Source organism: Bicyclus anynana, chromosome 26, assembly GCF_947172395.1.
Source record: "Bicyclus anynana chromosome 26, ilBicAnyn1.1, whole genome shotgun sequence".
NCBI classification, from domain to species: domain Eukaryota; kingdom Metazoa; phylum Arthropoda; class Insecta; order Lepidoptera; family Nymphalidae; genus Bicyclus; species Bicyclus anynana.
The window spans coordinates 8909171-8981259 of NC_069108.1; the positions used below are offsets into that span (position 1 = coordinate 8909171).

General features: G+C 36.6%; 4 protein-coding genes and 1 long non-coding RNA gene across 9 annotated transcripts in view; 1 reads left to right on the plus strand and 4 right to left on the minus strand.

Annotated features, from left to right (window-relative positions):
• Window positions 1-247: 247 nt before the first annotated feature.
• Window positions 248-27012, minus strand: LOC112054426 (uncharacterized). Of its 2 annotated transcripts, none has more exons than XM_024094211.2 (3): window positions 26471-27012; window positions 2435-2523; window positions 248-1357 (listed from the first exon to the last, which is right to left on the minus strand). In XM_024094211.2, the coding sequence occupies exons 1-3, from the start codon at window positions 26901-26903 to the stop codon at window positions 803-805; spliced, it is 1077 nt and encodes a 358-aa protein (XP_023949979.2). In that variant the 5' UTR covers window positions 26904-27012; the 3' UTR covers window positions 248-802. The 2 variants fall into 2 exon arrangements, with proteins under 2 accessions (XP_023949979.2, XP_023949980.2); XM_024094212.2 differs by lacking the exon at window positions 26471-27012 and adding an exon at window positions 4475-5854.
• A 474-nt stretch (window positions 27013-27486) lies between these two features.
• LOC112054433 (uncharacterized) lies at window positions 27487-31600 on the plus strand. Its single transcript, XR_008252196.1, has 5 exons — window positions 27487-27942; window positions 28676-28786; window positions 28979-29071; window positions 29551-29624; window positions 29827-31600. It is a non-coding gene; the product is annotated as an uncharacterized LOC112054433 (long non-coding RNA).
• Window positions 31601-33195: 1595 nt separating this feature from the next.
• Window positions 33196-38276, minus strand: LOC112054431 (oocyte zinc finger protein XlCOF6-like). Of its 4 annotated transcripts, none has more exons than XM_052889981.1 (8): window positions 37902-38270; window positions 36693-36867; window positions 36485-36577; window positions 36237-36371; window positions 35691-36152; window positions 35394-35584; window positions 34955-35016; window positions 33196-34458 (listed from the first exon to the last, which is right to left on the minus strand). In XM_052889981.1, the coding sequence occupies exons 1-8, from the start codon at window positions 37979-37981 to the stop codon at window positions 33662-33664; spliced, it is 1995 nt and encodes a 664-aa protein (XP_052745941.1). In that variant the 5' UTR covers window positions 37982-38270; the 3' UTR covers window positions 33196-33661. The 4 variants fall into 4 exon arrangements, with proteins under 4 accessions (XP_052745941.1, XP_052745940.1, XP_052745942.1 ...); XM_052889980.1 differs by having other exon boundaries at window positions 36237-36380; XM_052889982.1 differs by having other exon boundaries at window positions 35490-35584; window positions 36237-36380; window positions 37902-38269.
• A 365-nt stretch (window positions 38277-38641) lies between these two features.
• Window positions 38642-47033, minus strand: LOC112054421 (cytoplasmic dynein 2 intermediate chain 2-like). Its single transcript, XM_052889984.1, has 9 exons — window positions 46674-47033; window positions 45656-45783; window positions 44702-44862; window positions 44224-44309; window positions 42775-42950; window positions 41931-42106; window positions 40560-40758; window positions 40031-40206; window positions 38642-39122 (listed from the first exon to the last, which is right to left on the minus strand). The coding sequence occupies exons 1-9, from the start codon at window positions 46882-46884 to the stop codon at window positions 39020-39022; spliced, it is 1416 nt and encodes a 471-aa protein (XP_052745944.1). The 5' UTR covers window positions 46885-47033; the 3' UTR covers window positions 38642-39019.
• Window positions 47034-49311: 2278 nt separating this feature from the next.
• Window positions 49312-72089, minus strand: part of LOC112054429 (galectin-5) — a 29504-nt gene continuing 6726 nt past the window's right edge. The window contains exons 4-8 of the mRNA XM_052889987.1: window positions 71318-71461; window positions 70272-70344; window positions 54745-54758; window positions 53115-53267; window positions 49312-52197 (exon numbers count right to left, since the gene is read on the minus strand). Of these exons, the coding sequence (XP_052745947.1) occupies window positions 52147-52197; window positions 53115-53267; window positions 54745-54758; window positions 70272-70344; window positions 71318-71461 (435 nt within the window). The 3' untranslated portion in view covers window positions 49312-52146. The remainder of the gene's footprint in view (window positions 52198-53114; window positions 53268-54744; window positions 54759-70271; window positions 70345-71317; window positions 71462-72089) is intronic.

The window sequence follows — 72089 nt, forward strand, 5'->3', positions numbered from 1 at the left end:
TCCGAACTAGGCCTAATAGATCGTACCTATTTGTATTTTGGCCTATTGTAATAGTAGGCACAATTACATGAGTATGAATAGAAGCTATTTTTAATATATGATATGTTAAGTCATTGTGCAGCAAAAAATGCAGTGTTGTATTGCAAAAAAAATAGTTTCATTAGTTTCGAAGCCTATTCATTACATACAAACACATAATCAAATCTTTCCTCTTTATGATATTAGTATAGATAAAAATAAACACACATTCACATTTATGTACATTTTTTATTACTTATAAAATAAACAAACACATACAATTATGTTTTTCTTAAGTAGGTATATACATATTTTCAAAGAATCACCAATGTCTCCAATTTACAAATCATTTTACAGATGTAAACAATTTAACTGGAATCTACGGAAGAAGCAAAGAATGGACATCATTACTCCTAATTAGTAATTTTATGTATATTTTTTTCAATTTCTATTACTTGATTAATCATCAATCTAACTAAAAATTGTACTTTTGAATTACGTTCCCTAGAAGCCAATGACTATAAGTAAAAGAATTTTCAAAATCGGCTCAGTAGATTCAGAGACCTCCTACAAACTAACTTAGCCTATTTATAATACATATTTATATAGTATTGATAGAGGCAAATATTCAGTCTAAATAACTTGTTTTATCAACTCCAATCACTATTTAGTGATGGGAGGGTTTCCTTGTTTTGATTGGTATATTTTTTTTTATCTAGGGAAACGCAAAGATCGGTGACCATTCAGCTTTATTAATTTTGTTTTTTTTTAATAACTCCAATGACTATTGTAGTGATGATAGGCTTTCATTATTATGATTTTTGGTATTATTAACTTCAATCACTAGTGATGGTACGCTTTCGTTATTATGATTGGTATGTACCACGTTACTAGGAGTCGTTACTATAACGGCTCTGGATGTTTCGGTATCGTTGCTATAACTGACATTCATAGTGTCTGGGACGACGGGCGTCGATATTTTCAACTTGGCAGTCATAATCATATTTATTATATCCATTTGTAGCTGCGTGCAGACATCTTTCGGTATTTTTTTTAAAAGACCTATGACGTAGCGTCCAAAGTTTTCAATGTCTTCGTCTGTATCATCTTTTTTCGGTTCGCCCTCTTTATTTTTTTTTATGTAAACATTTTCGTATCTCGTAATTGGTGTACGCTTAATCGGTATGGGTGTGGGATTTTCCTTCTTAACTCTGAGTTCCGGTTTCCGTTTCAGCGGTTTTATTATTTTGGCATTGGATACGCCGCCTCCCGGTTGATCGTCTTCTAGGTACACTACTTCTGTGTAATAGTTTTCGTTGTCCGAATCGCTGGATGCGTTCTAAAAAAATAAAAATTACTTTAATAAAGTGATATACATATAGGCGGTTCTACAAGAATTGGATAACTTGCTGTCACCAGTGAATAGATATAATCATCGTCATCATCATTATCAGCCAATGGACGTCCACTACTGGACATAGGCCTTTTGCATGGACTTCCAAACAACACGGCCTCGAGCCGCCAGCATCCAACGGCTCCCTGCAACCCGCTTGATGTCCTCAGTCCACCTAGTGGGGAGTCGACCAACATTGCGCTTTCCGGTGCGGGGTCGCCATTCCAGCACTTCCAAAAGTGCTGGAATGCCCAACGTCCATCGGCTCTACGAACTATTTAATTTAATTTAATTTAGAAACAATTCAAAGTGTATTATTTGGACACCCAATTTCAGCCATTTATTTTAAAACAAAATAAAGAAGAAAGAAAAAACGTTTATTTTAAAATTGTGCCACACACCACAATGCCGAAGCACCATTGCAGCGTCCTATGCCTCAACTACCCAAGTAGTAAAAGCATCAAATATTTTAAATGTATTTATGTAAAAATAGGCAACATAACCTCAAAACGTCAGTCTTTGGATAATCACAAGCCCAAAAACACTATGCGATCTCAGTCAGTCTAAAGTCTCATCAGTCTCATCAGTCTAAGATGGAAACAGTTTAAATTGGGAGAGAACATTGGGCACAGTTTTTTCTACCCGTATTCTGAGGGTTTCTACGCATCATACCAGAATTCTGAATCGCATTGCGGTACATCTTTGCCGGTAGGGTGGTAACTCCGCGTCACGAATGAAGTCCCGCTGCTAAAACCTGAGCTAAAATTGACAGCGCCTTACACAAATGACAGTAAGAACGCCATTACCAAATGACAATGAACGCCATTAAGACATTCGCGCCGCGTCTACGAGACTTGTTTCGTGGCAGCTGATGCCTACCAGAACACACTTGAGCTAAGTTAGAAAATATAAAATTCTGAATTGACCCGAGCTAGGAGTCAAACCCAGGACATCTCTGTTGAAAAGTCGAAAACCACAGCATTGGCAAATGCATCATGAGAGAGGCGAGAGCGTTAGGGGTACCTGCGCTGATCGGTTTGTGGTTATCTTCTCGAATAACTTCCACGCATCGGATGACTCGCTCTGTTGTGGCTGTTCCGCCGTATCGTCATCTGAAACAAAACATGGTATTTAAACGATATATCAATAGAGAGGCGACCCCAGACTAATTACTTATAGCACCCAAATTTACGAGCAAAATTTTATTAGAATTTGAACTTCATTTCTATGTAAGAAAGAAAAATTTACACATCTACATTATGCCATACATCACAATTATTTAAGAATAATATATAGCCCTCGTGATAGCCCAGTGGATATGACCTCTGCCTCCGATTCCGGAGGGCGTAGGTTCGAATCCGGTCCGGGGCTTGCTCCTCCAACTTATCAGTTGTGTGCATTTTAAGAAATTAAAATATCACGTATCTCAAACGGTGACGGAAAACATCGTGAGGAAACCTGCACACCAGAGAGTTTCTTAATTTTCTGCGTGTGTGAAGTCTGCCAATCCACATTGGGCCAGCGTGGTGGACTATTGGCCTAACCCCTCTCATTCTGATACGTACGCACTCCTAACACATTCTTGCAACTAATTGGAGGGGAACGGGAATTTTGGTTTCCATAGTGTGTTATTAAATCCCGCGGGAATTATGGATTTTTTCGGTATAAAAAGTAGTCTATATAACGCTCAATATTCAATAAAAGTCCCATTAAAATCTCATCAGTTATTCGAGAGATAAGCTCAGACAAAAAATATATTTTAAAACTTATTTTGAAACAGACAGATATCTACTTCAATCTTATTGATATGTAATCATTATCAACCTATATTCCGCTCAATGCTGAGCTCGAGTCTCCTCTCAAAATGAGGGGGGTTAGGCCAATAGTCCACCACGCTGGCCCGCACATGCAGAGAATTAAGAAAATTCTCAGGTATGCAGGTTTCCTTCACAATTTGAGACACGTGACATTCAATTTCTTAAAATGCACACAACTGAATAGTTGGAGGTGCATGCCTGGGCCGGATTCAAACTTACACCCTCCGGAATCGGAGGCAGAGGTCATATCCACTGGGCTACCATGGTGTTATATTATTTATACGTATTGATTTGTAATGAATATATGTAATTTTCAAATTAAAAAAATATGTATTGTAATTTTTATTTGTATTGACTAGATCATAATAATTATAGTGCCCGCCACGAGATATTATGTTTGTGAAGTTAGCAACAAATGACTCTGCAATGACATCAACAACGGTACAAACGGCGCGTGCGGGGAGTGTTCGCGTCTGTACGAATGCGCATACTCACACTGCTATGTTTTGTACGTGACATAAGACTGTTACATTTAAGCAGGGAAGAGCACAGTAGCTCAATTGCGAAATTTTGACATGCGATATTCCATACATATTGTTCAAATGGATCGTGAAATTTGTCATTGATATTTTTCGTTTCGCGAAAACCAGTCGCAATGGACGTTAAATATATTATTATTTATTTTCGAGTAATTTGCTATAAATATTGATATTTTAGATGAATATTCTTCAAAATTAACATTTTTCACCCTATTATTTAATAGGATGACTACGTTTTGTAGCTTAATTTCATTGTTGTTAAATAGCTTAATTATCGATGGAGACGGCACTACACTATCGATAAATATTGAAGTATGATTGATACTAAAAATTGGTTTCGCGAAAGCATTTTGTAACTATGGGCCGCAACAAAATAAACTTCAAACTGACGTATAATTGTTACAACTAGAAAGGTGTTCTTTACGGTGACATTTCTTAGTTTAGATACCTGTTACTCATCCATTAATTATAGTGTTAAGCTATTTTTGCCTATTATGTTACGGTTTTATAGAGACTAAACGATTATTATTATATGTCATCATTATCAACCCATATTCGGCTCAATGCTGAGCTCCAGTCTCCTCTCAAAATGAGGGGGGTTAGGCCCCCCTCATATATATATTATATACTCATTCCGCAGCTAACTTCACGAACATAGAGATCCGTGGCGAGCACTGTATGCATCTATTCATTAGAACATGGCTCACTCTCCAAATCCTTCAAAACATCACCAGCAATCACTTCATAATAACTACTCGTGTCTTCGTCATTAGACTGGATTCTTTCAGGTGGTATCTTCTTCATAGCCAGGTTTTTCCTCTCTGGGTTGATCGCCAGGCTTCGGAGCAAGACAGGCTGAGCTTCAGTGGGCTTCGTCAGTTCTTTGTATTCTTCTTTATGGTTGCGTTTTATATGTTTCCACATGCAGGTGGTGGTTCTGCACGTTCGTGGCACTATCCTTCTACATACGCGGCACTTTGCCATCCCGTTGGCTACTAGTTTGAAGTATTTCCATATGGCGCTGAATTTCTTTCCCATTTTCTATACTAGACGCCGGCGAAATCGACCACTCTTACACCTCCTTAAACCTCCCTGTCGTAAAATCCGAAAATAGCTAACGTCTACCACAGTAAACTACCTCCCTGCCAAATTTTATCTTTGTACCTCTGCCGTACCTCAACCGTACTCCTACCCTAGTCATACCCTGCATTTACCCTACCCCTAGGATTTAGGGGTTTGAAAAATAGATGTTGGCCTATTCTCATAGATATCGGATTAGCACAAAAAATTCATCAAAATCGGTCAAGCCGTTTCGGAGGATAATGCCAAAGAAAACTGTGACACGAGAATTTTATATATTAGATATAGTTTGTGCAGGAGTTTTTGGGCAAATTTGATAAAAAACACTTTTCATATAATAAAAAGATGGATGAAGGTCGTTATTAATTCGGGTTTCTACTATTAGGGTAATTTCTAATGTTCGACTCGATGATTATTAAAAAATGTTAATGACAATGACTGACCGACAACATAACGTGCTCTCCGAAGTAAGGGGTTAACAGCATCATCAATTTTCTATCCCCTGACTATTACTGAGAATTTGTCATAAAATAGATTCTAACAATATTTGACAGTCCAACCCATTTGGCAATTTAAAGTCGCATAATCAAACCATTGAAGGAACGAGGCAGTTAACTTTATCCAAAAGATAAAATACCGATACAAATCCAATTTACAAACCGGTATCACGGATTACAATAGTACCTACAAGTAACCGTTATCTAAGAAATTCGACAGTTGTCAGTTCCTGTAACATAACCACATTGTAAGTATCACTACTTAATGACTTTACACCGGTTTACAACCTGCGTTTTCACTATCAAACACTTTGAAATTAGATATGACACCAGAACATTGTGTAATTCAAATTAAATAAGTACTCCTTATAACATTTTTTGCCGTAATAATACAAATAATAACATATATTCACTTCGATGATAAGCGAAACATCGAAACGGAACGGAGAAATCCGGTAAGCAAAGAACGTAAACACAAAACTGTCCGACCGAACCGATTCGTTCTTTCGTCATTGCTCAGACATGGGTGTCGTCCATCTCTCTCTAACATGTAGGTTTGTCTCGGTCTGTTACGTAGCATTCGTTTGGCTGCAAATACATACTTAATAGTAGAAGAGGAGGTGCTATTATTTTCCATACGCTTAGTCACAGAAATATTTACATGAAATTAAATGATAGGTAGTTCATTCATTACAACATAGTGTTTTGTATGTTTAACTAGCTGACACCGCGCGGTTTCGACCGCGTGGTTCCCGTTCCCGTAGGAATACGGGGATAATATATAGCCTGTAGCCTTCCTCGATAAATGCGCTATCTAACACTGAAAGATTATTTTAAATCGAACCAGTAGTTGCTGAGATTAGCGCGATCAACAAACAAACAAACAAACTCTTCAGCTTAATAATAGTAGTACAGATTGAAATTTGTGTACCTAAGATATGTTTAATTTTTTATTTTAGCAAAAAAGTAAAAAAAATAAAAATTAAATTTTAGATTGAGTTCTCTGTTCAGTCTCTAAAGTAGAATATGTATGTGAAAAAGATAAAAATACCTAAATATTTTGGAATCCATAAATCTTTCTTATTTACCTAGTACCTAACTTTGAAAAAATATCATCATTCATCATCATAATCATATCATCCGATGGACGTCCCCTGCAGGACATAAGCCTTTTATAGGGACTTCCAAACATCACGATACTGAGCCGCCTGCATCCAGCGGATTCCTCGCTTGATGTCGTCAGTCCACCTGGCGGGGGGTCGACCAACAGTGTGTGTTCTAGTGCGGGGCCATTCCAGCACCTTGGGACCCCAACGTCCATCGGCTCTTTGAACTGTGTGCACCGCCCATTGCCACTTCAAAAATATAGTTTTTAATATTGCATGCTGAGTTTAGCATACTTTAAATTTAACCAAACAATTCAATACATATTTCGCGTACTGTAACCCATATCGCAATAAAAAATTCTTTCACCTCCTCTATGTATTCATTAGTCACCGGCTCTTGGCCTGCAATTAAATTATCGGTCAGCCGAAAATTCCCGACTCTCGAAAGGGATAGAGTTACACGCATAGCTGAGCATTAACTCGTTAATCCGTTAATCGTTAATTAACGAAGTTAACATTTTGATTAACGGATTAACTTTTAAGTTAACTTTTTAAAATGTTAACGGACACGTTAACTTCCGTTAATATGCAGAAGTTCGTTAATCGTTAATCCAATGCCTACTATTTACCGCGCAACGCGAAATGCAGGTTCAGACAAGTAAGAAATGATGACTGTTTTTTTTTCACAGAAATCAACAAATTACTATATTTATGTTAAATATAGATAAAATCAACTAAAAACAAATTATGGCACTTTTCCCCAGTGCTCATCCTTATTTTTTCAATGGTGATCTCGCACATTGATTAAGCATACGGCAATCAAAGACACTGGTCATTTTTAAAAATGCCGTAAAGACTCATTATCTGGTGCAGTAAAGACGATCTGTATATATTATTTCTTTTCAATATAAGGTATTTATTAGTATATTTTGATATGTATTTTATTCATTATTGTAGGTATTTGTGTAATATTGTTTATGTATTAGGATGTAAATTATTTGTATGTATGTGTATTACTAATACTATGGTTATTTTTGTTTTACGCCACCTGCTGATGTCCTTAAGTTTTCCTAAACCGAAGGTTGCCTGGAAGAAATCGCTACTTAGCGATAAGGCCGCCTTTTGTATGCTGATCTCTTCTTAATTTGTTTTTTATTTCACTTGTTTTTGTCTTTGTGGTGTGCAAATAAAGTATATTTATCTTATTTTATCTTATTGATATAAAAATGTAATATTACAGTCATATTAACGGATTAACGATTAACGTTAACTTTCGTTAATTCTTCCGGAATGTAACGCTTTAACGTTTAACGAAGCTAACTTTTTTGTAGCGGATTATCGATTAACGAAGTTAACTATTGGATTAACGGTGCCCAGCTATGGTTACACGTAAGAGCAGTCTCGATAACGGCTATCTCTGTTCAATACGAGTAGCGTCGTCTCTATCTAGCATAGCGGCCATTTTGGATCGTAATTCGTAATATTTAGTACCGATATCGTGGAGAAGGATGGTTATATGACCGATATGGTACCGCAAGAGCCGCAACCGATAACAGAAAAGTTGAAAATTATCGATATTGATCGTTACTTAATAGGTACCTACATATTATAATGAAGTGAAAAGATAAGATTTTTTGTTTGTTATGTACAACCACAGATGCAATGTCCAGAATGAGTCTTTGATCTGTGTGTACCAATGATATTTTATACTAGAGATGGCGCCCTAGCGCATCAAAACTGAGGCGGATAAATGTGGAAAATTTACTTAATTTCATCGAGACGCTTATTACAACGCAACAACGAACTTTATTTAAACAAATATTACTTATTAACTTTAAAATGATTTTTAAAATTGATAAGTAATATTAGTTAATAGTATAGGAGGATACCCGAAGTAAATTTTAAAATGGAGCGAGATCCAATTATAGCGCCTCTCCTGTTTGCTGCTAATAATATGCAGATATCTATACCAAATTATGAGTATAAAGTAGGAATCAGGCGAATCCGTCTACGGTTGCCTAGGATTATCATTTAGGTGCTGTGTAAGATTTGGCGCCTGGAGCGTCTGCTTCGTTCACCGTATGGACGGGCCAGCCCAGCATGTGTGCGCTCAGTGTTGTAGCCTATTATTCGGATCACTTTTTGCGGTGATTTTGTAGGGACGTAACGGATCTATAGTATAAAATTATCATTACGAATTACTCATAAAAGTCAAATACCCAAAAATTGCCTGGCTCAGAGAGATCGACTTGTTAACAGTTGGTCGTGGTGACGTCACAACACGTCACACTACGTAAGCGTGACGCATTCTACCGCTACGTGTGATGCGCGTCAAGCATTAGGTTTTTTATAGAAAAAAAACAGTGCCGTAATCCGGAATTCCCGTATAATTAATGTAAAATACGTATAATACAATATTATGCAATGGGAAAATGCTTTATAATACTTTTCTAGAACATTAATAGGCCGTACAGACTTTAGTAATATACCTAATCGAATACCTACGAACAATTTTTGGATTTACCGCCCAAAAATTGTTCGTACTCGACTAAAATACTAAAGTAGTCCGAACTAGGCAAAATCAAAATCAAAAATCATTTATTTCAAGTAGGCTCAGTTTACAAGCAATTTTGACACGTCAGTTGACTATTTGTAAAGATTCTACCACCGGTTCGGAAGGCAGGTTCTGCTGAGAAGATACCGGCAAGAAACTCAACAGTTGTTTTTTTTTAAAAATCATACAATATTATAATTTACAATTTATGATAACATTACAATTTCTTGTAGTTTTACTTTTTGTGTGAAGGTGGAAGCTGATCCAATGGCCTCCAAGCGCTTTTATCTTTTTTTAGGCATAGGTACCTACCATTTTTTTAACAGTATAGTGGGGGTTAAGGAGTATATTATATTGAATCATCACTTACCATCAAGTGAGATGTCAAGAGCTAAATAGTAGGTACATAGTAAAAAAGGTGTTTGCGAGTGTGTGATTTTACTGAAAATACTTCAAAAATCGTCGATTAACAAATCAAAATATAACGCCACCGTGGCGCAGTGGTATAGCTGGTGGGAGGCTTCGGCTGTGGCTAGTTACCACCCTACCAGCAAAGACCTACCGCCAAGTTATTAAGCGTTCCGGTACTATATCGTGTAGACACCGAAAGGTTTGTGGAATTTCATCCTCCTCCTAACAAGTTAGCCCGCTTCCGTCTTATAATGCATCATCACTTACCATCAGGTGAGATGTCAAGGGCTAACTAGTACAGAAATAAAAAATCGTTTATGCGTGTGTGTGATTTTACTGAAAATACTCCAAAAATCGTCGATAAACAAATTAAAATACAACGCTCTACAGTTGCCAAAAGCTATTTTGGTGATATGACTTGTCCCTAACGCCACCATGTGTTTGTGCTTAATAAAGAAATGCTTGTGTAAATTATAATTATCCGCTGATTCATATGTTGGTATTTATGGCATGGTGGGCGCGTCTAGTGTAGTCTAGTATGTTCTAAATGACGAATTTCATTCTACACACTTTGAAAAGGAGATAGTCCATTTCATTTTCTTGTACCCCGTATCATTAAAATTTAAAAAGTACAAGGATTTTATTAAAATCTAAATAAGTGAATAAATCTAACTAAATAAAAAGAAATAAATAAAATTAAAACCCAAGCTTTTGAGTTGTATCAAGATGGCGCCCTTAAAGCGACTATGACATGACAATTGACAGCAAACGTCAAATCGACTACTGCATTGAAAACGTCATCAATCCGCCATTATTACCCGTATTAGTGTTGCATTTCTTGGGAGAGAAAGAATATTATTTCGAAAGAATTAAAGTAAATTCGTAGATTTGTTCTATCTATCTATAAAAATAATTAAAAATAATATCTTTTTTTATTTTCTTAACATTATTTTATTTAGACGGGGCAGAGGTTTAGCGTCCCTTGGAGATGGTAGGGTTGCCACCATTTCTTATTTTATGAAATGTACAGTATAGTACGTATTTTATGGAATAAGCAAAAAAAAAACATTAATTATTATTACATATATGTATATTTAAAAACTATATTTAATAGCATTTTTTCTATACTAATATTATAAAGAGGAAAACTTTGTTTGTTTGTTTGTTTGATTGTAATGAATAGGCTCAAAAACTAATGGACCGATTTTAAAAATTCTTTCACCATTCGAAAGCTACATTATCCACAAGTAACATGACTAAATTTTATTTTGGAAATAAATAGGGTTCCGTAAGATATTTGGGTTTTTCGGACACAAGGTGTAAAAAATCAACCAGAAAAGTATGGTAGGGGTAAGTAGGAGTAGGGTAGGGGTAGGGGTAGGCTAGGGGTAGGGTAGAGGTAGGATAGGGGTAGTTGAAAGTTAACATCGAGTTTCACGCGGACGAAGTCGCGGGCGTCGGCTAGTATTGTATAAAACAAGTGTCTAATGAAAACCAAAAGCTAACTTTTTTGTAATTTCTTTGTTTAAAGTTAAAGAATTCGATACGATAGACAAGTTTGAATACGCTAGACGCTATTCATCTTTCGAAAAGTTCATTCATAATGTTTTAAAATAAAACATTTGTTGGTAAGATTTCATTGATGAAAATATAGTATTATTGCGTACTATATATTTCTTCTTTTCTTTTTCTTTGAAGCCGTGATAGCCCAGTGGATATGACCTCTGCCTCCGATTCCGGAGGGTGTGGGTTCTAATCCGGACCGGGGCATGCACCTTCAACTTTTCAGTTGTGGGCATTTTAAGAAATTAAAAACCACGTGTCTCAAACGGTGAAGGAAAACATCGTGAGAATTTCTTAATTCTCTGCGAGTGTGAAGTCTGCCATTTCGCATTGGGCCAGCGTGGTGGACTATTGGCCTAACCCTCTCATTCTGAGAGGAGTATCGAGCTCAGCAGTGAGCCGTATATGGGTTGATAACGACGATATATTTCTTCAACAGTATAAAGAACAAGCCGTGACAGCCCAGTGAATATCCACTAGAAAGCCACGTTACTTGAGTTTCATAGACTATATTTTATTCCCATATTATCACGGGAACGGGAACTATGCGAGTGAAGCCGCGTTGCGTCGGCTACTTCTAAAGTAAGATATCAACAGCGCATCGTTCGCAACGATGACAAGCAAACGTGACAGGGACAATGTTTTCCTCGTAACGTACGAGTATGTTTAACCTCGAAGTTCCAGTCACGTTTTCAGAGTGACTTACAAAATTACTTAAGGCGGATATACATTTGTCTGTCGTGTCGTGTCGTGACGCATCAGAACAGAATCGGTATCATACATGACGGCCTCCGTGGCGCAGTGGTATAATAATAATAATAATGTTGGATCAAGAGTCGGATACAGAAGGCAGTGATTCTTGAGACGGCGCGTATTGTGAGGAGGTTCCTCACTCTGGAGCCCTGACCACCGGTTGCTTGAGCACTCAAATGTCCCGCAGCGGGAAGGTGAATTTTTTTTTTATAAATTTTTAATAATGTTTTATATTTTATAATTATATTGTTAAAAATTAAAAAATAAAAGAAGTAATAAATAAATGAGAGAGAAAAATAAAAAATAATAATAATAAATCTTTATTCATCAAAAACTTCATATCACAAAATTAAGTTGAAGCTTCTTCCTGTACTAGTTATTACTGTGTTACAGTACAGGTATGCGTGGTACAAGACGGAGGTCCTAGGTTCGATCCCCGGCTGCGCCGATTGAGGTTTCTTAATTGGTCTAGGTCTGGCTGGTGGGAGACTTCGGCCGTGGCTAGTTATCACCCTATCGGCAAAGACGTACTGCCAAGCGATTTAGCGTCCAGTACGATGCCGTGTAGAAACCGAAAGGGGTGTGGATTATCTTCCTACTCCTAACAAGTTAGCCCGCTTCCATCTTAGACTGCAACATCATTTACCATCAGGTAAGATTGTAGTCAAGGGCTAACTAAAAACAAAATGAAATTAATTTTATTTTGATTTTGGCTTCGGATCTCGAAGTTCTGTGTTTTCTTTGTCTAAGATTTTTTTCTCGGCAGCTCACAAGTACCTACGTACTTTACAATTTCCTCGTGTTAAAGTTTTCAATGTCTACGCGCGTCAACAAAATGTGGGTACTCAATAATATTTGCATTGATATCGATTAAAAACATTTGCACAGCTGTTCATATGTTATCCAAAAAAAAAATATTATCCATACTAATATTATAAATGAAAAAGTATGATTGTCTGTTTTTCCCAGCTGCACTTCTGAACCGATTTGTATTTTGATTATGAACCGATTTGAAAGTCCGCTTTTTTTTATTCTTTACAAATTAGCCCTTGACTACAATCTCACCTGATGGTAAGTGATGATGCACTCTAAGATGAAAGCGGGCTAACTTGTTAGGAGGAGTAAGGAAATCCACACCCCTTTTCGGTTTCTACACGACATCGTACCGGAACGCTAAATCGCTTGGCGGTACGTCTTTGTCGGTAGGGTGGTAACTAGCCACGGCCGAAGCCTCCCACCAGCCAAAAACCACCGCTAATACTGTTCAGGCTGACTGTTTTGATTATTTTGATGAGAAGTATATAAAGGACCTTGGAGAAGAACATTGACAATTTTTTTTTCCCTGAAAAAACCATGGTCCTCGCCGTATTTGTAACTATATTTTATTCCCGTATTCTCATGAGAACGGGAACTACCTATATTTATGAAAAATGGTCCATAAGTAATGAGTTAAATAAAGAAAACATTATGATTCAAGAATATTTTAACAGGGAGGTGGGTCTAATATGTCTTCTTCTTTATGATGAAAGTGATAGTTCAGGATATGACTTCTGCCTCCGATTCCGGAGGGCGTAGGTTCGAATACTGTTCGGAGCATGCACTTCCAACTTTGTAATTATGTGCATTATTGTGAAGTCTGCCAATCCAGACTTCACACACGTTTAGGCCAGCATGGTGGACAACCTAACCCCTTTCATTCTGAGAGGAGACTCGTGCTCAGCAGTGAGCCTAATAATGATGATAGGATGAAAGGCCTGACCCTGTAGGTGTAGGTTGTTAAAATCAGCTGATAAAAACAGACAAAGCCGCGGCTGGACACTAGCATATACCTGTTATCAGCAAGGCAGTATGAAGTAGGTATAATATGTGTTGATTCAACAGTTCTCGTATCTAAGTTCGTGTGACGCATATTTGTACATTTTGTTATGTTTCAATATTAATACAACTAAACAGGGTTGCTACAATAGGGGAGGGGGGGTTTGAAAAATAGGAGGAGCTTCTCAATTCGAGTCTATGTTTTAATGTTTTTTTTTGTATGTATGCTACTCGATTATTCGAAGATCAACTACCCTATTTTTAACCTCTCACCCCCTTCTTATTACATTCTAATTTCTAATGGTGAATGAATTTTTACAAAGTCAACTTTATCTCTTTCGTCATTATCAACCCATATACGGCTCACTGCTGAGCTCGAGTCTCCTCTCAGAATAAGAGCGGTTAGGCCAATAGTTCACCACGCTGGCCCAATGCGGATTGGCAGACTTCACACACGCAGAGAATTAAGAAATTCTCTGGTATGCAGGTTTCCTCACGATGTTTTCCTTCACCGTTTGAGACACGTGCTGTTTAATTTGTTAAAATGCACACAACTGAAAAGTTGGAGGTGAATGCCCTGGTCTGGATTCGAACCTACACCCTCCGAAATCGGAGGCAGAGGTCATATCCACTGGGCTATCACGGTTTATTATGTAAGTATATTTTATCTTTTTATGTAAGTATATTTCTGGCCGACTTCCAAAAAGGAGGAGGTTTTATGTTCGGCTGTATGTATGACTTTTCATGTATGTCTATTGTCCAGCGATAATTTCGTCATTTGTAGGCCAATTTTGAAAATTCTTTTCTTCTTTGGGGATAGGGGAAAGGGAGCTTGTCTCGCGCGGGACACTTAATTTTGATTTGATTTAAAGATAGGGACAGATCGTCAAAATCAGGATATCTGGCAACGCTGTGTGCACGTGAGATTGTAGACAAAAAAAAATACATTTTTCTTGCCTAGAGGTCTTTCATAGTTTGCGAACATACTTTGTAGACCCCCTAATACCCGCGGTGCCCCCTACAGTCAATACATAATTTTAGTACAGAAGTGCCAACCCTAGATCTTGTTTTGGTCGTATACGACGCAGCGATTAACTTTTATTTCGATAGTAATTCATATCCTGTTTTTTTCATCTTTGTTATTTATTAATGCGTCTAATTTTTTAAACCGCCTAAAAAAAGGAGGAGGTTTTCGACGCGTATGTTTTTTTTTGTTTTTTTTTTTACCGAAAAACTTCGTAATTTCTTTACCAATTTAAAAAAATCTTTTTTTATTCCATTTAATTTTCATGAAAATCATTTCGGTTCAGTAGTTATATGTTAAAATGAAAATAACGAAATTTCCCGTACGGGCAGTACAGTAAGGGCCAATTCGACTACAAAATCACAAAAATAAACTAAAAAGCGAAAAATAACAACGTATGTGCTACCTTCTGATCACTTTGAAGGCGGTGCCAACACAGTGATGTATTAACTAAAGCCGATTAAATCATTATCTTTTAGGATTCAAAGACAGTTCTATACCATGGTTGTTTCAAAAACAGCTAAAAATAATACGTCACTAGCTTTGCACCGCCTAACAAAGTTTCCTTAGTTAGTAACTAAATAGGTAAGTAAGTAGGTATATTTTCAAAAAAGTGAATACATAAAAAAATAATTTTTAAATATTTTATTGACAAACTGACGGCTATGACGGCTAGTACGTTTATTAGTTTTTTCATTACCTATGTATTCTTGATAATGAGTAATTAAGTATTAAAAATAGTAGGTAGAATTATTTTAGTTAGTAGAATAACAGCAGTTGATGTGTTTACGAAATCTGTAAATCAATTGAGTTGAGTTACAAGTCGCGAGGCACAAGCAAAGCTCGTCCGAGAGAAAGGCGACGTTGCCGCTCCGCGCGACGCTCCTACAGCTAGGGTTGCCACGTTTACTGGAACCGACTTTAGTGAAGTAGGCTATCAATTTTCTTCTTATGTATTGTAATATTTTCCGAATTGGATACTTAGTTAGTCTATACCGGCTTATATGCGAGCCAAATTTCAACTTTGTTTTTTTTTTATTATTTTTTATTATTTTAGACAAACGTTTGCGACAGCTCTACTGCTACACCTGTCGCCTTAACGTCACTTTCGCGACTTTCGACAACTATATTATTATTATTATTATTTTGATTCTTTTCAAGTTAGCCCTTGACTACAATCTCACCTGATGGTAAGTGATGATGCAGCCTAGGATGGAAGCGGGCTAACTTGTTAGAATGAGAATGAAAATCCACACTCCTTTCAGTTTCTACACGACATCGTACCGGAATGCTAAATCGCTTGGCGGTACGTCTTTACCGGTAGAGTGGTAACTAGCCACGACTGAAGCCTCCCACCAGCCAGACCTGGACCAATTAAGAAAATCTCAATCTGCCCAGCTGGGCCTCAAACCCAGGAACACCGTTTTGTAAATCCACCGCGCATACCATTGCGCCAAGGAGGTTCAATTAATTTTTTTAAATTATGTAGCTTCCTGTATAAAAGCAAAAGATCACTATCACGTACTAGTAATATCCAAAACAGCTTGACGTAGAAAGAAAGATTAAATTTGCTAGAGAGGTAGATTTTAGTTATTATACAGGTACGTCCGCCAAGGACAGATTTTGCGACAGCGCCGGAATAAGGAGGTCTAAACGCGGACCTACTACATACTTACTAGCGTCCACGTCTCCTTCCTCTGTTATATCTCATTAGATTACCTGATAATATAGTCTAACATAAGGAACATTGCCAGTTTTATCTATATTATTGCATTAATTTATAGAAAAAAAAAGAGATATGGAATTAATTTTACAGAATTAAACATTTGAATTACGTATAAAGACGTTATTCAATCTTATAAGAGAAATTCGTTTGGATTTTAGTGAAGTGACAAGATGTCTGACCACGCGCGCTTGTATATTTAAAAAAAATTCTGCCGATGCATGAGAGAAAGGGAAATCAGACAGAGTGGGGCCGTTACGCGTTACGTTACGATGAAGTTATTACTTCAATTAGTTCAGGTTCGCTTCGTAAAAAAGTGTTCCTTTAATTTTACTCACCAACGCGTTGCCTACGTACGCCGGTAGTTAAAGGGTAGAATTGATAACCTATTTTTTTCTTTATACCAAAAGGGTAAGGGTGGCAACCCTAGCTACTACTGTGTTATGGTGTTTTGCTCGTTTTTTTTACTGGCCGTTTTCGATAACCTATCTGTGAACTGTAGATTGGTTGCTTAGCAACGATTTATTCATCATTTAAAGACGACATAGGGTAGTACTAGTGACTACTGCCTTACGTGTAGTGGTCACTGTATAACACAAATGTAGGTACCTATATTGTCTTTCTTGATGAGTACTGTTTACCAACACACAAATTAAAAATGAGGGTCAAAATCAAATCAACTTCTTAAATTAATGAAAATAAATTTGATGAGTAAGCTTAGAACAATTAGATATGGTTAATATATTTTATATAACATTCTATAATAGGTAAGTTATGAATTGACATGTGTTTTTTACCTTCATTTCTAATTTCTTTGTCGGTAAACAGTACTCAAGAAAGGCTTTAGTATAAGTATTAGGTGTAATCCTACCTACTGGAGATGTCTCGTCTGCAGAATTATGTTATTATCTTAGGTTAGGTTAGTAGATTATTATATTTATACGGACCTACTTATCTACTTTTGAGGCCTTTATTGATAATCTCCTAAATTGGGGCTATAGAAACGTTCGCCCTTTGGTAAGGGTCACATATCCGCATCATAAGTATCAGTGAGATAGTACTTACTTATAAAATCTTTGATTCTTAAGTCGCGTACTTTAATATAAAGTAACAGAAGTGCATTTACTGATTCGCATTGTACAAATCTATCGTATAATGAAAAATTCGTTTAATGCGATACGTCCGATACTTATGGTGCTGATATACCAACGATATTTTATAATACATCGTTGCCTCCAACGACATTTTACTAGACTAGAGATTGTCCACTAGCGCATCAAAACTGAGGCGGACAATTACATGTGCATAATTGTCTTAATTCCATTTAGTCGCTTTTTAAACAACGAAGTTATTTAGACAAATAATACCTAACTATTGTCTACAATGTCAAGCTGTGTGTTCGGGATGTAAAAACTATATAAATATACTTATAGTGTAAGTAAACACAAGATTGTGCATCTATGCGCTCAGTAACTAAATTGGGATCAATTTTTGTGGTGATTTTGTAGGCACGTAACATATCAATAGTATAAAATATTGTTGGTTGCCTCCCTTCTATGAATTCAAACATTTGTTGAAAAAAAAAAGTCAAATAAGTACTCATTTTAACAGGTGACAATCCAACATAATTTAATATTCAGAGAATCCCAGACAAACATAAAAGAGGCCATATTGAAAAGGATCTACCCGATCCAGGTAAACCTGTATCCATTTATAGAATTGATCAATATTGGACGCACTCCGCTGGCGTGCGACGTTGCCGCTCCGTCGACACAAACATGGCGTGGGGTAGGTTGTTGAGTTGTTGCATAGAGGAGTTAATTTACAGAGCGCTGGACAAAATCACAATAACGCCGTTTTGAAGTAAAACTTCTGTATGCACGTTACGAGAAGAAGAGTTAGAATAAGAGAAGTAATAAGCTACGAAACTACTGCACCGATTTTAACTTTACTTCTACCACTAGAAAGCTAGATCATCAGCGATTAATTAAGGCCTCAGAACAATTATAGAAGGACCTGTATCGCACTCATAGTCACGAACAAAATTGTCTGTCATTTTCTGAAGAAAACGAGCTTAGATTTATATCTTCTACTAAACTAGTAGTTTCTGCCCGATTTTTACACAATTCAATTACACAAAAAGGTATTTTTACGGAGCTCTTTAACCGACGAACACGATTACAACTATTTAACATCGATTCTATAGAGACAGTTTTTATAATTAGATCGTTGATCACATACTTTGATAGAAAAGTAACGTTTAGCGAGGCAGGTCCTATACAATAATTTGTCTGAGTAAGGCTATATTTTATCCCTGTACTCCCATGAGAAGAATTATTATTATTAGGTTAAATTAAGTAAATTTAATATTTTTTTTAGGTACCTAGATTTTAAAAGTTAATTAGGTTCAATTAAGTTCTTAGTAAAACTATGAAGTACTTACAAAGTACCCTAGAAATCTACTTGCGAGTATGTTATGGCTAAGAATCATTCAATTTTAATTAATCTTTATTATTACACTAAAATTAATAATAGCAATATTCTATTTATTCGTATAAATTAATTGATTTAGATCATCGTAATCTGTATTCTGTATAAAGATTAAAACTGTTTTAATCCGATTGGAATTTGTAGCAATATAGCAGACGTATGCATATTTCTATTATTCTTATATTTTATTACCGAATAGAATTGATGTGAATTAAATTAAATTTAGTTCTTGAATTTTACGGTACAAGTTATACCGGTGTACCAACCACACTATTACAGCTCCCCTTTTTTAACAATAAGAGTCATGCTTTTGTTAACATAACAAATAATAATGAAGGGGACGTTTTATAAGTAGGTTCAATTTTTAGTCCCCCTAAAATGAAATTGGATGTAATGTAAAGTTCACTCCATTTACGACTTATTGTAACTTATATTTAAAGCGGTTTGGCTTCATTTAGTTCAAAGAAGCCGACTAACAGTTTTTGAAAATTCATTTTTTTCTAATTCGAATAAGGTCGCGTAAAATTCTGTATTTTCTCAGATCTAATATTTATGACAATAGTAGTTATTTAGCAGTCTTTACATAATTTGCTTGTGAAAGGGGTATCATAATCCATAAAGTAATTGATAGTCCCGAAGATTGTCAGAAAAGCAGCGAACGGATTGACAGATTTCAAGCTACTGCTCTTTCATCAACCCAATTAAATTTTTGGTGATTTTATTCAAAGTACAGACAATCGATTATACTGTACTTTAATCAATTACTTTTTCTATACATTATTACTAGCAGACGCCACCCGGTTTTACCAGCGAGGTTCCCGTTCCCGTAGGAATATGGGGATAAAGTATAGCACTAGGGGGTAGTGTAGCTTCCCAACAGTGTAAGAATTGCAAATTGGTTCTGTTTTGTTAATTATATTTTAAAGGAAGGACCACAAACTATGAAAACGTCATAAGTATGTCTCCAAATATTTTTTTTATAGATTCATCCCTATAATGTAGGTATATATTACTAAATATATATCTTGGAAATAGAACCTATATCATTAACATTAAGGCTTACATTTGCAAAAATCCTTACTTACAATTTCTACATCACAAACGGAATTCGTATGCAATTTGTAAATTATGCTGGTAGTTTTAATTGTAAGTTTATATCAGTCAGTGAGTTTAGTGTTTTTTTATTAAACATATTTTTGTCCACGTTTTCTGTACCTTTGCACAGCAGTGCGACGGCCCTGTTGTTTACGAAAGTGTTACCTTTCAAGCTGAAATCAACCTTATTGCTTTGCAACAATGTACAAATTCAAATAACCGTCCTTCCACTAAAAACCTTTAGTATGCAATAGGAACGTAAACAATGGCTAAATGCATGCGATTTTAGTTCTTATTTCATACACATACAGGTAAAAGTCGTTTGCACTTCGTTTATGACGTAGTTGGTTATGGCGTGATGTTCCTGAATAGTCACGTATGAACAGTATAACCCTGATAAAATGTGTTGACGAATGTATGTTCTAGAAACAATGTGTTTTGTGGTTGCTCTCGGATTTGTTAGTGTAATAATCTTGAAATAAACAATACATTTAATAGGTCATCCATTTTTCTTTTGTTTTTGTTATTTTATCACTAAAAATGTGTTTACATACAGAAAGATTATGAAAAGAATGTACTTATGCTTGCTTTAGGTATGTAGACGTAATAATAATAAAAACAAGGTTAAACAGATCGATCCTAAAAGGATAACCTTGGAGAACCTTAACCTTAAACTTAGTAGGTATATTCCCAGGCCCATATTCAGCTCGCTGCTGAGCTCGAGTCTCCTCTCAGAATGAGAGGGGTTAGACCAAAAGTCCACCACGCTGGCCCGATGCGGATTAGCAGACTTCACACTCGTAGAGAATTAAGAAAATTCTCTGGTATGCAGGTTTCCTCACGATGTTTTTCCTTCACCGTTTCCAGACATGTGATTTTCAATTTCTTAAAATGCACACAACTGAAAAGTTGGAGGTGCATGCCCCGGTCCGGATTCGAACTCAAACCCTACGGAATCGGAGGCAGAGGTCATATCCACTGGGCTATCACGGCTCTTTTAAAAAAAAGTCTTCGCGGCTCTTTTTAAAACTACTCGACCAAATTAAAAAATAGAAAGCTACATTATTACCGAGTAACATAAATATTTTTCCCGATATTCCCACGGGAACGGGAACTTAGTATGTGGATGAAATCGCGGAGCGTCTGCTAGTAATCTAACCTAATATACAAAGAGGAAAGATTTTTTGTTTGTCTGCATTGAATAAGCTCTGAAAATACTGAATCGATTTGAAAAATTCTATACATATTTTATCCCCGCATTCCTACGGGAACAGGAACTACGCGGGTGAAGCCGCGTGGCGTGTGGCTATAACATTACAAACAAGAAACATTTGATTAGTTGTTTGCGTGTTTTGCGTGGCTCTAAACAAACACACAAACAGGCAGATTTAAAAAATTCTTTCACCATGAGTATTCTACATTAATCCTGATGATTCAAAGTAGTTCAAATACAGCACAACCCCAATGATGTTAAACACTGTTAGATGTGTTACTAGGTTATGAAAAATGAGGCGCTCAAAAGAGGAAAGGAGGTCCAAAATTGTATGGAGCCCAGGATCAGTCATTGTACCCTGGCGGAAATAAAAGAAAATATTTTTTTTTATACAAATCTACAAATTTACTTTAATTCTATCGAAACAATATTCATTCTCTCCCAAGAAATGCAACACTATTAATGGCGGATTGATGACGTTTTCAATGCAGTAGTCGATTTGACGTTTGCTGTCAATAGGGATGATGACAGTTTTTTAAATTGTATATTAATTAAGAGTATTGCTATTAGTAAAGCAACTTTGTAAAACGAACAGGGTATTTGCGATCATTACTTTCGGAGCTACAGGGATTTGAAGGGTCAGATTTGCGGCACTGCCGCGGATCCCTGAAAAACGCCCCATACAAAATGGCACGAACTAATGACGTCGTAGGCAATGTAGTGATCGTTAGATTTGTATGTGCGTTCAAACAAAATTACTAATATCTCTGTCATCATCCCCATTGTCATGTCATAGTTGCTTTAAGGGCGCCATCTTGATTTATCTCAAAAACTTTGGTTTTAATTTTATTTATTTCTGTATAAGTAATTAGATTTATTCACTTATTTAGATTTTAATAAAATCCTTGTATTTTTTAAATTTTAATGATACAAAAGTGGACCTGAAGTGGAGCATCTCATCTCAATGTTAGTTGTGGTCAATAAATATTGTCTACAATGTCGAGTTGTGTGTTCAGGGTGTTAAAAAACTATAAATAAATAATGGCTCAGTTATGTAGCCTTATCATTCGGATCACTTCTTGCGGTGATTTTGTAGGGACGTAACCGATCTATTGTATAAAATTATCACTGCCCAACCCAGTAGATATATTATAGCCTGCCTATTCAGGATTATGCAGTGTGGGATGTACCTACATACTTGTAATTAAAATACGTGTAATAAGTCATACTAAATGTGCACTCTATACCAACAAATTAAATAAGCGCGTGTCGGGCCACGCGCAGTGTAGGGTTCCGTAGATTAAGTTAGCACTTTAATCCGTAATGTAATACACAAAGATACCGATAACTACCGATAACCACACCGCGGGATAGACGATGAAAAATTTATCCTCACATTGCATGTGTAATGAAATTTTTTGGAACCTCAATTTTTTTTTTTAATTATCTTTTAAATACTATATAGACGTAATTAATATGCATATCAAAAATTTTAGCTTTCTATTTTTAACAAACTCTGAGTTATCTTACTGACAACTTTATCTTTTTAATTAACAATGGAATTAGTAGGTATGCAATTTCCAATTACGTTATTTAAGTTGGTCGACTATAATTCTTTATTATAGCAATTGCTACTTAGCTGTTATAGTTTTCCTTGTAATAGGGATGATGACAGATTTTTAAATTGTATATAAATTAAGAGTACGCTAATAGTAAAGCAATTTTGTAAAAGCATTACTTTCGGAGCTACAGGGATTTAAAGGGTCAGATTTGCGGCGCTGCCGCGGGTCCCTGAAAAACGCCCCATACAAAATGGTACGAACTTATGACGTCGTAGGCAATTAATGATCGTTAAATTTGTATGGGCGTTTAAACAAAATTACTAATATCTTTGTTATTTCTGCGTCTATATTTATAGTTCATTTATTAAAAAATGTCACATTTAATGTAAGGAAGCTAAGACTGCATGAATTTTCATCTAATTACGATAAAATATTTTTAGTAGATTTTGAAATTTTATAATCTTGTTTATTTTGCAAATATCCAGTCAGTCTTTGCTTTTTTTGTATAAATTAGTTAACATTGACCTTATTTACCCGAATGTATCATACAAATCAATATATTCAAACCTAGTCATCATCCCCATTTTATATATCCTACTCTTGAGAATTTTTTCTCGTATACATAAACAGATGTTTATGTGCCGATAGAGAGACACTTGACTCGTAAGTCGTAACATTAATTAGCTCTTATAAGCTTTATCTATCTATATCTATACCTATAATAAAACTGGTCGAATTCTATACATTTATTCGCAATTTGAGATTTTACTTATACCATTTGTAACAACATACCTTGCCTTCCTTTATGCCACGCTAGAGGCATAAAGGAAGCCAGCGCCATCTAGAATTATACTTAAGCTAATAATAATAAACTTTTTTTGTCTGTCTGTTTTCGTGTTTTGTTTTGTTATTCGGGCATCACGCTGAAAGTACTGAATGAATTCAAATGAAACTTGGCACGGTTTAAGACCTTAATACGGAGAAGGTTGATAATTTCTATTGCGAAAATAAAATGAGAAGGGGGTGAAATAGGGGTTGAAAGTTTGTATGGAAAGTCCTTCATTTTTAGAGTTAGAGTAAAAAAAATACGAAATATAGTGTAATTTTTAAAAAAATATAAAAATTTATTAAATTCAACCCATAAAGTGGTGAAATAGGGCTTGAAAGTTTACATTGATTTCCACGCGGACGAAGTCGCGAGCGTCCGCTAGTATTTTATAAAGGGATCCCTAAATCAAAAAATATAGATAGAAAACTAAATTTACTTTTAAGAAAATTTTTAGCTTGTATTTGTTAGATTGCCAAAAAGCAGACTGTGGCAATTATTAATTATTAATTAATAATAAACAATTAATTCTATATATTTTTTTTTTCCTTTTTTAAACTTTTCTTTTCTTTTGTGTTTGCTAGCTTTTAAGATTAAATTTTTTGTTCTTCTGAGATTACACTACTGTATTTTTAAACTGTATTTTGTTTTATTTTATTAGTTATATAATTATTTTATGTGTTCTGTTCTTCCTTCCTCAGGGTCTGACAGAATACCAGCGTTGTGGGTACTGATGTACTCACAACAAATTTTAGCTGAGTCAGGTCCATTTTTTTGGCACAACATATTTTCTATTAGTTTTAAGTTATTATTACGATGTAAATGTATTAGTTTTAAGCAGGGTTCCCAACTTAGGGGTTTTCCCCCCAGATTTTGGGGGTAAATAAGTAAGATGGGATTTTTATAAGGGATGGGGACAGAAATTTTTAGGGGTATTTTCAGGGATTTTTTGTCTCTTTAATATTTTTAAATTGATGATAATTTTAATATTTCTTTAAAATAGCGACTTACCGACCTAGCGACCTAGAGACTTATAACGACAAATAATACATTATTCTACAACCACTAAGGCAACTAGCGGCAATTTTCATCCAATAAAAAAATTGTTAAATTTATTCAATGTCAACATGTATGATTTCAAAACATCTAAATCTTCAGATCAATATTGTCTGTATTAAATATAGACTTTTGAAACATATTGCAGCATATTATTTCTAAATTATTATGAATTTATATTTTTTAGGGGGACAACTCAATAATTAAGGCGATTTTAGGGGTTTTTGACAAAAACTTTAGGGATAAATATTTTCAAGAGTTGGTAACACTGGTTTTAAGTTATTATGTAGTTATGTGTTGTGTTAACAAATAAATGTTTTTTTCTATTCTTTTTTAAAACCCCTCATAATTTCAAAAACCTATCCAACGACATCCAATATGAAACGAGTAAAAAAAGTTCAACACCACTTTACACGTAAACCTAACCGAAAAAATAATTTTCTACATTTTATTTGGCGATTTTTTTTACTTTTTTCATGTACATACGTCTGCTACTTTACAGCTTTCTAGAAAATAAGCTTTAATAAACGTCACTTTTTACTTGAGAGGTTGTAAATGTTATTTAAACGGGTACATACCACGATAAAACGACGAGATTTTTATTGTCGATATTTCGACCCAGTTGCATGGATCGTGGTCACGACGGGACTGAAGTTGCGAGATGAGAAGTGAAGTCAGCTGTTAGGGGCAAAATCGATCTACCCTCTTTCTTGTTCTTTTTCTTTTTTCAACGACCTCGCGTTTTTGGCTGTTTAGGCAAACCACACTCACGACATCGCTTTTGTTATTATGCGTGTCGCGGCGCCCTCTTGGTTTGCACAATTCTACCACCGGGTTCCACTCGCTGGCTAGTTTGAAACCATCTTCCCGATTGAAATTTTTGTATTTTCGAATTTCAATGGCTTCTCGAACTACTCGGGGTATATAGTGGCGGTCCGTGGAAATAATGTGTGGATTATGGATCTCAATCCAATGTTTAGTTCCCGGTTGTAGAATGTGATCAGCTATCGCAGACCCGTTTAAATAACATTCATAATGAACAACCACGAAATAAGTTTAAAATCATGAGAGGTTGTACTTTTAAAAATAAGTGATTAACGTGTTATGTGTATGGCAGGATGTTTGCCGGGTCAACTAGGTAGTTTTTTTTTTATGTATTTATACATTTACTAGCGGACGCGAGCGACTTCGTCCACGTGAAACTCGATGTAAACTTTCAACTACCTCTACCCTACCCCTACAAAAAAAAAGTATCGTATGTCCTTCTCCTGGCTCTAAACTACCTCCCTGCCAATTTTCAGCTTAATCGGTTCAGCCGTTCTTGAGTTATAAGTGGAGTAACTAACACGACTTTCTTTTATATAGGTATATAGTGACTATAAATTGAGATGTAAGCTATCCTATCTTTCAAGTTGGATTAAAATGCACACGAAATGCAAATCAAATTTAAAATCGGTTTAGTAGTTGGGAGTCCATCGCGGACAAACACGTGACACGAAATTTTTATATATATATAAAGATATAAAAATGAATTGCTGTTCGTTAGTCTCGCTAAAACTCGAGAACGGCTGAACGGATTTATCTCATCTTGGTCTTGAAATGTTCGTGGAGGTATAGGGAAGGTTTAAAAGGTGAGAAAAATTAGAACAATAGCTGGGAAAACCATAAAATCAACCCTTTTTTATTTCCTATACAAACGTTTAAGAGTCAAGCGGTAGGGGTAGGGTAGGGGTAGGGGTAGGGGTATGGGGTAGGGTAGGGGTAGGTTAGGGGTAGGGTAGGGATAGAGAATAAGTGCACTTATGTCAAAACGAAGCTTGACCGGGTCCGCTAGTATATATATAAAGATGATCGTGTATTAATATATATTCATGTTTATATTACGATAACTGTCAGAAAGTAAAACAAATATAAATAACAGGTAATTTAACTTACCTTTAACGTTATTTTCGTCTTCAGTTCCGGTATCATCCGAATCGCCTTCGTTTTTTACCGCGCTTTTATTTGTAGTATTCGTAACCAGCTGAGAGAACAAGGGATGTGCTCTATCCAAGTGTCTCTTCAAATTGGTAGTCGTGGATTTGTAAGAAAACATGCGTTTGCAATAATTGCATTCGGCCAAATAATCACAGCCCGTGTCATAGAAGTGGTTCCACATAACCGATTTATTTACTCTGTTTCGACGTTCCCCAGTTTTATTTGAAGTATCTCTCAAACATTCCGGATGGTGTTTCACCAAATGTACTTTCAAGTCAGCATTGGTTTCGAAATCTACCTTTTCATCGCATATCAGGCATTGCACTCTTCTACCGTTTGTGGTCAATTCGATTGAGTCTCTCTTATACCAATCCCATACAGCACTCGACATTATTGTATGAAAGTATAAATAACTGTTCTGTATTAGTATTAATAACGCGAGGTTACTATACCTGCTCTGAGTGTCACACCGCACAACGCAACACAATATGGCGGTCAGCCATAGACAAACATAGAGGTAATTATTCTTTTATCTCGTGCGGTGGCCGCGATGGGTTCTAATTTATTAGAGTCCAAAAAAAAATATTTTGAAAGTTGTACCAAAAAGTTTAATTGAAAATTAAATTAAATTCCTCACCATATTCCTGAAAAAGTTAAGCTTAAATAGTTTTCTTGCGTATGCATAGATGGCAAAAAGTACTTGTGGTGTACCTAAAATCCAGGAAAAAAGTATTAATTTCTGTGACAGTAGCTAGAACTCAAGGGCATAGAGAGCGGTGGTAATTCAATCTCAGACTAATTATAGAAGGACCTGTTGTGCACTCATAGTCATAGTCACTAACCAAATTGTCTGTCATTTTCTGAGGAAAACGAGCTTAGATTTGGTATATATCTTATACTAAACTTGAAGTTTTTGCTCGTTTTTACATAATTCAATTACACAAAAAAATAATAATAATAAATAAATATACTTAAACAATACACATCACTATCTAGCCCCAAAGTAAGCATACAGAGAAGCTTGTGTAATGGGTACCAAGACAGTTGATATTATAATATTCATATAATATAATTACACAAAAAGGTATTTTTACGGAGCTCTTTAACCGACGAACACGATTACAACTATTTAACATCGATTCTATAGAGACAGTTTTTATAATCGCATTAGATCGTTGATCATATACTTTGACAGAAAAGTAACGTCTAGCGAGGCAGGTCCTATAGAATAATTGGTCTGAGTAATTCAATGTACTCTATGGGTAGATTCTGTAAAAAAAAAAATATGAGCACTTGATCAATATTTTGACGTTTGTTTGGTTGTGTGCATGTGGTCTGTGACAAAAGCAGTAAATATAATATGTTCCTTGGACAAAAGTCAAATGAAGATCAACGGGAACCACGCGGCATCAGCTATTAACTCGTATTTGGTAAGATTTATTGCGGTGTTTTTTTTGCTATAATCATGTGTAAAAAGATATAGTTAACAATACACACTGTTGAGTATTAGTATCATACCAACCCATCTTTATGTATCTGACAAGTAAAAGAATCCAGTCCGGGGCATGCACCTCCAACTTTTCAGTTGTGAGCATTTTAAGAAATGAAATATCACATCAACATCACAAACATCATGAGGAAACCTGCATACCAGAGAATTTTCTTAAATCTCTGTGTGTGTGAAGTCTGTCAATCCACGTTGGGCCAGTGTGGTGGACTATTGACCTAACCCCTTTCTTTCTGAGAGGAGACTCGAGCTCGGCAGTGAGCCGAATATGGGTTGAAAATGATGAAGATACAATCATTACATTATACAATATTAATTTTATTCTGAAAATTAATATATTAGCAGCAAAATCTGTAAAATGAAAATAAGTATCCAAAGCTGCTTTGGATACTCGTTCTAATATAAAACTTGCTGCACTTCTAGAGAGGGCAAGGTATTTAAGCAAGTTACAGAGAGATTTTGCTGGTAATCCTCTCGCACCCACTTCTACGGCGTACAGACTAACTACATAGCCATGTTTAGTTAGTTCATAATATTTATTCACTTTTAAACTGTGATCCTTCGGAATGTTAGTCTCCCACGGCACAGTAAACCAAACCCCCTTTATCTCTTTATGATATGTATTAGTAAAGATAACAATATTTAATATTTTTTAGTAACAGAGCTGTACGAGATCTCCAGCTGAGAGAAGAGAGAGCTGTTCTCGCAGAGAGAGAGAAACAGCTCCAAACTTCAGTTCCTGCGGAACCAGAGGGAGGTGCAGTGCTGTGAGTGATATTATTTTTCTTTTTCTCGAGGGACCACTTACTGGTCTCAGCTTTTTTTGTTATGGCCAAGTCAGTCAGTCAGTTGGCTTGACTAGCGCAAGAATATTTATGGTGGCAAGAGCCCAGTTTATTACATTACTTTTTCCAGTTATTAAACTGTGATGAATGTCATAAAATGTTATATTTTTTCAGTGAAGCATTGCAACCCACCACCCCGGTGGGGCATAAACATCCCGGATCAGACCAATTGCTCCTGGGAGCCCGGGCTGTTAAAAGGCCAAAAAGGTATTCCATCTGTCAATTACTAATTCTGTAGTCACTTTTTATGCCTATCAATAAACATTATGACTAATTTTCACTTTTTACCTGACTGCAAGAAGGGTTATGTTTTTCGCGCGTATCTTGTATGTATGTATGTATGTAATATTCTTTATTACCTCATATCTTCCAAACCACTGAACGGATTTACGTAATTAGGATATCGTTAAATTTGTCCCAATAACCCAAGTGTTCTTAGATAGATGAAACTAAAAAAAAATAACAAGATGACTGTGAGACGCTATAGACTCAACGTGAATTTTTTTTTTTCTAATACTGCAATATGGGTATCAAATTCAAGAGCTTTTTGTGAGGATTCTAAAATGGATGTTTAAAAAAATAGTCCAGACTGTTTTCTAACTGCTTTCTACACTTCTGGACTGAGCTTGTTTTTTTTATAGTCAGGTTTTTTATTTGTTTAATTAATTTATTTATTATCATGGAAGGACATCTATAGACCGGGAGCAGTGGCCTGAACCAACCCCCTCCACTTACGCAGCTGCTGATGCAATACAAGCAGGTACTTTTTTTTTATTGAAAGAATATTTAGATTTAGATAGGAGTGGTTATGAGAACCATCTCTCTGTGTTGAGTTTAGCCTATGTACCTGACTGACCTGTTGAGGCTCAAGTTGTGAAAAACTATCATACCATTTTGTGTTTTGAAGTCTTAAAATAAACATACCCACAAAATAATGTTATCTCTATTGTGTTTTGTTACAGATCTTTGGGTATCCAGCCCTGAGGCGAGTCCGGGGCCATCTACGGTGGTGATGAGCCCATTAACGACTGGGTCTTGGACTCCGAAGAGGAATGGGATGATGGCCCAGAATGTTTTTTTTAATTATTTTTCTATTTTATTACTAGTTTTTCTTGGGGGTTTTTGTTTTTTAAAGTATTTTATTATTTATTATTTAGTTTTCTCAACATTTCTCTTCACTGCTCTGCTCCTATTGATCGTAGCGTAATGAAAAGTATACTATAACCTGCCCAGGAGTATGACGAATAATTGTACCAAGTTTCGTTAAAATCCGTCCAGTAGTTTTTGTTTCTATAAAGAACATACAGACAGACAAAAATTTTACTGATTGCATTTTTGGCATCAGTATCGATCACTAATCACCCCCTGATAGTTATTTTGGAAATATATTTCATGTACAGAATTGACCTCTCTACAGATTTATTATAAGTATAGATATAGATAAATTATCAATAATATATATTTTTTAATTTTTTATATTATACTTATATTTATTTATATTTTTGTATATATTTTATTTTTATTAGTTTTTCTCAGGGGTTTTGTTTTTTTTTATTTAATTAATTAAATACTACAGTACCTGAAGTTGGATGTGAGATTTTTCTTAATACTTTTTTGTTATAATTTGTTCGTTGGATCTTTTTAACTACATCAAATTTTTTTTTTTTTTTTTTTATTTTTTTATTTTTTTTTTTCGGGGGGGAAATCTCTTTGTGAGATACCCGACTTATTGGGGGACAAGACGGGTTATGTGGGACTTACCACTAAAACCCCCTCGGTGGCCACCCTCAGTGCATATTGGGATGCTCCGGGATCTCTTTTGAATTCGCCGGTGCATCCGTTGCACTACGCCTCTAGTGCTCGTCTAACAGTATATATATTTTTTTATGATGTCATACCACGCATAGCAGCTTGTGCCACTCTAAGCTGCTATCTTCCAGTGTCGACTTTAACTACATCCTATTATTGTAATGTTTTAGTAATAGCTGGTAACGACTAACTGAAGATGTGTACTTACTTACTTTTAAAATTACTTGTATTAATTTATCTTGTACTATTCAATTGAACTTTAATAAATATTATTCTCAGTCGTACATTTTATATTTATGTAATTAATTTTTAGATCTAAGGTTTTTTTTGTGAATAGTTTTTAACAACAGATTAGTTTAAGTAAAAAATAATTAATTTATATAAATACAGTACCTGGAGTTGGTAGTGATTATTTTTATTGCACTATACAATAATTGTATACTTAGTTTTAGATAAGTTAGTGTAGTAAGTATATAATAAGTTAGTATTAGTTAGTTAAAATGGCTAACTACTTTTTTTTTGACTAAAAAAAAAAAAAAAGTAGTTAGCCATTTTAGTTAAAATGGAGAGCAGTGATAGCTCAGTGGATATGACCTCTGCCTCCAATTCCGGAGGGTGTGGGTTCGAATCCTGTCCGGGGCATGCACCTCCAACTTTTCAGTTGTGTGCATTTTAAGAAATTGAAAATCACCTGCATACCAGAAAATTTTCTTGATTCTCTGCGTGTCATGTCATGAAGTCTGGCAATCCGCATTGGGCCAGCGTGGTGGACTATTGGCCTAACCCCTCTCATTCTGAGAGGAGACTCGAGCTCAGCAGTGAGCCGAATATGGGTTGATGACGAGTTAAAATGGTGGTAAAGAAAAAACCACCTTGGCTGAGTTTAAAGTTTTCTACTTACCACCAATAAATCATGACATAACTTGACATTTCAGAACTGCTTATTTACTTGAAATAAAAGAATTTTTAATTTTGCACCCTCGATTTGACTTTTTTTCCGTAGATATACGGGATAAAATGTGCCGCCGTTACTCGCAGATAATGTGGCTTTCCACTAATGAAAGAATTTTTAAAATCGGTCCAGTTCTTTGGGAGCCTATTCGTAATTTACAAGCAAAAACCAAATGTTTAGAAAACAAACATTGTTAAATTTATTTTTTAAAAATATTTATCCCTAAAGTTGGTGTCAAAAACCCCTAAAATCGCCTTAATTATTGAGTTGTCCCCCTAAAAAATATAAATTTATAATAATTTAGAAATAATATGCTGTCATATGTTTCAAAAGTCTATATTTAATACAGACAAAATACTACTACTACTAATCTTTATCTGAAGATTCAGATTTTTTGAAATCATACATGGTGACAATGAACAAATTTACCAATTTTTTTTATTCGATGAAAATTGCCTCCAATTGCCTCAGAGTGGTTGTAGAATAACGTTTTATATGTCGTTATAAGTCGCTAGGCCAAGAAAGAAATATTAAAATTATCATCAATTTAAAAATATTAAAGAGTCAAAAAATCCGTGAAAATACCCCTAAAAAAATCCCATTTCACTCATTTGCCCCCTAAATCTGGGGGGAAAACCCCTAAGTTGGGAACCCTGGCCTGAGTGACGGCCAACCGGGTTGCTCTACACACTACGCGGATAGCCAGTTTGCGGTTGCCCGCTATTGCCGGTGAACGTTTTTATCGACGCTACCGCATTAACTATGGATTTTTAATACGCTCAAAAGTTTTTCAAACGATTTTAGACTCATTCTATTTTATACCTCATCCAAAAAACTTATCTCCATACTTTTTGAGCTCTTCGAAAAACAATTCAAAATGCTTACTCTCATATCGAGCTTGCAAATAAGGATGCACTCAGTACCCTTTTTTCTGTTTCTTCTTCTTTAGTAAATATAATAAATAGCTGCTGCTTCTTCTAGACCGAACCGCAAACCATGACGGTTTCTAACCGCACTTTCCGGTTACCGGCTTTCAGTCACCCGGTTAACCGCAAGCGCAACCGCGTCCTGCGGTTGCGGTGCGACTAACCGGATAGTGCGTTGGTACCCTTAGACCGGGCCAGCGTGTGAACACGCGACGAGCGTTTTTAGCAGAACGTCAAGGTTTTTGCTTTGTCGTAATAACAGTGCGAAAAACACAACTGTTGTGTTAGGCTTAGCATGGTAGGGATTTTTATAGCATAGCATTTATTTACCAGCAGTCAAAGTGACGTTCGCTGCGGCACTGATTTTTGTGCGTCTGGTGCGGTACGAGGTTTTTTGACCTCGTACTAAAAAATTGTAGTGTGGTACGAGGTCAATCGACCTCGCAACTATTGAAGATGCTAGATGTACGAGGTCAATTGACCTCGTACCGCAGCGAACGTGTTAAAAATAAAAGAACACTTACTGTGGTAGGACTATAATAGTTAGATATATGCTGTCGCGACACTTTTTGTAGAAAATGATGTGTTCTACAAAGTTGTAGTACATTATGTTATTCTAACATCAATAGTTTTTGTAGTGCACGTGATGTAAACAATATTAGGTAATTTTGTGCACCTTGAGTTACATTATTGGAGTTTCAGGAAGGATCTCTAATTTTTTTGAAAATACAATATAGCCTATAGCCTTCTTCGTTAAATGGGCTATCTAACACTGAAAGAATTTTTCAAATCGGACCAGTAGTTCCTGAGATTAGCGCGTTCAAACAAACAAACTCTTCAGCTTTATAATATTAGGCTCCACCTTCTCAGGCTACTAGTAAATCCACAACTGATCAGCAGTGTGGGTTTTCATGTGCTGTACTGACTTCTTTGGGCACATTTATAACTGCATATATGTATAACAACTATAAGGCTTTTTACCAGTGTGGAATGGATTTTGTGTCTTAATAAATGACTTTTATGCGGAGCTTTATAGTTGCACATGTCACAGGAAAATGGCTTATCACCAGTGTGGGTTCTCTTGTGTCGTAATAAATGACTTATGTAGAGCTAGTTGCACACATCACTGGAAAATGGCTTTTCACCAGTGTGGGTTCTCTTGTGTCTTAATAAATATCTTTTTTGTGCACATTTGTAATTGCACATCTCACATGAAAATGACATTTCCTCATTGTGGGTTTTAATATGCCGTAATAAACAACTTTTTCGTGCACATTTATAATTGCAACTCTCACAGCTCAATGGTTTTTCACCAGTGTGGGTTTTAATATGGTCTAATAAAGTACCTTTTCGTGCAAATTTGGAATTGCATATCTTACAGGAAAATGGCTTTTCACCAGTATGAGTTTTTATGTGCAGTAATAAATGACTTCGTTGTGCACATTGGAAATTGCATGTATCACAGGAAAATGGCTTTTCACCAGTGTGGGTTCTCGTATGCTTTAACAAGTCACCTTTATAAAACGTTTTATAATGACACAAGACACAAGAGTAAGGCTTGGCAGCAGTGTGGGTTCTCATATGCTTTAACAAGTCACCTTTATATAAAGCTTTATAATGACATAAGACACAAGAGTGAGGCTTGCCAGCAGTGTGGGCTCCCACGCGTAGATTCTCATCTAGTACAGCTTCCTTGGGTTTCTTGAATATATCGTATAACTGGACTACACAATTTGTGAATTTATTTATATCTGTGTACGGTTTGGTGCCGCTCTGAGATGATCGGTTGTCCAGTTCGTCAATGTCAGTTTCAAGGATTTGTTGGCTTGTCAGGATCGCACCTCCTCCTTCAGTTGCCTGCACTTTGCTCTCGTCGTTTGCCGCAAGTCTCGCGGACAGTGGAGCGACTGAAACAATACATTCTTCTTACAATTGAGTCCGACAAACGTTTGCGACAGCTCTACTGCTACTATATCGCCTGAACGTCAACACAACAACAACTAATATTCTGCCAGTACAGTAATGTTGTTGGAAAGGTCCACTTGGTAAAAGGAAAATAGGATGGCCTATAGGAAGGTGGGTGGACGACATTACCGCAGTGGCCGGCCAAGGTTGGATGGAACTCACAAAAGAAAGGAACAAATGGAAAAAGATGGAGGACGCTTATACCCGAAGAGGCCCAATTATTAACTAGTACATAACATAATTAATTATTTAGATAAATATATAGATTAGTTAGAATAGTTTTAAGATATTGATAAGTACTATCTAAATGGGAAAAATAAAGCTTATTATTTTATTATTATTACAGTAATTTTGTCGCACACGTCCACACCCTTTCGGTTTCTACCTGACATCGTACTGGATGTCGGTGCAATGTAGTGCATGTCATTTGTCACTCACCTACAGCCGGAGCGCAGCCTGCAGCCGGGGCAGGCTCATCGCTCAGCCTCTGACTCCCTGTCCTGTGGAACAGCAGCAGAATGTGAGTCTGAGCTGGGACGTAGTGCACAAGCAGTGTTGTGTCATGACACTAGTGTCCTTGTATACTGACTTGTTCTGCAGCACGAGTGAGTCACCGCTGCGGCTCACAGCTGCACGAGGCTCGCACACTTGTGATGCATCACATGCAGCGTCGTTGTATACTGACTTGTTCTGCAGCACGAGTGAGTCACCGCTGCGGCTCACAGCTGCACGAGGCTCGCACACTTGTGATGCATCACATGCAGCGTCGTTGTATACTGACTTGTTCTGCAGCACGAGTGAGTCACCGCTGCGGCTCACAGCTGCACGAGGCTCGCACACTTGTGATGCATCACATGCAGCGTCGTTGTATACTGACTTGTTCTGCAGCACGAGTGAGTCACCGCTGCGGCTCACAGCTGCACCAGGCTCGCACACTTGTGATGCATCACATGCAGCGTCGTTGTATACTGACTTGTTCTGCAGCACAAGTGAGTCACCGCTGCGGCTCACAGCTGCACCAGGCTCGCACACTTGTGATGCATCACATGCAGCGTCGCCGCCAGCGTCCTGCCAAATACAAAACTCATTCACACGTCTGTCTGTCCACAGAGGTTATTGTATGACATATGCAGAGGCCATATACCACCTCCGTCGAGAAAAACACAAGTCTCACCTGGAGGTGCTTGATCCTATGTTTGTAGTATGCATTCTCTTCCACAAACTCTTGGAAACAAATGGTACATCCAAAGGTAACACTTTCACTCTTTATTTCAATCTCGTGTTTTGCAACTGCAGTGCAGGAAGTTGCTGCTCTTCTATGAAGAGCTTCACTCACAGCCTCAGCCAGTGGCTCCACTTCTAACTTGATGCTTATAGTGTATTCCTCCTTGGATACACAGTGATCTTCTTGCGCCAATTCCAAGTTATCAGCTCTCGAAATGGAATCAGAACTGCCTTCATTCTTTACAACTGTTACAACATCTCCCACTACAGATTCCTCTACTGCCGTTTGCTCCTCTTCATCAGTGTGATCTATGTACAAGTCACAATGGTTAGCTCCTAATGTTGTTTGTGTCAAATTACACTTCAGATGTGCAGTTGTGCAGTTCATCAATTCTTTGTGTTGTATAGTATTCTGAAACAAGGTCAATGTTAACACCAAACAATCAACTCCTCAAGTAAGGTAACAAGACATTAATTATTAATACTGAGTACTCACTAATTCATGTTGTTCAACTAAGTCTGTCATCAGTGAATGGGCTCTCAAGCTCAAGTCTCTAAATCTACTGAAGTTAATCAATCTCTGAGCACACAGCACACAGAGTGTTTGCTTCAGGTTTCCTCGACGACACAACTGAAACAACTGCACACAATTATGAGTGATAAAAAGAAAAACTGAGACAAATGTTGACCTATGTTTTATATCCCTTTACAGTTTCAATTAGTACAATTTGATTGTCAACTCACAGACAGTCCAGTTAGCTGTTCATATGCCTCCTCCAACTTGTGTTTACTCATTAGAGACAGCTTGCTGCCAGTGTCCAGGCATATCATGCACATCTGTAAATATACCAACAGTTACTTCTACATTACTACTTGCATATGAGTAATGCTGCTATAAGTATGTCTTAGCACTTCCTTGATCTAAATTCACAAATAAAAACAACAAACTGACCTGCACTGTTGAAGGAATAGCATGAGAGTGAATCTGCCTCACACAACTCTCTGTTGTACATAAGTCGTCATCCAGAAAGTGCTGGGAGCAGACCACAGCAGGGTCGGGCAGGTGATGGTCTTGTGTGCCGAGGGCTCTGAGCCAAGCAGTACGGAGATTGCCTTCACTGGGTAATCTGTAAAACAACCATTGTAGTAAACACAACCATACCTACATAAGTGATAGCATGTTTCCACTACTAAGATTTAGGTTTACCCTAGAAATTGATGAAAATTTCAACACTTAGCTGTATTGAGTTTTGACAAGACAAGGAATGCATCAGATAAGGAATGCAAGGATTAATAAATGGAATCAATAAAGCTCAGTCACTCGGTAGTACAGAGTATAGTAATATGTGAGGCAAGGTCATAGTTATGGATGGAAGGTCATAGTTATGGATTTTGAAAGACAGAATAGGGATGATGACAGTTTTTTAAATCATATATAAATTAGGAGTATGCTAATAGTAAAGCAATTTTGTAAAATTAACAGGATATCTGCAATCGTTACTTTTGGAGCTACAGGGATTTAAAGGGTCAGATTTGCAGCGCTGCTGCGTATTTTGAAAAACGCCCCATACTAAATAATATGATTTAATGACGTTGTAGGTCATAATGATTGTTACATTTGTATGTTTGTATTCAAACAAAATTATAAATAACTTTTTTGTGTGTTTAAGTTGATATTGAAAAATGTCAAATTCAATTTAAGGAAGCTTAAACTGTATGAATTTTCATCTAATTACGATAAAAAAATTTCTAATACTTTTTGAAGTTTTATATTGCTAATATCCAGACAATCTTTGCTTTTTATGTATACATTGATCTTTTTTACCCGAATCTATACTAATATTATAAAGCTGAAGAGTTTGTTTGTTTGTTTGATTGAACGTGCTAATCTCTGGAACTACTGGTCCGATCTGAAAAATTCTTTCAGTGTTAGATAGCCCATTTATCGAGGTAGGCTATATATTATCCCTGTACTCCTACGGGAACGGGTAAAACCGCGCGGCGTCAGCTAGTGTATCATAAAAATCTATATTTTCAAACCGTCATCATCATCCCCGTTAAACTTGTTGACAAAGAGTTGTAAAGTAGGCTATTAATCTGCCGGAAGTGCCGGAGATTGTCTTCTGTGGCCTAAATTCATGAGACTAATAATTTTGCTCACCCATGGAAGGTAATTCCCGTTCTCTCAGATGCCGACGCATTGTCTGAAGTGTTTTCGCAGAAAGGCACACAGCACCGCATTGTTGGTGTGTAATGATCACTGACGATCAGCTAATTTTAATGAGTAAATACATTAATATTAGGTGATCGCCAGTGTTCACAACAACATCTAAATTCTAAAACACTTCACGTTTCATTTGTGGTATAAGTAGTTAACATTATCCTAACCATCTTTACTTTTATTACTTATCCGAGACATTCGACATTTTCAGGTTTCTGTGATGTTTTAGTTAAAAGTTAATAGGTCGTGGAGATTATAAACTGATATATTTAAATTCAAAAAATTATTAATCTTCAAAGAATTTATTGACATAAAAAATAGAGTACCACAGATTAATAGATACTACCACAGACGACAAATTAACAAACAGCACTGACCACGCACAGACGACTAATAAAGAAAGAGTAAATTAATAAAGTACATTGTTGACAATGACATTGGCAGCACCATCTTGACGTGGTTTAGCCATGCTGTGGAACGCAAAAAGCAAGAGTAGTAGTAGTCAAAAGATTACTTTTTACACAAAAAGGTTACTTTTTTTAATATTTCGGGTAACTTCTCATAGGATCCAACTGGCAACACTGCGTCTTGTACCGAATCGTAAATCTATGATGACCAACCATCACACAAAGACCATAATTAAACTTATTAACAAGACTATGCACCTAAAATTTTTGCTAAGCTAAAATGAGATCTAATGTCTTCGTATTAAGATAGCTATTTCGTTATAGGTGATAGCTAGCTAAAAGCGGCCCTGGCGAGACGGCTCCCACTGGTTGTGTGTCTTTGTCTGACGTCTTGCCAGCTCAACTAATTATTGGGCTTGGTAGAAATGGTAGAAAATTTAATATTTTGCATCTTTATGATTTACCAAAACAAACAATCTATAATCTTTGAAACTCATTTTAATATTTAAACAGTTATAGAAAGAGTAGTATATACTCTTTCTCAAAAACACTGTCATATTACCACTCCACAGCGGGGCTAAACAAGCATTTCAGCCTCTAGTATCGGCTTCAGCACGCAGTTTGTAAAAACTCTCTGGTTACTCTGTGGTATTAAGCTGTACATTTTGAGCTGCGATGCTTCACCAGCGAAGGCAGCTCCCACACGTGGACTGTTCCGGCGTCGTCGCCCGTCGCCACCAGTGCGCCACTAGAGCTGGCAAAAGACTTTCATCATCAACAAAAGGATAAAGAAGCATTTGGCTGGTGGGAGGCTTCGGCCGTAGCTAGTTACCACCCTACGCAATGACGTGTCGCTAAGCGATTGCGTTCCAGTACGATGACGTGTAGAAACCGAAAGTGGTACGGATTTTCATCCAACTACTAACAGGTTAGCCTGCATCCATCTTAGATTGTATCATCACTTACCATCAGGTGAGATTGTAGTCAAGGGCTAACATGTAAATAATCTATACTAATATTATAAAGCTAAAGAGTTTGTTTGTTTGAACGCTAATCTCAGGAACTGGTCTGATTTGAAAAATTCTTTCAGTGTTAGATAGCTCATTTATCGAGGAAGGCTATATGCTATATAATATCCTCGTATTCCAACGAGAACGGGAACCACGCAGGTGAAACCGCGCGGCGTCAGCTAGTATAATATAACTAGAGGACCCGGTCAAGCTTCGCTTTGACTAATGTGCACTTTTTCTCTACCCTTACCTACCCCTACCCTAATTTTCCGGTATGAAAAGTCCATAGTAGCCTATGTAATAATCCAGAGTAAAATCTATTCCCATTGCAAATTTTAGTCAAAACGATTAAGTATACACACACTTTTAGTAAGCCACTGGGGCGAAGCTTAGACAGTCTGTGGCGAACGAACTCTTTCGTTCGCCCACTTTAAGTTAGGCCATCTACATTCACATTCCAGATTCATTTCATATTTAGAATTCCCTCGACCGCGCATGCGTGGATATATTGTTTCGCCCATCCATTACATCTTTACCGTTTCTTCTTTCCACACCGCTTCATCTATTTGATAGTACTTTTAAATATACCAATCAACATCGTCGACTTCATAACTATATACTAATATCAAACCTCCATGGCGATAAGTCTCACCCGCTATTAGCGGCGACGCAGCGCACAGGCCCCCGCGCCGCGAGGCCTGCGGCGCGCAGAGGCCTGCCGGCGCGGGCCTCGTACGCTCGCAGCGCCGGCTCGAGGCCCCCCAGCCCGAGCAGCAGGCGCGGGCCCGCCCAGCACAGGCACCACACCGGCGCGTGCAGCCAAAGCACCTGCACCGATCAACAATACAGGGTGTCCCGTAAATACGACATACTCTACAGGCTGATAGCTGACATCAAGGCCTAACAATATATATGTTAGCCTAAAACTTTTGGTTACAGAACAAGAGAAGTTTTATGGAACCCTCAAAATGTAATGTCAAAGTAGAGTGGATGCGTGCAAAGAAAAGAACACGTGTGACGAGGGCTAGTGTTTGTTAACGAAATGCGAGAAGAGAAAAGTCGAATGATTCGTAGTCAATGCGCGTCCAGGGCAGCAGGGAACATGCAATGTAAGGAATATATGTTGCATTGTAATTACATGTTGCATTGCACCAATCTGTACCCTAGTATGTTTAGATCACCTGCAGCGGTGCACTCTGGTCTATGTCGTAGAGCCGTAGCTCCGCGTCCACGGAGACGGACGCGAACACGTGCGTTTCTTGGCGGCTGAACTGCGCGTCCAGTACGCTGGCGGCGTGCGGCTGGACGACGACATACGACGGGTCTACGCCGGCGGACGCAGGCTGGACCTTGCACAGACTCAGCTTGCCGCTCTTGGTGCTGTTGATGATGGTATAATGTAACAGAAGCGGATTAAAGACAGAAAAATGATTGTTGTAAAAAACAAGTCACGCAACTTTTACTCAGGTAAGGATCAAACATCAACATCAAAACGCGTGACGTCAGCAATGAGAGAGCAGCACGTAAATGCTAGAGTCAGTAAGAAAAAGCGAGATAAATGCTGGTGTCACCTACATTCTTGGTCCATGCACAATGCTGAGCTGGCATCTTTTCTACCTTGTGCCAAACATGACAGAGTACCTAAATGATGCTTCTATTACTTGAATAGATTTTTGACGGCCTCCGTGGCGCAGTGGTATGCGCGGTGGATTTACAAAACGGAGGTCCTGGGTTCGATCCCCGGCTGGGCAGATTGAGATTTTCTTAATTTGTTCAGGTCTGGCTGGTGGGAGGCTTCGGCCGTGGCTAGTTACCACCCTACCGGCAAAGACGTACCGCCAAGATAGTTAGCGTTCCGGCACGATGCCGTGTAGAAACCGAAAGGGGTGTGAATTTTCATCCTCCTCCTAACAAGTTATCCCGCTTCCATCTTAGACTGCATTATCACTTACCATCAGGTGAGATTGTAGTCAAGGGCTAAGTTGTAAAGAATAAAAAAAAAAAAACTTGAGTTTTGGTCTTGCTCTAGTGGTTAAGTTTTCGGGCACTAAAATCTATCTATCGGATGAGGCATATTGCCGTGTTTGGTGCAATAAAAAAGAAGTTTTTAGTAAAACTACTTTACGCACTCTTAACTTGATGAATAAGCTGGTCAGTGCCTTACGAAAATTGTAACCGAGCGATGCGTGTTTCGGGCACAGCGCAACAATGTTTGTTATTTTAAACTACCAGTAGATGGCGTTCTCGCAGAACTTTGAAACAATCACTTTTTGTACATGTAAACATGTTGCGACAGAGTTATGCTTGAGGATCATAGATGGCGCTTTTACATTATTTTTGAAAGAAGTTTTACTACAGTCGCGTGGTCTACACGTTTTTTCTTCTTTCTATAAGAACATACTCCACAACAGAGACGTCAACCGGCATCTGCTCGCGCTCTAGTTTTAGAGTCTCGACGAACTCTTGACGATGTCGAAGCACGTGACATCAGCAAAGAGTGAGCAGCACGCAAATATCAGAGACCGATGACAGAGAGCGAGACAAGAACATACCCAACAACAAACACGTCGGGTCTCGACGGACTCTTGACGAAGTCGAAGCACGTGACGTCAGCAGGTCGGCCGCGTGCCTCGCTGACGGCGTACTGAACTATGTGCTCGAAGAGCGGCACGCCGGCGTTGACGTGCCAAGCGTCCAGCGTGCCGTCCGCGCCCGCAGACACCAGCACCTGGAATGGGGTCCCAGCTGAAAATTGCGCAATCCCCTGGGTCTATAGCCATGTGGGTACGATTCTCTTTCTATAAACGCCAACGTTTTGAAAATTAACAAAATATATGGGAATGAGAGATCCGATCAACAACTTGATCACGTGATCTGGGGGGTGATTCCGTTGATTATACTCGTCGATGTAACATTTGCTTATAAAAAGATAAAGAAACATTATTAGAATTTGAACTTTATTTCTATGGGATGCCAAAAATAAAATATCACTAACAATGACCACGAAAATTAGTGAAGTCACATCGCTGTAATTTTACAGAATGCAGGGGCTTTTGATAATTAATGTCATTCCCATGTACATTATTTACACACCTTCAAAGACAACCGTTAGATTGAGAGAATACTAAAATAATCTTTTTAACATAAAAATGGAACCGACTTCAAAGACGTATTTAAGTTGTTTTGATTTTCATGAAAATGACATGGGACCAATCTGGAAGTATACTCCTTCAAACAAAAAATGATTTTTCAAAATTGGTTAATAAACTACGAAGTTATGAGGTAACAAACGTTAAAAAAAACATACGCGTCGAATCGTGAGAACCTCCTCCTTTTTTGAAATTAGTTAAATAGTCAGAATGATGCATGGCAAATGCTTTAAGAGGAATCTCGTACCTGGTCCGCCCTCCTGGGTGTCTTGTGGGTCAGCGCGAGGAACCTGTCAACGAGCGGTGCGTCGGCCCAGCGCAGCGCCGACACGCGTCGACAGCCGTGGCGGTCGTCGGCCGACGCCAGCTTGCAGTCGCCCCCGTCGGACAGATTGTAAACTACCACTTCTCCCGAGCTGGTACCTATTCAATTCATTCATTATTGACTTCGACCGGGTATACTCGTATTACTGAAGTAAACATGAGCGGCCTCCGGCCGCGCGCGTTGCTACTCTCCGGCTGTAACCTAGCGTAATAATGCGCAGACTCCGGCCGGTTATTTTACCTATGTACATAATAACAATAATAATAATTTATTTATTCATCAAAAAGCAGGTTTACAAAGATTGCTTAAATATAATAAGACCCTGATACTTTCTACCAGCCAGATACTTTCTACCGTGATAGCACAGTGGATGACCTCTGCCTCCGATTCCGGAGGGTGTGGGTTCGAATCCGGTCCGGGGCATGTACCTCCAACTTTTCAGTTGTGTGCATTTTAAGAAATTAAATATCACGTGTCTCAATCGGTGAAGGAAAACATCGTGAGGAAACCTGAATACCAGAGAATTATCTTAATTCTCTGCGTGTGTGAAGTCTGCCAATTCCGCATTGGGCCAGCGTGGTGGGCTATTGGCCTTATCCCTCTCATTCTGAGAGGAGACTCGAGCTCAGCAGTGAGCCGAATATCGGTTGATGACGACGACTGACGACTTTCTACCATAATAATTTGGTGTATGAAAAATTTAAATAGACTATGTATAATCCTAATTTATAAGGAAATAGATAAAAATGAAAACATATGTTATAGCTTATACAATTTAACATTTTATGATTCACATATGCGCGGCCTAGGGCCGTGCGCGTTCATACTCTCCGGATGTGACTTATCATTATCATCAGTTGACTGTTTCCTGAGAACCGTGATAGCCCAGTGGTATGAACTCTGCCTTCGATTCCGATATTTGTTAATACAGAGTAAAATCTATTTCCATTCCAAATTTCAGCCAAATCGCTTCAGTAGCCACTGTGCAAAGAGGAACAAACATACACACTTACCAGTGGCACAGTTAGTTATGTACCAGTTCCGGATTAAGGAAACTATGCAGTCTTCAGTCCAAGTTTGTGGGCAAATGAACCATATATTCTATTACATTCTTTTCTAACCACCGCTATGTCGTTGATATTCTTCGGACGCGTATCAAGCGGTTTCGTTCCTTCCTTATATGCACTGTAAAGATGTGGAATACTCTTCCAGCTTCCGTCTTCCCCACCACCTACAATATGGGTATCAAATCAAGCGGCATCTTCTAGGCAAGCGCGTTAGGCTGCATTATCGCTTACTATCAGGCGTGATTGCAGCTGAGCGCTTGCTTATACAAAGTAAAAATAAATAAATAAAAAAAAATCAACTCACCGTACGCTAACAAGCCAGCTAGTGAGGGGTGATACTGTAGCGCCGTCACGCAACTCTTCTCGGCCAAGTCTGCAGAGTGTACGAACCTGGCAACGTTAGAGGGACAGGTAAAAGGTACTGTAGTGTTTGTGTCTACTAAATATATATGGTATTGGGAGAAAGCGGTCAATCTGTCAGTCAGTGTTGCCAACCCTTGTGTTTTAATAGTAGATTTGCTGTTTTCACATTGTCCATGTTTTCTTTTTCATTCCTATTTTTTACAGATTTTCAACTAGCGTTCAACCACCTATTACACTACTATGCATTTTTTTTGATAACCACTACGTAATAAAAAAAAATTTCACGTTCTAGTAACTTAGAAAATTGTTTAATAGACTTGAGAAAACACAGTTATCTTGGAATCACAGACAGACGCTTCAATTTCTATATGCTTCTATATTGATAGTTCAATTGTAACTCTAAGAGCAGTAAGTCTCACCTGTCCTCGCTTTGCTTGAGCGTGTACACGCTGACCACGCCAGCGCTCTCGGCGCGAGCACCGTGCTGCCCCACGCACGCTGCCAGCGAGTTGCCGGCGCCGCTCCACGTGACGCCCAGCACTGAGCCGTGGTCGCCTGCCGCGCGCTGCAGGCTGATCTCCTACAGGCAATAGCGGTCGGGATATTCTACCATTCATTCATAAGAGGAAAGGTGTATAATAACCACGCCACAGTGCCGTAAAGAGCCTTTTCCGCGCCCTGTGCGAGCTTCTATAACAGTAGACCCTTTGCCTATCATACCACCCACTGTGTCTCACTCACTAAAACTCAAACGCAGGTTCACACGAGTCGCCCATTCTAATGCTTAATTCTGTCTATTCTTGCGCCCTCAAGAGATTACGCCCTGTGCCTGGGCACAGGTGGCACCGCCCTATTTACGACACAGCCACGCCAGCGCTCTCGGAGCGAGCACTGTACTGTCTCACGCACCTGCTATTGCCTGCAGGCTGATCTTCTACAGGCAATAGCGGTCGGGATAGTCTACCATTGATTCATAAGAGGAAAGGTGTATAATGACCACGCCAGCGCTCTCGGAGCGAGCACCGATATAGATATCTCCTCGTTATCAACCCATATTCGGCTCACTGTTTAGCTCGAGTTTCCGCTCAGAATGAAAGGGGCTACGCCAATAGTCCACCACGCTGGCCCAATGCGAATTGGCAGACTTCACACACGCAGAGAATTAAGAAAATTCTCTGATATGCAAGTTTCCTCACGATGTTTTCCTTCACCGTTTGAGACACGTGACAGTTAATTTCTTAAAATGCACACAACTCATCTCCTACAGGCAATAAATAACACTTAGCTCCTGTAGTAGACTGTTAAAAAGGCTGATACTGATAATAACTCTTGGGTATGGAACTTTATAAAACATGATATCGTTTCAAGCCAACCTGTAACAGCTTAGCGCTAACAGCATCCTCGTCGTCAGAGTCTGACGAGTCGCTGGAGAGAGCGGCGTCATTCTGGTCCAACTGCTGCATCATGGCCGGCACCACTCTGCGCAGGAACTCGTTCAGACCTGAACCAATGAATCTATATCTATCTATACCCCCCTAGCCAATTGGCACGTCGATTCTCTTTCTACGCTTCGAAAACTAGAAATCGACAGGTCACGTGATCAAGATCTGTCATCCCCACACATTTTTCTAGTTTTCGAAGTGTTAGCGATCGTAGAAAGAGAATCGACATGCCACGTGGCTAGAGGGGCTGTACTGTGCATACTCGTAAAACGCTAATAATAGTTACAATACACACTATTATACAAAAAATCACTAACACGACTAGCAGCGTGACGGTGACGACGCTGCCTAACAAACAACTGAGCTCAAGTCATCAAATACCCTTTTATTTATACAAACACTGTTGCAACAACGTCATACAAATACCACAATAACACAATTTTAATACCATCCGTAATCGAGGAGTCGTAACTCGAGTCGTAACAATCCTATCCTACTAGTATTATAAACGCGAAAGTTTGTATGTATGTTTTTATGTTTGTTACTCTATAACGCCGCTACCGATTTGGCTGGAAATAGATTTTACTCTGGATTAACATATAGGCTACTTTATATTCCGAAAAATCCATGGTTTCCAGAGATTTGCGAAAACTGATGATTTTGATGATATGACTGTTTGTCATATCATCAAAATCAACTCTTTCACGCCTCGACTACTGAACCGAATTAGCTGAAATTTCGCATTGATATATATTATAGCCTGGATATACTACTTTTTATCCCGGATATTTTAATCCATAGTTTCCGAGGGATTTGACAAAAACTAAATTCCACGCGGACGAAGTCGCGGGCGTCCGCTAGTATGCTATATTTTACCCCATATTCGCACAAGTAGGGAAACTACTCGAGTAAAACCTTGTGGGGTCTAGAGATGAATAAAGGCTCAAACCTGGAGGAGGATATTCTTTGTTCACAACCTCTGCTTTCAAATCTTCAGGGCACACCATAGAACTGGTGTCCTCTGACGTATTGGTTTGGGAACCAGTGCCAATCTCAACAAACTCTGTTGTTTGGGAAGCGCTGCTTTTACTCGGTCTGCTGTTTTGACTTACACAGTCGAAACCCACCGCCTCACTGTCGAAACCAGTTAAGTTTGACATATTCAGTTTAACATAACAGTTAAATTATAATATGTTTAAATTACAATTTATTCTAACGTTACAATAACTTTTTATTTGTTTACTTGGATATGGGTTGTCATGGCAACGAGTTTTTTTTAATGACTTTATTCTCTATGGTTTTATCTCGACGTACGTTTTAGACGTAGGTACGTTTTTATTTTTCGTAGACTGACACAGAAACAAAGCAAATTTATACTAATAATATAAAGAGGTAAAGTTTATAAGTTCAGTAAACATTCTTTGAAAGGGGTATCTTCGAACTATCAAATTTCAAAAATTCTTTCACCAGTAGAATGCTACGTTATCGGGGAGTGCTATATGCTATATATAGATACCATATACATTAGCAGAGTTATCATAGTTTTTGTCATACAGGTCGAACCGAAATTCATCATTAATTCGTATGCGCTGCCTTACCCATTGAGTAAAAATACCTTAGAATGTATGGAGGCTTTATGTGCCTTTAAAAGTTCTACAAAAAAGTCCGAATCTTATCTATCTATACTAATATTATAAAGAGGTAAAGTTTGTAAGTTTGTAAGTTTGTAACAATTTTTTGAAATGGGGTAATCTTCGGAACTACTGGACCGATTTTAAAAATTCTTTCACCAGTAGAATGCTACGTTATCGGGGAGTGCTATAGGCTATATTTTATATTTCTATCATATATTACTACTGAGATATCGCGGGTTTTCTCTTACAGGTCAGACCGAAAAACTTACTTATTCGCATGCGCTGCCTCAACCATTGCGTATAACTGAAATAAATGTATGGAGGCTTTTTGAACCTTTAAAAGTTCTACAAAAAAGTCCGCGACACCATATATCTATCTTTTATATTTTAGCAGATATAGTACCTTTAGCACTTTAATAAATTATTTAAATTTTAAACTAAGGTTTACGTCATTATTTACACAACTAAACTTAAATCCTTATCAAAATAAATGATTTAATAATCACAAGGATATTATAGAGATAAGATTTGCCCTTTACAGTATGTTATTTAGTTATATAGTTTCGGAGATAATACAAAATTTCTGAAAGTCGCAGAAATGCCGCTATATGACGCCCCGCGGTTTCAATTACGTGGTTCCCGTTCCCGTATGAATATGAGGACCAAACATAGCCTATGACACTCGCAAATAATGTAGCTTTCTATTGGTAAAAGAATTTTCCAAATCGGTCCAGTAGATCCAGAGATTACCCCCGACAACCACACAAACTTTACCTCTTTATAGTATTAGCATAGAAGTCGCTTGGGAAATTATAGTCTTTTGGTCATTGCACCACGCACAAAAGGCTGGAACAATTTTGCTGAGGGTAGGGATAGGATAGAGGTAGGGAAGGGGTAGGATAGAGGTAGGGTAGGGGTAATTTAGGGAAAGTGTAGGGTAGGGTAGGGTGGGGTACGGATAAGGTAGGGGAAGGGTAGGGTAGGGGCAAGGTAGAGGTAGGGGAAGGATATGGAACGTATAGGGTAGGGGAGGAGTAGGATAGGGGAAGGGTAGGGTAGGGGTAGGGTACGGGTAGGGTAGGGTTAGGGTAGGGATAAGGTAGGGGGAGGGAAGGGTTAGCATTAGCGGTAGGGTAGGAGTAAGGTAGGGGTAGGGTAGGGTAGGGTTGGGTAGGTTTACGAGCAGGGTAAGGTAGAGGTAGAGAAGTTTACATCAATTTTTACGCGGACGAAGTCGCGGGCGTCCGCTATTTTATATACTTTGGTTTACGTCATTATTTATACAACTAAACTTTAATCCTTATTAAAATAAATTATTTAATAATCACAAGGATATTATGGAGATAAGATTTGCCCTTTACAGTATGTTAATTACTTAAATAGTTTCGGAGTTACATACATACAAAATTTCTAAAAGACGCAGAAATTCCGCTATATGACGCCCCGCGCTTTCATTTACGTAGTTCCCGTTCCCGTATGAATATGGGGATCAAACATAGCCTATGACACTCGCAAATAACGTAGCTTTCTATTGGTAAAACAATTTTCCAAATCGGTCCAGTAGATCCAAAGATTACCTCCTACAAGGTGTAGGTAAGTTAGGGCTAGGTTTGGGGAAGGGTAGGGGTAGGGTAGAAGTAGAGGTAGGGGTTGGGTAGGGTAGGGTTGAGGTAGTGGTAGGGTAGGGGTAGGGTAGGGTAGGGGTAGGGTAGGGTAGGGTAGGGGTAGGGTAGGGTGGGATAGGGTAGGGTAGGGGTAGGGTAGGGTAGGGGTAGGGTAGGGTAGGGGTAGTAGTAATGTTGACATCGAATTTTACGCGGACGAAGTCGCGGGCGTCCGCTAGTTCCTATACATTTTTCGTTAGAGTTTGTAGTGAGAGAATAGACGCGCCATTTGGCTACAGACCCTTGTCAGTTATAATAATAAGGAAATTTGGAAATAAAAACCCCCAAAAATCAACATTTCTTATATTTCCCAAAGCAATCTTATATGGTTTAACATTAAAATATTTATAATATCTAAAATTAAAGTCATGTTATGAATTACATAAAATCCGTGTGTTATAATTTATCGTGACCACGAACCAATATTTAGCTAGACACCGCATAAAAATTGTTAACATTTGTGCGCTGCACTTATTTTCTGCGCTTCTTCTGTAATATGACTTATTTTAGTTTATAAATCGATGTTAAAATCTATAAAAGTGAAATCAATGCTTTAAGAACTATCATAAATCGATTATATAATGATTTATTTATTATTTTGCTATCCTCCGCGAAAAGCCACGATAAACTTTCGCAAAGTAAATGCTTGCTTCTATTCAATATCATAAATCGAGTTTATTTCTTAATTTTAGAATTTAAAGTGAGAGTTCATATTAAATGATTATGAAACACGGCTAAAACTTTATTTATTAAGCTTTATTTCTTTAGTTTTTTTTAGTAATTTCGTGCTAATTTTTCGATTTTCTTAGTGGATTACTGTAATATTTTATTTAATTGATGAATTGATTGTTAAGCACTTTTATTCTTTAAATAATTAAATAAAATAAAATAAATAAAATAAATAAAATAAATAAAGCCTTTATTTCCAATAATATAAAAGTAATTGCAAAACATTATACATAATAAATTTAGTATTAATTTTTAAACATGTCAATTTCAATTTGTACATTATAAGTTTGATTTAAATTTTGATTTGAATTTCAATTTTAAATTTTAAATGTTAAATAATTAAGTTCAGAAAAATGTTTTTAGTGAGTATTTCTCTCGAGCCATTGAATACTTCGTGACGCTACAGGAAACATATGTGTGACGCTTAAGATTTCTTTTTTGATCCTCTCACTTCGCACATGGTTTAGTTATGTGGTAAGGCTGTAAGTGAATAACCAAACGGCATCTAGCTAAATGTTAAGTCCGTGAATGTGAGTTTTAAAAGATTGTGAATGATGATGCAGTAATAAGATTCAGTGCCGTGTTTACGTTAAGGGCCCAAAGCAAGGCCCAGAAAATTATTGTATGTGTTTAAGGATATAGTAGGTACAGGCAATGGATAATAATTATTATTGATTTATTTTGCTACCCTTCGCAAAGGGCTGTACTATTTTCATATTCTGATGAAATTTTTTTTTTGTTTGTTGTTAGTTTTTGAATAACAAGGTTAGCCCTTGACTGCTATCTCACCTGAGGGCCTAGTGGCAGTTTCATACTGTTACTGTCACGTAAAGTAAACGCGAATTTCTAAGGAATTGAAACAGCGCCATCTAGTGGCACTACTGCACAACTGTTTAATTCCATATACATTTTGCGTTTACGTTACGTGACAGTAACAGTATGAAAATATTAAAAACTCAAACTAGGCACACTGATGATAAGTGACGATACATAGTATCTAAGATAGAATCAGTCTTACTTGGAACAGTTACAACTTTATTATATTTTTGTGATGAATAGCAAAATCAATCAATTTAAAAAAAAAATATTAAAAAAAAAGTGTGGACGCACGAATGGAGTTTACTCTTTCAGATCGACTGACTAAATAATGTTATGCAGTATACACTATGTACGTCTCAATACCTACGCCTGAAAAGTGAAAGGTGCGCAACCGAGGTGCAGCGGGCCGCGGTGTGCATGCCGTTGGCAGCAGTGCACGGTGAAAGGTGCGCAGAATAGGTTGCGCACAAAAAACGTAACGCTGTCATTCTTTCATCGAATTTTACTGTCCATATTTTTTACTGGGGGGTATACTTATATGAAAAATCGATTATTAAGAAGTAAACTCCAATAAACTCCAAAAATTATATATTTATATATTTTCACTAAATCGAGAACTTTCACTTATTTTCGAGTCAGTTACAATTATAAATCATTTTGCTACCTACACAGTATTATAAATATTATAAACTTTTTATGTTTTTCTTTTCAGATATTTCGCATAAAGCTTTTTTAAAGGCCCAATATGGCGACATTAAGAATTTAAATATTTTACAATTTAACATATTTTAGAACCTGACTGAAAAACAATAGCCTAGCCATGGTTCGGAAAAAAGATAAATAATCTAAAGCAAATCATCTCTCGTTTTTAACTCCGAAGCAAATTTTGACGTCGATATCTCTGTGTATTTCGTCCTTATTTCGTCACAATTTTTTCTCAGACCAATTATAGAAGGACCTGTATCGCACTCATAGTCACGGACAAAATTTTCTGTCATTTTCTGAGGAAAACGAGCTTAGATTTTGTATATGTCTTATACTAAACTAGAAGTTTCTGCCGGTTTTTTACACAATTCAATTATACAAAAAGGTATTTTTACGGAGCTCTTTAACCGACGAACATGATTACAACTATTTAACATCGATTCTATAGAGACAGTTTTTATAATCGCATTAGATCGTTGATCATATACTTTGACAGAAAAGTAACGTCTAGCGAGGCAGGACCAATAATTGGTCTGAGCAATTTTTTATTTAAGGTTAATAATAACCATAAATAAAAAATTACATTAATAAAAAAGTTTACATTCAATTGTATTTTACCCATTGCATAAAACACTTCTTCACATATATTTTCTTCTATGTATAAGTAAATAGCTCCACTTGGAACTATGTTTTTAGTTCCTAGCCGTTTATTTTGTCAACATATACATCAATGACTTAAAACAATATTAAAAATAAAGTACATTAATCACGCAGTGTTCTTATAAATTGATTTATATATAATTTGCAATATATTTTCTATAAAGACAACATATAAATATAAAGTTAATGTGTGTGATGAGTTAAGGCGCATTCAGTCCATCCAATCGTCGCCGCCGAAGTCTGCGCTATCCACTATGCGCACCTGAAAACAAAATTGAAATATTTACAAACTAGCAGACGCCGCGCGGTTTCGCTCGTGTGGTTCCCGTACCCGTAGAAATACGAGGATTGATAATATAGCTTATAGCTCTCGAGGATAGTGTACGGATGGGCAAGTAGATAAAATATCGATATATATCGAATCTATATATTTTTCAAACGTATCGATACATATTTTCACATTCCGTTTTCACTGCACACAAACAGGTCAAAGACTATAGATAATTTTCATTATTACTTATACTTATAGAAATAATATTCAATCTCTCCTATCATAAGAAATGCAACACTAATATGGGTAATAATGGCGGGTTAATGACGTTTACAATGCAATAGTCGCTTTGACGTTTGCTGTCAATTGTCATGTCATACTTATTTGTTTTATGGGCGCCATCTTGATATAACTCAAAAACTTGGGTTTTAATTTTATTAAGTTATATTCATTCACTTATTTAGATTTTAATAAAATCCTTGCATTTTTAAAATTTTAATGATACGGGGTACAAGAGTGGACCTGAAATGGACCATCTCCTTTGCATTGAGGCTTAGTTCCAATCAAATTAACAACAGCATTATCAGTTTAAAAAAAAGTGAGAATCTATTGCTGAGTTAAATAATTTATGCATGCTGTGAGTGGATGTAAAACAGCAAGAGGGTGCGTTTGTACATGAGAGTGTGCGTGCTTGTAAGTTTAAGTTATTATCTAAGAATCTTTAGCAATTTTTCAGTTTCATCGTAATCTAATGTTTAGAGCCAGGTTTTAACATTGATTCTACAAGCATTGTTAGTCAATGAACGCAATTCCATTACTAAGACCCGTGTTGAGTCTCCCGTGGACCCTTAGGACTGGATCACTTTGGGAACTATTGGCTTAGATGGCTAGCGGCCGGTGATAGTTACCTCTTCCGTAGGGCTGTCGCTGCTAAAGCCGCCGCCGAGTGCGTACCCCGCCAGGCCGCCGGCGGCGAGCGCGCCGACCCCCAGCCCCACCGCCGCGCCCGTGCCCAGGCCGCGCCGCGAGGCGGGCTGAGCGCCGTAGGCCGCGCCCGCGGCCTGCGAACAGAGCCGCGCGTGCTCGTTAGTATAGCGCGGGTGTTACTACCCGCAATACTACGAGATACGGGATAACAAATATACATAATATATAAATAATAACGAAGAGCAGCGATAGCCCAGTGGATATGACCTCTGCCTCCGATTCCGGAGGGTGTGGGTTCGAATCCGGTCCGGGGCATGCACCTCCAACTTTTCAGTTGTGTGCATTTTAAGAAATTAAATATCACGTGTCTCAATCGGTGAAGGAAAATATCGTGAGGAAACCTGCATACTAGAGAATTATCTTCATTCTCTGCGTGTGTGAAGTCTGCCAATCCGCACTGGGCCAGCGTGGTGGACTATTGGCCTAGGGGTTAGGCCTCATTTTGAGAGGCTCGAGCTCAGTAGTGAGCCGAATATGGGTTGATGACGACGATATAAATAATAATATGTACGAATGTTGTACATATTTGGAATCGTTATAAAAAACATGTTCGTTTTTAAGTTACATGTAAAACAATTATTTTCAATGCACCGTTAAAAGTACATACAAACAAAATTGTTAAACAAAAAAAAGTAATTAAGCCCGTATTTTTTACTTTGTACAAAAAAAAAACAAAACTGTCATTAGCTGAAACAACTATTCTAAAATATTTACCAAGTAAAATACCAACGCTTGAGTAATTTTTTAGCACGGTATGACTAAACTGCAATGAAGGTATGATTTTTGTATGTACTTTGTGGAAAAATCAATATAACTTAAAAAGGGTAAAAATTCGTCTCACACGGCGTTATTATAGTCTTGATGTCAACCATTAACCTGTAGAGTATACTATTCACGGTACACACTGTATACCCTCATCTTAATGTATTATGAAAAGGGCCTTTGAACCTACACCCTAGGTCACAAGTCCTGGGACCTGTTCGAGATGTTTCCTCTACCACAAAATGGCCACTGATACAATCACTATCGCTGCTAGTCGTCAATTTATATTAATTTTATACAGAGCCGATGGACGTTGGGGTCCCAAGGTGCTGGAATGGCGACCCCGCACTACAAAGCGCAGTGTTGGCCGACCCCCCACCAGGTGAACTGACGACATCAAGCGAGTCGCAGACATTCGCTGGATGCAGATGGCTCAGTGTCGTGATGTTTGGAAGTGCCTACAAAAGGCCTTTGTCCTGCAGTGGACTCCATCTGCTGATACGATACCATATATTTTTTTTAATTTAAAAAACATTTTTTTTAATTTAAAAAACATTTTTTTTTACTTTAAAAAAAACAAAAATCATTCATTTATCACACAAAGCGTTTTACAACGACTGAAAGTGCATGGATATTTCAAATCCCACAAATTTCAAATCGTCGAAGCATGGATCAAGACAATACATACATATAGACAGCAAACCTTGTTTTGTTTAGAATAGTAGCGAAAAGATGGACGGTCACAATAAGAAAATTGGAAAATTTCGCGAAATACAGACTTTGTCTTACCGCTCCTGCGTAGCCTGTAACAAAAAAAAAACTTTATAAGTATACTATATATATATATATATAGTGGACGCTCGCGACTTCGTCCGCGTGGAATTTAGTTTTTCACAAATCCCTCGGGAACCATGGATTTTTTCGGGATAAAAAGTAGCCTATGTGTTAATTCAGGCTATACTATATCTTAATACCAAATTTCAGCTAATTCGGTTGAATAGTCGAGGCGTGAAAGAGTAACAAACATTCATATAATCAAAATCATCAGTTTTTGCAAATCTCGGGAAACCATGGATTTTTTTCGGGATAAAAATGCTATGTGTTAATCCAGAGTAAAATCTATTTCCATTCCAAATTTCAGCGAAATCGCTTCAGTAGTAGCGGCGTTATAGAGTAACAAACATCCAAACATGCATACAAACTTTCCCGTTTATAATATTAGTAGGATATAAACTATTTATAATAAATACATAGAGTAGCCATACTCAAAGGGCGTTCCGCGAAGCCCCTGTAGGGTTCCGCGAAAGTTTAGAAAAAAATAAACAAAACACATCTCTCAGGTCGAACGTTTTTACGCGTCAGATCAAAAAACAGTTTCATACCTCGCAATAGTTTTTTTTTTCTTTTTTAATATATTCTATTATACTTGTTATGTAGTAACTAAGTATGTAATATTATAGGACTCAAAAGGTGATTACAAATATAAGAAAACTAATGTCGAACAAAGGTTATGATTCACAACACTTGTCAGGACAACTTAATTAACAAATCAAACTGTAACCAAAATAAGACCCTAGAATGGCAGAGAATGACCTTGAGTGGAGTCACGCACTTGTGAACGATGTATGTAGGGTTAAAGGATGCTAGACTGATATCAAACACTCCCCTTTTCCACTCAAGTCACTCTCCCCGCCTATCCCAAGTAACCCATAAAGAATTACACAACAAGAGATGTGGACGGCTCGAACGCCACGAGCACACTGAAGCCAACACCCAACACGAGATCGAGCGACGTCATATCCGACACAGACTACTATTTCCAACACTAAACGGCGATAACAGTAATAAGTATTAACATTATACATTGTACTTTTATTACTAATTCAGTAAAATGACAAGTGCAACTGTCACTGAAATGTCATTTTACTGATTGGAATATAATAATCATAGGATTAGATGCGAACCATGATAGCCCAGTGGATATGACCCGTTTGGGTTCGAATTCGAAGCTGAAGTGGCAATGGGCAGGCCACATAGTTTGAAGAGCCGATGGACGTTGGGGTTCCAAGGTGCTGGAATGGCCCCGCACCGAAAAGCGCAGAGTTGGTAGACCCCCCACCAGGTGAACTGACGACATTAAGCGAGTCGCGGGAATTTGCTGGATGCAGGCGGCTCAGTATCGTGATGTTTGGATTTGATGATGATGATTGATGATGATGATGATGATGATGATGACAATGCCAACCCAGCAGCGTGGCGAGACCAAGCCCCATATCATCTCTCCCTTATGGCATGGACATCTATTGACATCAAAATCAGTTTCGTTTGTAAATTTTTTGACGGTCTCCGTGGCGCAGTGGTATGGGCGGTGGATTTACAAGACGGAGGTCCTGGGTTCGATCCCCGGCTGGGCCGCTTTAGGGTTTCTTAATTGGTCCAGGTCTGGCTGGTGGGAGGCTTCTGCCGTGGCTAGTTACCACCCTACTGGCAAAGATATACCGCCAATAGATTTAGCGTTCCGGTACGATGCCGTGTAGAAACCGAAAGGGGTGTGGATTTTCATCCTCCTCCTAACAAGTTAGCCCGCTTCCATCTTAGATTGCATCATCACTTACCATCAAGTGAAGTCAAGGGCTGAAGCATAAAAAAAGAACAGTTCGGCGGCTTAGACATAAAAAGGGTAGTGGAAGATCCGTATTAGAAACGACCGTCACCCATTTGTTTAATGGGTAAAGTGTTTTATATCAAAATTTGGATGTTGAAAAATATATTGCGAGTAGGTTTCCTTGACACGTTCGCTGCGGCAATGATATTTCTGTAATTTTCTTTGGTGCAGTACGAGGTTTTTTGACCTCAGACTATAACTTAATGTGGTGTGGTACGAGGTCCCATCAACCTCATAACTCTTGAAGACGCTAGACGTACGAGGTCAATTGACGTCGTACCGCAACGAACGTGTTAAAAAAGTCCTGGCCAAACTAGCATTGATGATAGTAAAATAAATAAATAAATTAATGGCGCTTAATAGCGATGATGATAGTTTTTTAAATTGTATATAAATTAAGAGTATACTAATAGCAAAGCAATTTTGTAAAAGTAACAGGGTATCTGCGATCATTACTTTCGGAGCTACAGGGATTTAAAGGGTCAGATTTGCGGCGCTGCCGCGGATCCCTGAAAAACGCTCCATACAAAATGGTACGAACTAATGACGTCGTAGGTAATGCAATGATCGTTAGATTTGTATGTGCGTTCAAACAAAACTACTAATATCTTTGTTATTTGTGCCTTTATGTTTATAGTTCATGTATTAATAAATGTCACATTTAATGTAAGGAAGCTAAAACTGTATGAATTTTTATCTAATTACGATAAAAGATTTTTAGTAGATTTTGAAATTTTATAATTTCATTTATTTTGCAAATATTCAGACAATATTTGCTTTGTATGTATAAATTAGTTAACATTGACCCTATTTACCCGATTGTATCATAAAAATCAATATATTCAAACCTAGTCATCATCCCCATTGGGCCGAATATAGCGTGAATGTACTTATGTTAAGTTAATTTACATATACTTTGTAGTTACAACATCCTCACAGGGTTCCGATTGTAATAATTATGACATTTTATCTATGACATGTCTATACTATCTATACAAATATTATAAAGAGGAAAACTTTGTTTGTTTGTTTGATTGTAATGAATAGGGTCAAAAACTACTGGACCGATTTTAAAATTCTTTCACCATTCAAAAGCTACATTAGCTACCAGTAACATAGGCTATATTTTATTTTGGAAAAAAATAGGGTTCCGTAAGATTTTTGGGTTTTTCGGACACAAGGTGTAAAAAATCAACCAGAAATTTAGGGTAGGGGTAGGTAGAAGTAGGGTAGGGGTAGAGTAGGGGTAGAATAGGGTTAGATTACATCGAGTTTCACGCGGAAGAAGTCGCGGGCGTCGGCTAGTGTTAAATATTATAATGGAAATGTAACTTAAATAAATAAATAAAATAAATGTGTGCGTCGGCTATTTAGTTAACTTGGGCCTCACTGTTAAGTCTCTCTATTTATGTATCCCCACAGTTAGTAAATAAAAAAAACACATATTCACATAAATATTTTTTATTAACCATCACAAAGAAAAAGTTATACAAATGCAAAGTACTAAACGAATAAATGCTAAATTCAAAAAAGAAAAAAATCAAAATGGCGGCGTTTTTATAAAACCGTTTTTATCCGCAAAAAAAGACTACACTAGAAAGACTACATATTATAACTAATATATTGTGATTGAATAATTATTTGTATTTTACAAAAAACATTAACAACTTTACATTTTTTATTTATTTATATAACACTCTTATACCATATATCGGCAAACTACAATACTACACGTAGACAAAGAAATAAATAGACATTGAGAAAGAAAAAAAATCTCATTAAAAAAAATTCAACTTACAAAACACGGATTATAAAAAAATATATAAAAAAGAGACTTTTAATTTTTCACATCATATATCTCTTACGCCAATCACTTGTCTATTTACTTTTCTGTCTACGAATTTGCTCTCTGCGTTTTGCGTTTAAATCTATAAACATTTTTGGATAATTTAGAATTTTAATTTTTTTTTTGTTAATAAAAGCTTTGTAAACAATTATTATATTTTATAATCATGTTAATTTTATAAGATATAGTGCTGTGATACGACTGCCTAATAAATTAAAAAAAAAAAAAAACAAAAATTCAAGTAATAAGAAAGTTCAGGGTTTTTGAGAAAAATCAACACACATACATATCGGGCGATTACATAACCTTCTTTTTTAAATTGTGTGTATTAGAAACGACCGTTACCCATTTGTTTAATGGGTGAAGTGTTTTATATCAAAATTTGGATGTTGAAAAATATATTGCGAGTAGGTTTCCTTAAAAAAGTCTTGGCCAAACTAGCATTAACAGTTTTTTAAATTGTAAAAAAAATTGTATTTGTAAAAAGATACAACCGACTTCAAAATCTAAAGACATACCCACTAAACTAAAAAGTGAAAAATAACATCATAATATGTTCCACCTGCTGATCAGTATGAAGGCGGTGCTTAGCCGGTTTTGTCTTAATTTAAGCCATTTCTGACAGGACCACATGAAACAACACTGTCTGCAAAATCTAAATCTATAAGATATTCTCACATGGCTTGAGCACCGCCTTCATACTGATCAGCAGGTAGAACATATTATGATGTTATTTTTCACTTTTTAGTTTAGTGGGTATGTCTTTAGATTTTGAAGTCGGTTGTATCTTTTTATTAAAATTTTCATTATTTTTCCATTTTTAGTGTAAAATTTCATCTCATCGAATACATCAGACGCCTAATGTTGGTACAAAATTTTCTCTCTCAGCAATACAAATAAATCAAGCTCAAGCACAAAGTAGCTACCGTAAACTGTTAAGGGGTTCCCTTAATTGACCTTGGTCTTCATCATCAGACCCCTAATAACAGGCACAATTCATCTAGGTAGAAAGTTCTCAGCAATACGAATTAATCAAGGCCAAACACAAGGTAGTTACTGTAAACTGTTAAGGAGTTCCCTTAATTGTCCTTGGTCTTCATCACCAAACCCCTAAATGACAGTCACAACCTATCTATGTGGAAAGTTCTCATTAATACAAATTAATCAAGCCCAAACACAAGGTAACTGCTGTAAATCGCCGAGGAGTTCCCTCGTCTGTTTTGTGGCTCCATCATCAGATCGATTTTAAACCTTCATGAAATTGTAGTGCTTAAAAGTACTAAATGGAAAAATTTACAAACATACTAGACACCCATATAATTTTTAAAAGTTCCCCTCAATTTCTCCAGGATTCCATCATCAGGTCTTGACATGATGGCAATGGGACCAAATGGGGACTATACCGTTTCAAACAAAAAAGAATTTTTGAAATCGGTCCAGGCGTCTTTGAGTAATCGGTGTACATACATAAAAAAAAAAAATAAAAAAAAAAAATACCGACCGAATTGAGAACCTCCTCCTTTTTGAAGTCGGTTAAAAAGGGTATCTGCGATCATTACTTTCGGAGCTACAGGGATTTAAAGGGTCAGATTTGCGACGCTGCCGCGGATCACTGAAAAACGCCCCATACAAAATGGTACGATTTAGTGACGTCGTTGGCTCGCTGATCGTTAGATTTGTATGGGCGTTCAAACAAAATTACTAATATCTTTGTTATTTGTGCGTTTATGTTTATAGTTCATGTATTAATAAATGTCACATTTAATGTAAGGAAGCTAAAACTGTATGAATTTTCATCTAATTACGATAAAAGATTTTTAGTAGATTTTGAAATTTTATAATTTCATTTATTTTGCAAATATTCAGACAATCTTTGCTTTTTATGTATAAATTAGTTAACATTGACCTTATTTACCCGAATGTATCATAAAAATCTATATATTCAAACCTAGCCATCATCCTCATTGGGCCGAATATAGCGTGAATGTACTTATGTTAAGTTAATTTACATATACTTTGTAGTAACAACATCCTCACAGGGTTCCGATTGTAATAATTATGACATTTTATCTATGACATGTGGTAAATATTATAATGGAAATGTAACTTAAATAAATAAATAAAATAAATGTGTGCGTCGGCTATTTAGTTAACTTGGGCCTCACTGTTAAGTCTCTCTATTTATGTATCCCCACAGTTAGTAAATAAAAAAAACACATATTCACATAAATATTTTTTATTAACCATCACAAAGAAAAAGTTATACAAATGCAAAGTACTAAACGAATAAATGCTAAATTCAAAAAAGAAAAAAATCAAAATGGCGGCGTTTTTATAAAACCGTTTTTATCCGCAAAAAAAGACTACACTAGAAAGACTACATATTATAACTAATATATTGTGATTGAATAATTATTTGTATTTTACAAAAAACATTAACAACTTTACATTTTTTATTTATTTATATAACACTCTTATACCATATATCGGCAAACTACAATACTACACGTAGACAAAGAAATAAATAGACATTGAGAAAGAAAAAAAATCTCATTAAAAAAAATTCAACTTACAAAACACGGATTATAAAAAAATATATAAAAAAGAGACTTTTAATTTTTCACATCATATATCTCTTACGCCAATCACTTGTCTATTTACTTTTCTGTCTACGAATTTGCTCTCTGCGTTTTGCGTTTAAATCTATAAACATTTTTGGATAATTTAGAATTTTAATTTTTTTTTTGTTAATAAAAGCTTTGTAAACAATTATTATATTTTATAATCATGTTAATTTTATAAGATATAGTGCTGTGATACGACTGCCTAATAAATTAAAAAAAAAAAAAAACAAAAATTCAAGTAATAAGAAAGTTCAGGGTTTTTGAGAAAAATCAACACACATACATATCGGGCGATTACATAACCTTCTTTTTTAAATTGTGTGTGTATGTATGTTTCTTTGTTCCACCATAACTTCTAAATACTTCAATTTAGATTTGGAACTCTCGTACGAGTACTTAGAATGAAACAATTATGACTTTTGACTTTCAATTTTGATCTTTGTGATAATAATTTCAAAAACAAAATCAAATATGACGGCTAAATGGCAGTCGTGTTTTTTTTTTGTAATTTTTAATATATTTTAACGCTCTTGGTTAATACTAAGTAAACCGAAAATAGCTACAATCAAAAAGTAACAAAAAATAAAAAAAAATATAACTTAATATCTAAAAGTGCCAGATCGATTAAAGTAATAAAATAAAATAAAATTTATAGTAATAATAATATGAAAATTAAATTCTTTGATTCATTCTCCCTTCGAGATTTTACAAGGCACCTGTGAAAAAGAAAAAAATATTTAAAAAATATTTTAAAAAATACTTCAAAATTCAAATATTTTTAGTAGTTCAACATAATATGTTGTTTTTGATGATTTTTTTGTTTAAATTATTCATCAACTAGTAAAACATCATTAGGCTAGTAACTTTCATCTCTGTTAGTTTTTAACCCCCAATTTATAAAAGAAGGGGTTAAAGTTTCACATGTCTGTGTGTGTGATCTTAGCTTCTAAACGAATAGACCGATTTTGATAAGGTTTTTTCGTTTTGTTTGAAAGCTGACGTATTGGAGATGGTTTTTAGTAGTATAAGACATACGCGGACAAGTCAATTCTAAAAAATCAGCGTTTTTAAAAATATATTGATTGAAAGAATAATTTTGACTTCAGTGTCCTTCAACATATTTTTTCAAAATATCTTCAATGCATGAGTCGTTATTTTAGCTAAAGGACTTAGGGGGCGTTCATAAATTACGTGAGGTGTTTTTTCGAAATTTCTGACCCTCCCCCCCCCCTTGGTGAGATGTCGTGAGATTTCTTTCAACCCCCTCCCCCCATCCCCCAATCTCACGTGAGATTTTTCAAAATGTGGGTTTCTTACGTACTTAGAACGAATTAGGAAATGATCTTAATCGTATTACGATTACGCTTAAGATTAAATCTTAAGCATGTACAATCTGGATTAAATTGACCAAAATAGTATATTTTTTTTTGTTTCATTCAGAAAAAAAATTACGTGATATTTGCCGAGACCCCCCCTCCCTCCAACGTAAGATTAGATGAGATTTGACTCGACCCCCTCCCCTCCTAAAACATCTCACGTAATTTATGAACGCCCCCTTAAGTATTTTGATAGTTAATTTTCAAGAAAAGTTTTTAATATGCCATTTGAAGGAGGTTCTTTATTCATTGAACAAATTATCAATGTTATTAACCACCTTATAATATTTATCTACGTAATAAAATAAAAAAAATCAAGTATCTATTAATTAAAAAACAATACCTACACATATTTTTTTGGGAAACCCCATCAAGCCAGCGCTCAACTAAGGCATCAGTAAAAGCCTGTAAAAAAAACAAAAAACATATTCAAAAATAATGTTGCAAATAAAAAAAAAACAAAAATAAAAAATGTGCAAGCAAAAATGTCACTAAAAACTATACAAAAAACACAAAAAGAAACGCACAAAACACATCAGGGAATTAAATATTAATTGTGTCAGTAGTAAAGTTAATTGTCGGAAAGCAAAGCAAGTCACAGATTAAAGAATAATAGGCAGATAGAGCGTACGGAACACGGCAGTGATGCACCCATTCCAAATACAAATTCAAAAACGAATACATTCTCGAGTCAACATCAACTGATACGACACGAAGCGCATCAGTAATTTTCAATAATATTCAAAAAAAATGGCGTCTTATGTTTTTTAAATATTTTAAAAACTGTTCACAAAACTAAAAAAACAAGATGGAGTATTATTTACTAGATGACGCCGCGCGGTTTCACCCGCGTGGTTCCTGTTCCCGTAAGAATACGGGGATAATATATAGCCTATAGCCTTCCTCGATAAATGGGCTATCTAACACTGAAAGAATTTTTCTAATCGGACCAGCACTTCCTGAGATTATTAGCGCGTTCAATCAAACAAACAAACAAACTCTTCAGCTTTATAATATTAGTATAGATAGGTAATTATTGATTACTAATCTATTAAGATATCAATTTACTTAGTTGTTGTTAGTGTTAAATCTCGAAATACAAATTATGAAAAAAGTTTGTATATACGGATGTCAAGGAGACGCGTGACGTTTGTGGTTTTTATGGGTTTCACCGACTTTACCACGCTGCTTGTATACTCATTCTGTATCATTCTTTATTCTGTGCTGCAAGTGGACGGTATATAAATGGACCACAAAAATGCTCTCGAGCAATTAATAAGCGTGTCGTTAAAAAGTATACAGAGAAATATAATAAAAAATAGGTTTTAATTATTTATATTATTATAAAAAGGTGTTTGTATGAAGTTGTTGCAACAATGATGGTATAAATAAAAGGGTATTTGATGACTTGAGCTCAGTTTTTATTTTAATTTTTTTTATTTAATACACTTTATTTGTACACCACAAAAATAAAAGAAAACTAGCAAAACAGAAACACAAGAAAAAGTAGAATACAAAAGGCGGCCTTATCGCTTAGTAGCGATCTCTTCCAGGCAACCTTAGGCTTAGGAACTTATTAGGACAACTGTAGGTGGTGTGTACGTAATAATATTGTACATATACATACATACAAATAACTACACACTAATACATAAACCATAATACACAAATTATATAATAATTATAAATATCATAAAATAAACTAATATATAAATATATCATTATGTCGTATGATAAATATTCTAATAAAATAAAATATGTAACTAGTGACTAAGATAATATGTCTTAACGGATTTTTTAAACATATCAAGGGATTTGGATTTCCGAATGTCGACTGGGAGTGCATTCCATAGCTTAATAGCACGAACAACAAATGAACACTTATAAAATTTACTCCTATGGAAAGGCATACACAGAGTAAGAGCACGACATGTTCTTAGCTCTGATTGCACTCCCAGAAATGTGAATTTCTCCTTAAGATAAGGAGGATATTTTGGATTAAAGAGCACACAGTACAGAAGAGAAAGTACATGAAGATCCCGGCGACGGCGAATAGGAAGCCACTTGAGTTTCTGACGAAATTCAGATATATGGTCATATTTGCGAAGGCTAAATATAAACCGAATTGCAACATTTTGAAGTCGCTCAAGTTTATTAAGATAGTCCTCAGTCAAACTGGGATAGCTTGCGTCCGCATAATCGAGAACAGAGAGTAGGAGAGAATTTGCTAACATAACTTTGGCAGGAATTGGAAGAAGAGAACGTAGGCGTCGTAACGAACTCAACGTCGCAAACGTCCTCCTACTCAACTCCTTGATATGCATGCACCACGATAATTCCTTGTCCATAACAACTCCAAGGTTTTTAACCGAATCACAATACGGTATCATGACACCGTTGTAAATAATAGGTGGTACGTCGCCCCAAACAACTCTTGAGATTAGACTAGGACTGCCAATAATAATTGTTTTTGATTTTATAGGGTTAACCTTAAGCCCATACTGTTTGCTCCATACTGAAATTGCATTTAGATCTTTATTAATAGCAGACACAGCAGAGCCAAGGTTCTCAAGAGTTGACGAGCGATATATTTGCACATCATCTGCATACATATGGTAGAGAGAAGTGAAACATTGAGTGATAGAATTAATGAATATGGAAAAGAGTAAAGGAGATAACACGCCACCCTGAGGTACCCCGGCCGAAACATCACACCAAGATGAGAAAGAATCGTGAACGCGAATACGCTGTTTACGGCCATTGAGGTAACTCCGAAACCAGTCAACCACCGATGGAGATATGTTAAGAGAGCATAATAAACCCAACAAAATGTCATAGTCAACAGTGTTAAAAGCATTACTAAAATCTAGCAGAACTAAGACTGTGAGTTGTCTATTATCCATCGCCCAGCGAATATCATCAGTAACTTTTGCTAAAGCTGTGACCGTACTATGACCAGGGCGAAAACCGGATTGAAAGGGACTTAGAATGGAATGCTTGCTAAGAAAAAGACTCAACTGTCGGAAAACCAATTTTTCAAGGACTTTTGACAGAAAAGGCAAAATTGAAATAGGTCGAAAGTCTGAGAAGGAATTAGGGGTAATTTTTTTAGGTAATGGAATAATTTGAGCACTCTTCCATGCCTCAGGAAATTTACTGTAGTGAATGGAATAGTCAGTTGTTTGTTAGGCAGCGTGTACACCGTCACGCTGCCAGTCGCGTTAGTGATTTTGTTTTATGTTGTAATTATTGATCATAAATTGTTTAATATTGTCATGGATAACATGTTGGGCAGGGAAGGTGAGTGTTTATGCATTCTAAAGGGATCCCTTAAACCTACTCCCAAGTCACAAGTCCGAGACCTGCTCGAGATGTTTCCTCTACCACAAAACAATGGTACAATCACTGTCGCTGCTACGTGTGACATCATGCTAAGTACCAGACGAATCGCATAATGGTAGGCGTCTATATATCCGCCCACATTCGGCTCACTACTGAGCTAGAGTCTCCTCTCAGAATGAGAGGGGTTAGGCCGATAGTCCACCACGCTGGCCCAATGCGGATTGACAGACTCCACACACGCAGAAAATTAAGAAAGTTCTCAGGTTTCCTCACGATGTTATCCTTCACCGTTTGAGCACGTGATATTTAATTTCTTAAAATGCACGTAAAAATAAAAACCCATTTAATGCATTATGTCCGTAACAGACACGGACGGACAAAAACACGGACAGACAAACAAAAAAAAAGAAAGGAGATGGTCTATTTCAGGTCCACTCTTGTACCCCGTATCATTAATATTTAAAAAATACAAGGAATTTATTAAAGTGAATAAATCTAACTACATAAAAAGAAATAAATAAAATAAAACACCCAAGATTTTGAGTTATATCAAGATGGCGCCCATAGAGCAACTATGACATGACAATTGACAGCAAACGTCAAATCGACTACTGCATTGAAAACGTCACCAATCCGCCATTATTACTCCTATTAATGTTGCATTTCTTGGGAGATAATGAACATTATTTCAAAAGAATTAAAGCAAATTCGTAGATTTGTATAATCAAAAATATTTAAAAATAATATCTTCTTTTATTTCCGCCAGGATACAATGACTGGACCTGGGCTCCATTCAATTTTGGACCATCTCCTTTTTAGCTTTAGCAATGTACAAATTTGACCTGTTACAGTTTTATTATAAGTATAGATGTAAAAATAACCAATATCCCACACTTTCTAAATACACATATACATATATAGATAATATTATTTTTAAAATCTACCCTCCACAACATAAAATGCATAATATAATATATTGAGAGCATGCGACGGTCAGACCTTCGTTATTTTATAAAAAAGCCAGAGAGTTAGTTGCCTACGCTCCGACCATTAGTATGGTCAGAGAACTATAGATTTTTGACTGTAAAGTGAGCCACGGTCAATTATTCTCACGTTTCTGCAGCGCAAACGGCAGCGAAGACGTTTCTTAAGTCGAGCCGTCATGCGCAGCGACCAATACACGATCAGTTATAGTCGTGGGTGCTGCAGACACGTTAGAATAATTGATCGTCAATGGCGTGCATAACGGTGCTCTTGGCAAATAGCATAAAGAACCAGAAACTCAATAATTTAAGTTACTCAATAATAAATGAAAACACATTTATTTAACACACTTATTTAAAAAAAAAAATGTTTTCAAATTGACGTGTATTTTTTTGGTTTGTTACCTTATAACTTCATCATTCATTAATCAATTATGAAAATTATCTTTTTGTTAGAAAGTGTACAATTCCAGATTGGACCCATTTAAATTTCACGAAAATCGGTTCAGTAATTTTGTGTTAAAATCGAAATAACTATAATAAGCGAACGAAATTGTGTTCACTATACTAATACACTTTAATATTAGAAAAATAAAATCTTTTTAAAAAAATACAAAATTGAACACACTTCATAGATGCATTTGGTACTCTTCACCGTCACCCAGTTAGCTACCAGAATCGAGAATTTTCGTAAATAAAAAATTGAACGTCTCGTCAAGATGAAGCTACTAACTAAGTATGAAGCTAGTCTACCCTCGCAGGCTCTCAGGTCATAAAACCAAAACCCATCCAAACCCAAATTATAAAAAAAAACTGTGTATTGCATAATTAATCATGAAAAAATCAACCCATCTAAAACTAATTACTTAAATAAAAAATATACTATAAATCACATAAACAAATATACAATAATAAAAATACTTACTTATTTCTTGTTAGTAGAATCTATAACACTACAATCTAAAATATATAAAAGCGAAAGGTCACTTATCACGAAATCTCAAAAACCGACTGAAGATAGAAAGGTGAAATTTGGCAGGGAGGTAGTTCATAATTAGTAGGCGTTCGCTAAGAACGGATTTTGCGACAGGGCCGGATTAAAGAGGTCTAACACAGGACGAAGTCGCTGGCGTACGCTAGTCTATACAAATATTATAAAGAGGTATAGGTTGTGGTATTGTAACCTCTAGATCTACTGAACCGATTTTGAAAATTGTTTTAACACTAGAAAGCCACGTTATTTGCGAGTATCATAGGCTATATTTTATTCCCTTATTTTCACGGGAACGGGAACTACGCAGGTAAAACCGTGGGGCTAGTACTGTACAGTACTGTGTACTGTAGTAAACGCATATGTCTGTCCGTTCGCGATAAACTTTTAACTACTAAACATATTTTGATGCGGTTTTCACCAAAAAGATAAGAGTGATTCAAAAAGAAATTTTATATGAAAATTTAAATGATAATCATGACTATTAAAGACTTTAAAAATAGTTATGCCGTATGGAGCTTTCATCAAAAACGTTAACAAAATATTGTACTATACTGGATGCCCGCGACTTCGCCCATTTGAAATACTAAAGTCAAATATGTTGTAAGTCAACTGTAATTAGTTCTATAATGTCATTAAAAAGTAATTATAAGGCAAAACTCATCCATTAGAAACACATTAAACATTAATTATCTGATAGTAACATATTTGTATATGCAAAGTCCAATTTTGTTGGCCTATTTACTAATTTGGTCTTTATTATTGACCTATTTAAATAAACAACAGACCAATAGGATTTACTCATATTAAATCTATATATATAAAAGAAAGTCGTGTTAGTTACTCCATTAATAACTCGAGAACGGCTAAACCGATTTAGCTGAAAATTGGCAGGGAGGAGGACATTGGATACTTTTTATATAAAAAAAGTCGGGTTTTCCTTCCTGATGCCATAACTCCAGAACGCACGAACCGATTTCCACGGTTTGTTTTTGAAAAGGTCTCGGGCTCCGTGAGGTTTATAGCAAAGAAAATTCAGGAAAAATTTCAACGTAGGGTAGGGGTATGGTAGGGTAGGGTAGGGTAGGGGTAGTTGAAAGTTTACATCGAGTTTCACGCGGACGAAGTCGCGGGCGTCCGCTAGTTTAATATAAACAATATTAATTTCGTGTAGTATATGGATTAAGGGTCCGAAATATTTCGATATCCTACTAATATTATAAACGAAAGTTTGTTTGGATGTTTGTTACTCTTTAACGCCGCAACTACTGAACCAATTTGGTTGAAATTCTGGTTTAAGATCTTTATTTTCTCAAAAGAATTACATTAAATTCGCTTATATGAGAAATACAATTAACTCACTAAGGTAATTGTTCACGTGTGTACATAATAATTAGACTTAAATCTTACATACAAAAAAATTAAATAAATAATTGCTAAAAAATGCGGGTAGTTTTTAAATTATTTGAAATTTTGAATGGAAATAGATTTTACTCTGGATTAACACATAGGCTATAAACATTAGATATAGTCACCTCGTCGAACCTGAGGCTAACGTAGGTGGTTAATAGTCAACAAATAATACTATTTAAAATAATATATAGCTACTTTTTATCCCGGAAAAAACCATGGTTCCCGAGGGATTTGTAAAAAACTAAATTCCATGCGGACGAAGTCGCGTGCGCTAGTATTATAATGCGAAAGTAAGTCTGTCTGTCTGTTACTTTTTCACGGCTAAACCGATTAAGATAAATTTTGCTATAATAGTAAATGGGACCATGGAGCAAAACATAGGATACTTTTTGACTCTTAAAATAAAAATAAAAGGGGGTGGAATAGGGGTTGAAAGTTTGTATGGAAAGCCCTTCATTTTTAGAGTTAAAGTTTTTAAAATTTGTTCGAAAATCATAAAAAAAATACGAAATATAATGTGATTAAAAAAATGTTAGTTATGCAGTTCGGCTTTTAAGTGGACTCGTCGACACCTTGAAGTTAATGGAAATACTCCTTAGCAACTTGTATAATATATATTTATTTACATGCAATCATTATAACCCAATAATATATTAGTCAAAGCGTTTCTACATGCCATATTCACATTTCCAAAAACAACAGATCTAAAACCTTTAATTCACTTGAAATTCTGTTCAGCTTTTCAAATATCACTTCACTGTTAGTACATTTGCGATTTTAAAACCAAAATATACAGTCTCTTTTACACAAATAACAACATATATACATGTAAATATAATATTATAGTAAAATAAAAGAAATATTTTTACACTAAATAGTGACTAAATATTTCAAACGCAATATTCTCTTATACGTATAAATATTATCTATAGCCCAAGACACTGTATATCTTTGGTCATTTATACAAATATAATAAATTAGGAGCAATTTTACAGCATAATCTATAGTTAGTAGATTAATAAGGTTACTATTACCAACGGTATATATTAGAAAGAATATGGGTGATAGTGGCTTACCTTGTGGAGGTCCATAGCCGGGCGCTCCGTACGACGGCGGGGCTCCGTATGCGGCGTAGGCGGGGGCTTCCGACTGGAAAGATTGAACTGGTTATGAAATTTTGAATAAGAACGATCTACTTCTATTCTACTAATATTATAAACACGAAAGTTTGTATGGATGTTTAGATGTTTGTTACTCTATAACGCCGCTACTACTGAAGCGATTTAGCTGAAATTTAGAAGGGAAATAGATTTTACTCAGGATTAACACATAGGCTACTTTTTATCCCGAAAAATCCATGGTTTTCCGAGATTTGCTAAAACTGATGAATTTGATGATATGAATGTTTGTTACTCTTTCACGCCTCGACTACTGAACCGAATTAGCTGAAATTTGGTATTGAGATATATTGTAACTTGGATTAGCACATAGACTACTTTTTATCCCGGAAAAATCCATGGTTTCCGAGGGATTTGTGAAAAACTAAATTCCACGCGGACGAAGTCGCGGGCGTACGCTAGTTGATCATTTAGGTATTACATGTACAATTTGTTTTTAACCCTCGACGCAAAAAGAGGAGTCTTATAAGTTTGACGTGTCTGTCTGTCTGTCAGACTGTCTCTGGCACCATAGCTCCCAAACGGATGAAGCTATTTCAATTTAGTTTGTTTTGTATAAAAGGTGACTTATGTGCTAGTGTTCTTAGACATGTTTGATGAAAATCGGTTGAGCCGAAAAGTTCTAGGGGATGAAAGTGGGGACGAATAATCGAATGTCTGCAAATATACTCGAGTGGGGTCTCAAATCAAAGCGCACTGAAAGAGATTTGATTGATCGAGAGTGTATTAATAATTCATTCGGACTTGACTTTTGGAGGTTTTTAAAAAATTTGAAACCTTAAGTTGAATTTGTCATCTGTTTCAAAGAATTCCTTAACCCTACATCCAGATCACAAGTCCTGGACTTTGTTCGGAGATTATCTCTCTACCACGCGATGGACTCGGTGAATCCATGGATTGCTAAGACATTCGTCTCTTAATCCTACTGGTTTGTCTTCACTCACCATGTACATCTGCGTGGGTGGCGGCTGCGCGCCCTCGAAGCCTACGAACTGAACCATGACGTCACCGTCGATGGTGAAGTACGAGATGCGCTGGTAGGGCAGCCGGTGCGGGAACTCGCAGAAGTGCTGCCCGTTCACTGCCACCTGACGATTATATGTATATATAAATTATAATATAAAAATTAATCGCAAAATGCGTTGGTAAGCGCATAACTCAACAACGCCTGGACCAATTTGGCCAAATCTTTTTTTAAAATGTTCATTGAAGTTCTAGGATGGTTTTTATGACGAGATTTAGATTCGAATAATTGCCGGAATAACCATAAAAATAGCCCTTTTCTTTTTCCCATACAAATTATTTGTAACTAAAACGTAGTCAATTTGAGCTTTATTGTTATTGTATAAAGGTCATATTAATAATTATTAAAAAACGGGTAGGGCTGGGGTATGGTAGGGTAGGGATAGGGGTAGGGTACGGGCAGGGTAGGGTAGGGGTAGTTGAAAGTTTACATCGAGATTCACGCGGACGAAGTCGCGGGCATCCGCTGGTATATAAATAAGTATATATTGACAATCCACATATTGTTGGCAGTCCATGCAATCAGGGTCAAAAGCGACCCACCTCACTGCATTGTTATTAGAAAATTAGTCAATAAGTAATGGAAAAATCATCATCATCATCATCACGTCAGCCGGTGGAGTCCACTGCAGGACATAGGCCTTTTGTAGGGACTTCCAAACATCACGATACATCCTCAGTGCCTGAAGACAA

Bases quoted from the DNA above. Each gene is read 5' to 3' on its own strand.
- LOC112054421 (XM_052889984.1), bottom strand. From the start codon at position 46,884: ATGTCAAACTTAACTGGTTTCGACAGTGAGGCGGTGGGTTTCGACTGT. The intron at 44,863-45,655 runs GTTGGCTTGAAA...TATTGCCTGTAG, and splicing joins TTAGCGCTAAGCTGTTACAG to GAGATCAGCCTGCAGCGCGC. The intron at 42,951-44,223 runs GTGAGTTGATTT...TGAATTGAATAG, and splicing joins AGCTGGCTTGTTAGCGTACG to GTACCAGCTCGGGAGAAGTG.
- LOC112054426 (XM_024094211.2), bottom strand. From the start codon at position 26,903: ATGTCGAGTGCTGTATGGGATTGGTATAAGAGAGACTCAATCGAATTG. The intron at 2,524-26,470 runs GTAAGTTAAATT...GTTTTGTTTCAG, and splicing joins AGACGAAAATAACGTTAAAG to ATGACGATACGGCGGAACAG. The intron at 1,358-2,434 runs GTACCCCTAACG...TTATTTTTTTAG, and splicing joins CCACAAACCGATCAGCGCAG to AACGCATCCAGCGATTCGGA.
- LOC112054431 (XM_052889980.1), bottom strand. From the start codon at position 37,981: ATGCGGTGCTGTGTGCCTTTCTGCGAAAACACTTCAGACAATGCGTCG. The intron at 36,381-36,484 runs GTGAGTTGACAA...AATTGTGTGCAG, and splicing joins AACAGCTAACTGGACTGTCT to TTGTTTCAGTTGTGTCGTCG. The intron at 35,585-35,690 runs GTGAGACTTGTG...TGTATTTGGCAG, and splicing joins ATAGGATCAAGCACCTCCAG to GACGCTGGCGGCGACGCTGC.